This window comes from Marmota monax, unplaced genomic scaffold, assembly GCF_021218885.2.
Source record: "Marmota monax isolate L192 unplaced genomic scaffold, Marmota_monax_Labrador192_F-V1.1 WCK01_AAM20220418_F8-fsc00254, whole genome shotgun sequence".
Taxonomy (NCBI): domain Eukaryota; kingdom Metazoa; phylum Chordata; class Mammalia; order Rodentia; family Sciuridae; genus Marmota; species Marmota monax.
Genome location: NW_026694584.1, coordinates 482,692 through 554,780, shown reverse-complemented (window position 1 = coordinate 554,780; position 72,089 = coordinate 482,692). Strand labels below are relative to the sequence as shown.

The 72,089-nt window shown below is 44.3% G+C and overlaps 1 protein-coding gene across 5 annotated transcripts; it reads right to left on the bottom strand.

Annotated features, from left to right (window-relative positions):
- Nucleotides 1-29,285: 29,285 nt before the first annotated feature.
- On the bottom strand, nucleotides 29,286-66,971 carry Vapa (VAMP associated protein A). 5 transcript variants are annotated; one of them, XM_046421408.2, is made up of 8 exons: nucleotides 61,968-61,988; nucleotides 61,360-61,420; nucleotides 47,054-47,206; nucleotides 44,146-44,249; nucleotides 43,646-43,726; nucleotides 37,675-37,809; nucleotides 33,340-33,513; nucleotides 29,286-30,047 (listed from the first exon to the last, which is right to left on the bottom strand). In XM_046421408.2, the coding sequence occupies exons 1-8, from the start codon at nucleotides 61,971-61,973 to the stop codon at nucleotides 29,889-29,891; spliced, it is 873 nt and encodes a 290-aa protein (XP_046277364.1). In that variant the 5' UTR covers nucleotides 61,974-61,988; the 3' UTR covers nucleotides 29,286-29,888. The 5 variants fall into 5 exon arrangements, with proteins under 5 accessions (XP_046277364.1, XP_046277365.1, XP_058427828.1 ...); XM_046421409.2 differs by lacking the exons at nucleotides 61,360-61,420; nucleotides 61,968-61,988 and adding an exon at nucleotides 66,661-66,971; XM_058571845.1 differs by lacking the exons at nucleotides 61,360-61,420; nucleotides 61,968-61,988 and adding an exon at nucleotides 62,508-64,987.
- Nucleotides 66,972-72,089: the final 5,118 nt, after the last annotated feature.

The window sequence follows — 72,089 nt, the reverse complement described above, 5'->3', positions numbered from 1 at the left end:
TGGTTTAAGTCCTTTCGGTATATGCTGAGGAGTGGGATGACTGGGTCAAATAGTGGTCCCATTCCAAGTTTTCTGGGGAATCTCCATGCTGCTTAAAGAACTCTAATTATACTGCATTTGGCACTTTCCCCAGCTGCCCCAAAGATTGTTCTGAGAACCAAAAAGCCCAACCACACAGCTCTGCAGGGATTTTGGCATTTTAACTACATAGAGTGCAATTCTCAGTGGGTGCAGCCTGGGCTACAGCAATCCTGGGTGCAGGGAGATTTCTATCACATTGATCCAGTGGAATTTGGGAGCTGTTGTGCCAGGGAATCTCCTGGGCAGATTGGCAGGATGTTTTCCTGTTGGCTCTGAGCACCTGGGCGAGCTGGGAGGAGCTGCAGGATCATGCGCCCGATTGATAATGGTGCCCGGGTCGGCTGGAGAAACCCCCCAGTCTTCTGGGGGAGACTGAGCAAGCAGCAGGCAGCGTGGCAGAGAGCACCTCCAGCCTCGAGAACAGGAACCACACGACCAGCCTGGCGCTGTGTTTACCTTGGTGGGTTGTTTGTTTTACACACTCAGCGGTTCTGAGGCGGAGCACTGAGCCTGCTGTGTCCTTGGTTTTCCTTTGCAGCTCTTGTCAGTCATGATGTCACTCAAAACATTGGGTTTGTTCTTTTACGAGGAAGTGCCTACAGATAAGGTCGGGAAGGGCTGAGTCTGCCTTAACCAGCTGAAAGACTTCAAGTGTAACTTCAGAGGTGTTTGTGCCAGGAGGCACGTGACCTCGAGGGAGGGCTCCAGGTGGGCAGGAACACTCCCCCGGGCAGCTGGGCTGCAAACTCGCCTCCTCGGGAGGGAGTCCTGGCTGGGAGAGCTCGGGAAGGCGGCCCCTTCCTGAGCAGGGTAGGGTGCCGGGCACTGGGCAAACCCCACGTGGTCCCTGCAGCTACAGGCTAAAGCCAGAGGGTCCCACAGGAAATGACTTCAGCCAAAGGTGGGAAAGTGAAAAGTGCCCTCAGAGAAGCCAGGCCAGCGTTCTCTGGACCTCGATGAGAGGAGGCCAGCACAATGGAGAGGAGGGTCGGGAGCCCACTTTCCACTGGGCCCTCGCGGGTGGTGGGAGCTGGAATGTCGGGTGGTGGGGAGGGAAGGGGGGCTTCAGTGGGAGCGCACCTGTGAGCCAGGGTGTGGTGGCCACAAGCACAGGACAAGGGCGAAGCCACGTTCTGAGCTCAGATCCCACAGGACTTCTGCAGCAGAGAGCAATCCCCGGATACACCATCTCTGAGCCCCATGTGCCTGGGCAGCATGGGGCTGGCCCACAAAGGATGGGCCCAGAGCACAGTCCCCAATGCGGCGGACACACAGGAGCACACGGGGCGCATAGCAGACCGCCTGGCCTCGGCCCCCTCTGTGTGCCCCCGAGGACCCTGGGAGCACCCGAGGAAACCTCCTGCCCACAGCCAGACCGGCGGCTGCATCCCAGAGCCTCTGTCCCCTGGGGCTCCCAAGCATACCCACCAATAACCTTGAAGCACCCACCTGGGAGCTGCTCACATCCCTTCTGGTCCAGGTGTGTCTCCCATGGCTTCAGACACCAGCCCTTACTGTGCTGAGGAGTGTGGCGTCTGACAGAAATGGGGAGAACCACCGCCCACGTCCCACAGATCTCCCTTAGCTTCCTCCCCAAGAGCCAGCCCAGTCCAGAGGACAGACAGGACACCCCATGCACCCACCCCCCCTTGCCCTCCATGCTCCTCCGTACTCCTGGTCCCAGCACCAAACCTCAAGCCAGCTGCGTCACCTGCCCCAGCCAGCAGAGCACAGGACATGTGTGCCAGAGGTGATCGGGAGCACAGAAGTACAACAGCACCCGAGGCAGCAGACGGTGATGTCCCTTGGTGGGAAGTGAGCCTTGGTAGAATACTCGGTGGGAAGCTGGGATCTGAGCAAGGGCTCAAGGACAAGCAGCAAGCGTCACCCAGGCTGGATCAGCCCAACGCCCCCAGCAGAGCACTTCTCACAGGACACTGAGCTTGTCCACTCACTCCTCAGTGTCGTCCAATAAGGAGAGGTCCTCGAAGGAAGGTCCTGTAGGTCCTGCTTGATGCCTCGGAGGGCCTGGCCCATTGTAGATGTGCAGTCAGGATTGCACGGTGCATTCAGGCTTGCGTGGTTGGTGCACATGGGTGTTTGTGTTGATGCATAGGTGGATCTTGAGAGCATGCATGGTGGATGGTGTGAGCATGCGTGTGTGTTTGTGTGAGGGCACAAGTGGATTCTGAGCGCGTGCATGCTTGGGTCGGATGCATGGTGGATGGAAAGACACCCGAGACCTGCAAGGCTGAAGATGTTCTATATATGCTTCAAGATGGAGCCTTGATCACTTTGTGTGATTTTTTTTCCCAAAACTGCTAATCTGTTTAATGTTCTTTGGAGAGTAGAGAGGTGACAAAATGGAGAGGATCTTAATCCCCAAAGTTCCTTTTCAGGAGCACCAGGTAATGAGAAATGTGATGAGGAAGAGGGACGCACAGGGTAAGGAGCAGGAGGGAGTCCGTGCCAAGGCAGTACCTGAGCAAGAGTAACTGGGAAGGCCAATGACCTCTGATTCTGAACAGCCCCGGGGTTCATCCTAGACATTCCTGGGCCACAGGGGACTGTGCCTGAGGAACCAGGACCTCGAGTCTGCACACCGGGCTGGAGCCTGCCCCTGACTCGCTCTCTTACTATGAGAAACAGGCTCAACCTCTCCAGTGCTGTGGCTGCTTCGCCTGTAGAAGGGAAAAGTAAGAGTACAGTTGGTCTCCAGGGGTCAGAGGGTGAAAGGGATGGCAGAGGCGGAGCTCTGCCCATCAGCAGTCACCTTACAAACACTGACAACCACAGTCAAATCCATGTCCACCGTGGGCAGCGTGGACAGCAGCCTCCTTCTCACCTGTTCCCAAACAAAGAACTGAGGTCTGGGGCCCCCATCAGCTTGCCTCATGTGCCAGATGAACGTGGGGCTGGACACTTGGTCCACTGGACTGTGCCCAGTGACTGACGGCCGTGGAGCAGCCAGGACCTTGGAAGAACACAGGACTGCCCAGCTCTGTCGGACACACACTGGAACTTCATAAAATGGAAATGCCAGACACACCGCTACTGCCTTTTTGATGAGCTCCTGTGCCCTGCCTGTGTGGGCACCAGCAGCGATGCGTGTGGCCCCTGCAGCGGAGTCCACACCTGCAGTGCTCCCCGCATCTCGGGATCCCATGAAGTGAGGAAGGTCACTGTCCAACCCGTGGGCACAAAGAGAAAGCGGGTTCTGAGGAAGCGGTTTGACTCTGAACCCAGTCTCGAGCCCTGGGGATTTGAGAGTGGACAAGTGGCCACAGCATTTAGCAACCAAGAAATAAGAGTGAGGCATGAAATTCTGATTTTCGGATCCTTTGAAGTCCGCAGATGGGAGGAAAGTACAGGAGGGCCATTTACCAGATCCCACGGCCTATGGCGACATCACGTGCCTCTTGAGTAGGGAGGACTTGGGGACGCGCCCACTTCACCCAGCAGCTGAGTCAGGGTCACGTCCAGCCTCTCCTCTCCAGGCATGAGTCTCTTTGATTTCCCGGGAGGCCAGATAGCAGGATGTGGCTGCAGAAACATGAAAGTACATTTCTCTCTCATGAACCAGGAAACTGTAGGCCTGTCACACCTGCCCGTGAGGCCCCTCCTCACCACCCGCCCCAGCAACAAGTGCTGCAAGGAGGATTCCAGCATGTTCGATGCACACGATCCTCACAGGCCATCTGCCAGGTAGCCACTAACCCTGAGCTGTGGATTGAAATGCACATTTGTAGATGCTCCAGCCCCACAACACTTCTAAAAATAAGACTCAGAAGGAGCACAAAGATTCCTCTAAGGGGCGGAGGGTCCTGGGGTTCTGGTGCCTCTGTGTTAGCACATGGCCACTTACTGACCCAGCTGCCCCTGGGACCACTGCAGGACGTCCTGAGGAAATGGGACCAGAGTAGAGGGCAGAAACGTGGCATCCAGGAAGGCTGCTGCAATGCCCACCTTGTCCTCAACACTGCCACCAACCTCCTGGGTCACCATCTTCAACATCCGTGTCGCCCTGAGACCCAAGAGGACAGAGCAAGTTCTCTAACCCCCAAAACTCTCAGGTTGAAATGTTGAGAATGGAAAGAGAAATTAAAGGCAGTCAGCGTGGGGAGTGCACTCAGTTGCCTGCCAGCTTGGGTCCCACCAGGTGCCCAGGACAATGGTGGTGTCTTGCACAGGCACCTCACCAGCGCAGTACTAGCTCTGGTGTCTTGGTGGCAACGGACACCTGCCTTGTGTCACAGTTAGAAGGGATAAGACGCAATGAATGTGGAGATCCTGGGCTCCCACACACCGGCCCCTGGGGTGCTGTCCCACCTTAGGGCGCCAAAGCCAGAGCTCCTCCCGGGTCCTGGTACCTCCCTCCTAGGTACTTTAGGGACAGGGCCTTGCATCCAGGGCATCCCGGGCAGCAGGTTTTGTAGATCCTGGCAGGGTCTGGTTGGCTAGTCGGTGCGGCTGTGCATCCTGGAATAACAGGCCAAGCCTGTCTCACGTGGCTAAAGAAACGTGGCTCTCAGGTGAATCGTCACTTAATAGAAATTCAACTCAATTTAACGTCCACCTGGGCCTGATACCTACAAGACACTACAGCCTCCAAAGGCTGAGAAGTCACCATTGCTGCCCTCAGGGAAACCTACAGAGAGCTAAAATAGTTACAGTGTCACAAGAAAAATACAAACAGCAAGCTGGGAAAGACGACCTGACGCAGGAGGGACGTCCCCTGGGGGACCAGGACACTCCACACCAGGGAAGCAGACGAGAGAAAAAGAGAGGAAGAGAGGCCCAGGCTCGGAGGTGGAAGACCCTGCACCTGTCAGGTGGTGGCTGCTGTGCCAGCCTGTGTGGCCCTAAAGCTCAGGGAGCCTCTTGAGTACAGCAGGCTCTTGGATCTTGTCCTAAAACCCATCGGCCACTCCCTGTCTTGTTGGAGGATATACTGACTTTACACTTCAGGTGCCCAGTGGTAATTACTTCCTGTTGCCACTTTGTTAACCTTTAAAATTCTTCCATAGTTTTTATTTTCCTTTTTCCCCTCTTTTGCTGATTTTTTTGGGGGGGTGGGTAGTGGTAGCTCTGATTCCTTTTTTATCTTTTATGTACCCATAGAGATTTGTCTTTGTAGTTACCATGAGACTCTATAAAACACACCATAGCTGTAAGAGTCTAAGCTTATAGCAATCTAGCAACAGTCACATAAAAAACCTGTACATTTTTACTTCTTACACTTTATGCCATTGGTGTCACACTTTACATGTTTATATACTGCATAGCAATTAAGAAATCCTTACAACCGTAGGTCATTTTAATAGTTTGCCTGTTAGCTTTCCTAGTGGCGTTGAAGGTGGTTTGTGTAAGAACCGTCACCCTCAATCTGACCCATGGAGGATCTGTTCTAAACTCTCCACGGATGTTTGAAACCACGGTCAGAACTGGTTTTCCCTATGCATCTGTCTCGCAAAAAATTTAGCTCATAAATAGGCACAGTGAGAGGTTAACAATAAGTAAAGTAGAGCCTTCTTAACAGTATCCTGCAGCGAGAGCTGTGTGCGGCCCGTCCACCCCTCCCCTGTGTCTCTGTCACCCTGACATCTTACTGTACCGTGCTCACCGTCCTCTTGGGACGGCCTGAGATGACACGGTGTCCACTTGTGAGAAGAGGTAAAGCAAATGGCTGGACCCTGACCACATGCTGCGGCCACACCTCTGCAGTGTGAGGTGCAAGAGTAAAAGCAGCGCGAGTCTCTCTGCCTCCTCCTGCTTCCACGGCAGGAGATGGGTCCTCGCTGTGGATCTGGGGACTCCGCACAGGGCTTCGTCTGTCCTTACTGATGTCCCCTTTGCTCTTCAAGGGAGCCCGTCAGGGTGCCCCTTTGACATAGCTGAATTGCCGTCTTCACTGCCTTGTCTTGGGGGCCACTATTGAGTCAAAGCAGGGTTACCTGAAGACAGGCAGCGCCACACCTGGACCCTTGATGAGTAATGGCAATGGCCCCAGGTGACCAGTGGGCAGGCTGTAATCACGGCATGAAATGAGTACAGAGGGACAATCACAGCCGGAGCAGGATGGGCAAGATGTCGTCAGCTACCCCGCGTGCCCTGTGATTTAAGTTTCCTACTTCTCTCCTCCTGGAACTTTCCATCTCATATTTTCATGCTGTTGTTGACCACAGGAGACTGGAATATGGAAGGAGGCAGCCGGTCAGCAGGGCCTGCTGTGTGCTGCATTCCCAGCCATCTCAGGTCTGCTCGTCACCAGTGTCCTTTCATCTCAACCTGAAGAGCGTCCCTGAGCACTTCTGGCAAGGCTGGCCTCGTGGTAATGGACTCCCTGGGACTTTGGCTGGGGAAGTCTCGATGTCTCCATTTCTGAGCAGCCCCTTGGCCAGTCACAGTTTTCTTGATGGTGGTCCTTCCTTTCAGGGCCTACAGGGTCTCTGCTAGGAACCCGCTGCTGGATTTACGGGTCTGCCCTGTCATGAGGAGTCACCTGCTCTGACCATGTTCATGATCTCTCTCTCTGTCCTTGGAGGATGTCATCAGAACATGCATCCAGGCTCTTCAGGCCACATAGGTCCACCCTCCGTGCCTGTGTCCAGACTCGGGGTCTCCTGCCAGCGCTTTGTCCCTGCCTGTCCCTGCTCCTGGGACTCCCACCACATGCGGCTAGTGCTGGGTGGGGTCTCGTGAGCCCGGAGGTCTCTGTGCTCTTTCCTCCTCCTTCCCTTGTCCCCAGCTGGGTGAATTCAGAGGGTCTGTCTCCTGGTCCCCGATTCGCTCTTCTGTTCCATTGAGGCTGCTGATACAGGGTGCTGTTAATGTCCCATCCCGTCCTGTGCTCCTCGGCCAGCCTCATTCTTGCTGTCTGGTTCTTTTTGTGAACTTCCTGTTGAGCCATGTTTGGTTTTCCTGAGTTGATTTCCCTTTCCATCTTGCTCTTTTGCAGTTCACTTAGCTCCTTAAAGATGGTCATTTTAAGATCTGTGTCCAGAAGTTTGTGGGTCCCCTCTTCCCGTGGTCAGTTTCTGGTGCTCTTTCTCCTCACTGGTGCCACGTTCCCCTGATCACTTGAGATGTCAGAGCATTAAAGGAGCAGTCTCCTTTCCCAGTCCTTACAGACTGCTTTTGCTGGAAAGCTTCACTCACCTGCGTGCGCAGAGATTCTGAGCCGGCCGGCTGTGAGGTCTGCAGGTGGGTGGGCCTGGAGCCTGGTCCGCAGGGCCTGATCCAAAACCATCCTGAGTGGCCTCTGCTCTCTGCCCAGTGCTAAAGGAGAGTCCTGCAAGGCCCACAGCCTCCTGGGCAGAAAGACGTGGCCACACACTGGCAGGTGGGCGCCTTGGGCAGGTGACACAGCATCCCTGCGCCTCCTATTCCGCATCTGAAAAACAGAATGTAGTCATCCCTTGGGATCCAAAGAGCCCTGGTTCTGGGTCCGCAGCAGGTACCCAAGTCCAGGGAAGCTTGAGCCCCCGTGTGAAGCCCTGCAGCATCTGCCCATAACCTACCGCATTGACCTTCTCCCGGGGCCCACAGTACCCAATACAATGTGAAGGTCGTGGAAACAGATGTTACACTGTGTCAAGAAAGTGTGCGCCTCTCCATGTGATAATCTCATCCAGCAGTTGGTAGAATGGAAGGTGCAGACCTTGGTGACACAGCAGGTCAACTGCACCCAGCACTTGGGGTCTTTGTGGAACTGAGTCTAAAAGTAATCAGGAAACCTGACGTCAAGCCTTCTCCTAAGCCCGGGCGCACAGCCCCCCAGGGGAGGAGCCCTGACCACCACTACGCCTCAGGAACGCAGGTGGACTTTGCCCTGCTCTTTCCAAAGGAAAAGCACAGAGCTCCCCCACCAGGTGCCCATAACACCCCAGCTTTCAAAGGCCTGTGAATTAATGCAGATATCAGGAAATCAAATCACAGGAGCCCTCACGTGACAGTTGCATTTAACAAACAGACTCACAGTGTGCTCAAAAAGGGAAGGCCAGAGGCAAGTCCCCTTTCATGTGGTTGTCTCTGTCCTTGACTGTAGGCTTGCCTGCCCCTCCAGGGCCGGCTGGGATTTCCACTTCTCCCTGTGCCTGCGCCTCTGGTCATGGGCTCTGCAAATCTGTCAGGCATTTCCTGTGCCTTGGATCCTGAATGCTGGGCGTAGGAGCAATTGCAGAGACCAGCAACCTATTCATTTAATATCATGCCACACATCTGGGCGTTTTAGAGCAAAAACGACACTTTCATCAGACTAAATGAGCAGCCAGAATTTGCGGTGGGAACAGGGACAGAGTTGAGGAAAGCATAAATTACTTCCCGCAGCGTGCCAGCTGAGCTTGTCCTGGGGAGGAGCCCGCGTCCTCACCATCTCCTATCTCCCCTCCAATCACGACACTGTCTACCTGAACGTACTTCTGCCAATGAACTGGACAAGTTCCTAAGAAGGGAATTCTTCAAAGTGGTGATGAGCCTTTCACTGTTTTTCATTAACTTCCGGGCGGAAGCATCTGTCGAGGTCGAGGCCACTTCTGTGGTCTCAGAAGCCCCCAGCCTGGTGCTGAGCACAGAGCTCAGCCGACTGAGGAGTGGTGGGATTGAGTGGTGGGTTTCAGTTAAGCAGGCGTACCACTGTAAAAATCAAGAAACGGCGATGGCATTTGATGACATCAGGAAGACGGCCTTGGGACCCCAGAAGTTTCAAGACCTTTCAACACATGCTTCTTCTGTGCTGAACAACCTCATAAGTTCTCTCACAAAAGCACCTGGGTAGATGTACTGGACAGTCACTATGGGATCAGATGCAGACTTAACAAAAGCTGAGTTCATTGGCCACCAGCCCTGGCCAGTGGCTGCTGAGATCTGAGCCTCAGAGCAGGCAGTGGCCTAAGGACACATCTTACCCACAGGCCCTGCCCCCAGGTCTGCCAGCTGGGGCTACTCTGCATTCTCAGTGAAGAGAACTGCCCTCCTCCAATTCCCATCCAGAAATGAAACACCTGAGGCAAATTAACCTTATAAAGAGAAAAGTCTTGTTTTGGTTCACCTTCTGGAGGTGCAAGGTCAAGGGGCCACATCTGGTGGTGACCTTTTCTCAGGCAGTCTCAAGATGGCACAGGGCCTCACATCTGTAACCTCTGGTCTCTGTCCCTTCTTATAAAGCCACTGCAATCAGACTGACAGAAATTTCCATTAAGGGACAAAATCGTGCCTCTGGTAAGTTGCTGGACCACAGCTGAGAAGGCAGTGAGGACACGGGTCTGAGCTCACAGCCCTCCACAAACGCCTACGGAATTGAATCCTATGGCAAGAGCTCTGATAGCCACAAGGCAGGGGATGGCCTCTCTGTCCCCTTTAGGTGGACAAATGCACCCCTCACCAGGCCACATAATGACAGTGGTGACAGAGTCACAGCCAATGCTCCAGAACTACAAGAGTCGTTCTTGGAGTCATCCAGTCCTTTTTCAAGTTTTTAAAATTGGAAATGTGGAGACCTGGGGATTAGCACTTGTCAACAATCCCCCTCTGAAAGACAAAAAGGTGGGGTCTCCAGCTGCCCGTTCTCACAGGAGCAAGTGCTTCTGGGGTCCCGTGAGCTCCATGCTGGCCTCTGGCTTTTGCCCCTTGCCAGGAGCCCCCATGAGGGCGTCTCTCCAGTGCCCACAACGTCTTACCCGGGAAGACACCTGCTGCAGGACCCGCACCTCGAGGCCTCGCAGGAGAGCCAAGCTGGCTCCTTGGTGACTCCTGCCATCAGGGAGCCCAGGCACCAGCGCCCTAAGTGTGGGGTCTTACGGCTTCGTTTCTTTTGTCTCATTGCTGCTTTTTGTGTTTATAATTCTAGAAGTTTTATTTTCTCCCATTTGGTGAAGAACACATGATCAATATGCTAATACACCCAAAGGCGACCAGGAAGCAAGAAACATTCACCTAAACTCTGCCATCCTAACACCATTAGCAGTTTGAAAGACCTCCTTGGGTTCCCCTCGAAGCCCACGCTGTGAGCACTGTGCCCAGGACAGCCGCTGGATCACAGCATGCACACCGCAACCTCGGGGACCTTCCTAGAAACAGCTCTGGGTGGCAGGTGGTTGCGCCCTTTGGTTTTCTTCTCCGCCTTCGTGTTTCCTGCTCCATCCTAGCCCAGCACCATGATTTTTTATTTTGTTGGTTTTTGTGCATTCTAATATCTGAGTGAGTCAAGCCATATATACCCCCCTTTTACTTTTTACTTTTTTTTTCAGATTTTTCTTGGGTATTCTCACTTTGTTTTCTAAATATAATTTTGGAAAAACTGAATTCTTGTGACCTTAAATCCTCCCATCAGGGAATGCCTCCTTCATAAAATACTACAGCTTTCTTATTAACTTGCCCCTAGCCACTGTGTGGTTTTCACAGCTGTGACGAACACTTTGCTTCCCGTGTTATTTGGGATACATGACAGCTTTACCCACATAAACTAAAACTATTGGTTTTTGTACAGTAAACCTGTCTAACTGATTCATCTTACCAAATTGCAAATTGCCCTCAAATCCTAATCACTTCTACTAGTGTTTCTTGGATTCTTCTGGGTACATAATCACCAAACAAAATTTTAGTTTACTAAAATTTTACAAAATTTTACTTACTTCAACTGCTTGCATTCACTCACCAGACCCTCTAAAATACTGTTATTAACTAGCCATCATGGTCAGCCCTACTTATTCCTGTTTTTAATTTAAATGGATTTAGGATTTTATATTATAGAATTATATTTGCAATAAGATATGAGTAGGCAAAAGTATTAGTCAAGAGCTCAGCATATAATGGCCCATGAGCCCAATCTACCATGCACTTTTGTTAATAAAACTTTATTGAAACACAGGCATGCACATTTACCTACCTGTGACTTGCAGGTGCTTTCTGCTACTATGGGAGTGTGGAGCTATCATGACAGACACCACATGAGCTGCAAAGTCTCAGCCATCTGGTCCACTGCAGAAGTTCTCCCACAAGGCCTGGTCAAGGCAGGCTATGCACAGTGTCAAGCCGCTCCCAAATCCCAGTGGCTTAACACACTACTTTTTCTCTCACAGCCAGCTGTGGTTCTCAACAAACCTCCAGGCTTGCTGCTCCCCAGAAGAGGCATAAGGACACCCAAAATGTCCCCACGGTGGAGGAAGAGCACGTGGGGCTCTCACCCACTCTCCACACCTTGACTGCAGAGGGGCAGCACTACCTCTCCAGCCCCCTAACCAAACAGCTCACCCACTTCCACTCAGAGAGACCCGGAGCACCACCAGCCAGACACCTCAGAAGGAAACAAAGAGCACCAAACACACTTCAATACATCTCAGTTACTCCTTCCATTCCTGCTAAAATGTTTTGTGTGGTTTTAAAAATTCCAGCATCTATTGCTATGTGCCTGTGGGCTTTCGCCATAGCAAATGTAATGCAATAAACTGTGCTCATAAACATTCTGTGAGGAAATTATCTGTATGTTTGCTTCTAGAATGGTCTATTTAGTCAAAGTTTGTAATTTTTTATAATAGTGCATTCTGTATATGAATATTTTTGCAGCTATGTTAATAGTGTCCTTTATGTCACTTACTAACTGAACTGTTATTTTTCCTTTTGTACTATCTTTGTTGTGTTTCATGTTAGGGTAGGTCTCAAGCCTGGAGTTCATTAGAATCACTAGGAGAATAATCACAGAAAATTGATGTCCAGGCCTAACTCTTGACTAAGGAAGTCCGAATCCTTGAGTTTTCAGCATGGACAGCAGTAATTTTTAAAACTCTCTGGTGATTCTAACCATGCAGAACATACTAAGGTTATGTTCATTCATCTTTTTCATAAGAAGAGAAAACCATTGTACTTCCAATTACTCTACCATGTTTCATATATTATGTTTGTCATTAAAATTAAAATAACCAAGAATATTGGGAAAAATAACAAGAATACAACAAAATGGAAACAGATCCTTTAGATTCCAAATAATAAGGTATAAGGCACAGAATTTTAAATAGCTATCCTCAATGTGTACAAGGAGATAAAAGATGTTCTTTAAATCTAGTCACATAAGTGGAAAATTTTTTTAAAAGGAAGTTGTAGAAATGAAAAATATAGCACTCAAAATTAAGAAATTAGTATATAGGCTTACCCACAGATTAGATACAGCTGAAGAGAGACATGGTAAGGTAGAAAACAGATCAGAAGAAAATGCTCAAGAATAAATTATAGAAAGACAGTGGAATTACAAAAAGAGGTTAAGACACATAGGGGGTAAAACAAGATCTAGTATATAAATAATTGCCTCATCAAGTGAGAAGAAAGAATTAGGTAGAAGCTTTATTAGAAGAGATAATGATGGAAATTTTTCCAAAACTGATGAAAAGTGTAAGTCACAAAGACTAAAAGACTTTCAATCCCCCAAATGATTTAACAAATGAAACTCCCTATTTCATTGCATCATACTAAAACTGCTGAAAATCAAAGACAAAGACAATATCCTTTTAAAGCCTTAGAAAAATGAACAAATTCTTTTAGAGAAGCAATAAATAAAGTAATATCTGACTACTTACAGAAATAGGGAAAGCCAAAGATAATAATTTTCAAGGGATGAAGGTAAATAAATTAAAATCTAGAATTGTATACCAATTAAAATATTCTTCAAGAATGGAGGTGACTAAAATGAACAAATTTTTAAAAATACATAAAACATTTAAATAAATACATTTTACTCTCTACTTATTAGAAAAGAATGGAGATTATTTTCAGATTTTAAAAAAATTCAGATTTAAAAAAAATAAAGACAGACACACAACACCCTGCCTGTGGCCACGCCCCATGGCCCTGCCCCATGGCCCTGCCCAGAGAGGCACCGGGCTGTACATAGGCAGGTTATGAATCCTCAGACTGCTCCGGTGGTGGTTTTCTACAATGTCATGTGGTTGGTGACCAATCAGAGTTTCCTACTCTCCCTGAGCTTGGCCATGGAAGCAAGACAGATACCTCTGGTTAACTGCAAGGGGTTGGAAGGTCATCAAGAGAAGTGGTTCGAGGTGAAGAGGCTGCACTTCCTGCAAATGTGGGCGTGTGGCAGCTGACGTGCTTTCTAAGAAAAAGTGAAAAGTGTAATTATACGCACATTGGTGAAATGTCACACATACACATGTGCACTATACAGAAGTTAACAAGTCACTTAAATAAATTAGGGCTATTGTTTCCCTCACTAGATGTGAAATCTGAAGGCAGCGCAATAGGAACTGATTCAACAGCTCAAATGTGTCAAGGCTGAGTGGCTCTGTGATTCTCTTACTCTTCATTCCACAGCCTTACAATGGCCACTAAAGGTACAGCCAATCAAATTCATGCTTCAGTCTGGGGAAAGAAAGGGGGGGCAAGCACATGTAGAAAGTAGTGGAAGCTAAAATAGGAATATAAATCTTCCCAGAAGTGCCCAGCAGCCTTCCACTCCTGACTGTCCAGAATGGTATCACATGTCCCTTCTCCCCAGTGCAAAGGAAGCCCCAAAAAGTAACTTTTTAGTGTGCACAATGCCACCCCAAACAAAAGCAGGATTCGGTCACCAGGGGAAGGAAGAGCTGGAGCCGGGCAGGCTGTGGCACAGGGGATCCATTACTCCAACTCCCTATGCAAAGACTGATTGCAATTCCTGCTTGGACTTCCAACATGTCTTTATTCTGTGTGGTGAAAGCTTTCTTAACAATTGCATTCTCTTCTGAACATCTGGATGGTGGTTTCTGTTTGTTGTTTGTTTGTTTTGCTTGCTTGCTGTTTGCAGATGCCTCCAAGATAAATTTGAGGAACATGGTTTGGGCACCACAAAGATTGTTTTATTCTTTATGGTCAATAAAAAATGTTCTCTTAGAAGTCAAAGAACATAAGAAAGTGGCACGTTTGGAATAAACATAAAGCTATTCCCCCCCAAAAAGTTAAAGTCTTCTTTTTTTCTTTTCTCCCTCCTTCTCCTCTAGCACCACCAGGCTCCCCTTCCCAGGAAGGTAGAGGTAATGTATTTATTTGTCAGCCCTAGGACAAGCCATCTGATGATGCTCATGAACTCCACCCAGCTTCTCCGCCTGCACACAACTTGGGGAGAGGCTGGCACACCCGTGGGCACCCCACCTGCCGTGCAGACAGCTCTGCGCAGAACCGGCTGGTTCTGGAAGATGGAGGAATTCCCTTCTCCCCAAGGGACCATGCCCACCTCTTTAATTACCTGGGCAAGACACCATTCCCCGCCTGCCTGTGCTGGGACCAGACTGCCCTACCTGGAGACTCCCAACCGCTGGGTTCTGCGCCTCTGAAGCACGCAGGTGTGAGCACCATGGGCCTTGAGGGCAGGCCAGGCTCCAGTCCCCACCGGGCTTCTGCTGCAAACACTTCAGCTACTGGAAAGCCTGAGTTTCAACAGACCCCTCCGAAACACGTTGCTCTTAGGTTTCCAGGCTCTGTCCCTGGGGCACCAGAGGGCAGGACCAAAGGCTGAAGGCAGACTGGGTTGGGAGCTGCAATTTTATTTAGCTTTTGAAGAACGGAGACTTCGCGTCCTTACCGCCCCTGCCAATCATCATGACTAGACCAGGAGCTGGTGAGGGGAAGAGAGGACAAAGGTCAGACCACAGACTGCAGCAGGCAGTAGAGCTGGGTAGCGAGGGGACACAGGAGCAGGGGGCTCTGGGGCAGATCCTGGGAGGGAAGATTCTAGAGCTACCCAGGCACTGAGGTGACTTGGCGCTGGCACAGGCTGCAGGGGCTGAAATAATAAGGAGGCGGCAGCAGCGGCAGGTCCTGCAGAGCCCTGAGGGCCTGCTCATCCGTCACCACCAACCGCCAAGACCCCGCCCCATGCCAATCCCCCTCGAGACCCCGCCCTACGCCCAGTCCGAGCCCCGCCCACACCTTGCCTGTAGCCACGCCCCATGGCCCTGCCCAGAGAGGCACCAGGAAACCTCGTGAGCAAGGGCAGTGGGACCCTTGACCCCACCCCGCACACGTCACCTGACACAGGCGCCCCTCACAAAAGAGAAGGTGCAAAGGAGGAAAGTAAAACGGTGAGAAGTCATTAAAAATAAAATGCAGCACTGTTTGAAGGGATTTTTAAAAAATTGTTAGGTGAAGGCTAAATTTCATATCCAACAGAACTGAAAGTGAATTTCCCCTTCATCCTCTACCTACCAAGTGAAAAATATCACCTCTGCATAAAAGGAAGAGTTTCATGTTCCCGGCCATCTGAGCTGATTTAAATCTGGAACTGGCCACAGGACATGTGTAAACTGCACTAACTCGGGTGTGTGAGACTCCTATTGCTGCCGAACAAATTACTATGCATTTGGTGGCTTAGAATGGCACACATTCATTGTCTTACAAGTTGGGAAGCAGAACTCAAATCAGGTATTGCTGGGCTAAAATCAAGGTGTCAGCTGAGCCAGACCTCTGGAGGCTACAGAGGAGAATCCATTTTTGTCTTTTACAGATTCTAGAGGCCACTTGACTGTTTCCCCATCTTGGAAGCCAGCAGCCACTGGCTGAGGTCTCTTCATGCTGCTGTCTCTCTGTGCTCCCCCTTTTAACTCCAAGGACCCTTATGATGCCGTAGGGCCACCCAGACAATCCACACCAGGCTTCCTCCCTTCAGGTCAACTGACCAGCACCTGTAATGTACCTCACCAGTGTGTCCAGGGAAGGGGCTGCTATTCTGCCAACCGTCCTTGGCACACCTGCTTTCTCCTCTGGGTGGGAGGACACAGGGATGTGGAAGGACCCCGTGAGCTCAAGTGATGGGCTAGCAGTCACAGAGGAGGTGTTTGCTCAGCTGAGATTCCCACCTTGGCCAGGTTCTGGGGCGGAGGTCCACACCCACGCATGCCCCGACCCCCTCCTCTACCCCCACACTCCTACCTGGCCCAGGCTGGGTGACCTTTCCACCAGGTGCAATTCAGACACTCAAGAACAGGGATTTTCACCTGCACTAGCCATCCTCCTGGTCCTTAGCTCCAGGTGGGGCGTCCGTGGGTGACAGGTAGTGATTCAGCTGGAGCGGGCTTGGGCAAAACCACGGGAACACGCCTGCCTGCCTGCCTGATGGCAAAGTTAATGCCAAATTGAGTTTCCAAACTAATAAAGTTAATGAGGTCACCCTCATTAGAGTTCTAAAGACAATTACATATAATGTTTCTAGCAAAAAAAAGATTTTTTTTTTTAGAAATTTTTGCTCTAAATTACTGTTATTTTGAAGCCCTTATTCAAGCTCTGCTCTCCCCTGGTCAGGGGTTCCACTTGGTGGTGGTGGAGAAGACAGGCCGTGGACACGTTAGCCTGGAGGCAGAGGGGTATGCTATGCCTGGCACCCAGAGTCCAATGATCTCAACCATTATATCAAAGTTAGTCGACGACCGGGGAAAGGCCAAGTAAAGACAGACACACAACACCTTGCATAAGTAAAAGGCATCATAAAAAAATGAATGCTTGCAACAAAATAAGTTTCACAGATGAAAGTCGGTGATGAAATTAAAGGTATTATTCTATTGTCTCTTTTAATCACAAGGGCTTGCCCACATTAACGCTATAATTAGCCCAATTTTAAATTGGAAAAACAAGCTTTGTTTTAACTATCTGATATCTTTCTCCTAAAGGAGGAGGAAGTTTTATATCTATCCTTCAGATCAAGGCAAGAGCTTCCTTCAGTCTGTAATTACAGCTTGATTTAGTTTGAGATGTGGGTTTGGAAAGGTGTTTACTTTGCACAGATGGGACAAGCCATCTTGGGTTTCCTGGGTCAGAAGTTCCAGAAATGAGACAACACTGCCACCTGGTGGCAAGGTCAAGTTTCACAACAACCGATTTTGATGGCTCAGCGGTCTTTCATCCAGGAGTTAGAGGGGAAAAGTGTGTTTTAACTGTGTCCAGTGTAACTCCAAGAAAAATGAAAGAATCTGGAGGACCAGGCGTTGGAGGCACTGAATGAAAACAAGTTCTTTCAGTGCCAAGAAAAATTCTCCAGCCTAATCCCTTCTGCTCGGCCTAAGTCAATGAAAATGGGCCCTGGATGGAGACAGACACTGGGACCTCTGGGAACCCTCCTGCAGGGACCTAAATCCTGCACAGCCAGTTACTAGATGGCGTTGGAGGGCCTTTGAGGTTAGCAGACCAAACTAGTTCAGTGGCCCCCTTAGGGGCTCCTCCCACAGCTTAGCAGTCTGAACATTCCAGAAGCAACTCAAGTTTGAAGCTGCGTACAGTTCCCGGTACCATGATGCAATTCCATGCTATTCTGCTCCATCCTGTTGTGACACATGTCACCCCTGTGTCTGGCACAACCTCACCATACACACGACCTGCAGATGGTCACTTAGGAACCGTCAGACACACTGTGGAGGTGTCAGTGCTGAGTTTAACCCTACTTACTCAACTCTACCTAATCCCGGCCCCAGAGCTCACGGGTGGTGACGCTGGCTTAGGATGTGCCAAAGGAGGGTCAGAGAGAGTAGATATCTGGAGACCACATAGCTTTTTTTACAGAATACCAGAATGATTGTTCTGCTTTATTATGAGTTGTTGATAATCTGCTGTGCCTAATTTATAAATTAAACAATCACAGATATGTACGTATAGGAAAACTGTAGTTTGGTGCTCTCTGGATTTCCAGTACCCACTGGAGGTCTTAGAATGTCTCTGTCCCCTGTGGATAAGGGCAACCACTGTGCTGAACTAGTTTTAGTCTGAAATAAAAATAAAAAATAAAAAACCAAGGTGCCACTGGAATCTAGTAAATGCTCCTGATTCCTGTTTCAAACAGGCCACAATAATTAAAATATTGAGTTTGAAATTAAGATGAGTTTCCTGAGGAAAGGTGACATCGCAGCAGCCAACAGTGGCTGGACAAGGAGAGGGGATGCCCAGCCATGTGCTCAGGTGGGGCATTTCCCTGAAGTCCCCTCAAGCGTCCACCTCAAGGGCCATTCTGAGTGGTACCCATCAACTCAGCCCTTCCCTCAGAGGATTGGAGCTTTACAATCCTAGAAAAATTGAGCAAAATTGATTCCTATTTTGAAACAATTCAACTTTCACGAAACCATGACTGTTGCACGATTTTGACCCCATGATCCAGTGGAGGCCACAGGTGTTTCCAAGCGGGCACTGGAGCCGAGCACCCGTGGCCTTCCCAGCGATGCCTCCCTAGACACTCACAGGGACACGCAGATGGTTTCTGTGGCCAGTGCCTCAGTTGCCGTAGGCTGTCACCGACAGCAAGGCACACAGGTCCCTCTGGCTCGTCCCTGCAGCCCCCAGCCCTGCCTAACATGTCTTTTTAAGCAGAAAGCAACACTCCTCACAGAGGTTTCAAGGGTTCCCTGGGAAGAACTGCTAGCCCAAGATCTCCTGGGATCCACACCCGGGAGCCATCCTCCCCAAGACCCTGACCCTGGAGCTGAGAGGCCTCACTGGCAGGGGCTGACCCCCACCTTCCTCCTGTTGCTCTCCAGGGGGACCAGAGCACAGACAAGGCCCCAGGGCTGGGAGGACCCTCCAGGGATCTGCCCCTCTCCCCCACATGAGAGGCCACAGACACAGGCAAATCCCGCCCATCCAAGCCCCGGCTCCTGTCCTCCCTGCTGCCTGGGCAGTGAGGAGAGCCCTCCTCCCCCAGGGTCCAGGCCTCACCCTGTTTCCAAATGATCACTTCCCAGGATGGCAAGCAGCCATACTGGTACCTTCTCAGGGTGACTAGCGGCCACACCAGTGCCTTTGCAGAAGTCTCCATGTCCCCATGTCCCCAAGAGTCACCAAAATCCAAAGTCGACTTTTCATCTTCTTCGTGCACATCACATCAGCTGCCACCCCAGAAGAACCCGTGCCCAGATAGGGGGCCCGCGGCCCTGATGCTCCCGCTGAGTGGCTGGGTCAAGGACAGCGGGTCGATGCCAGCCAAGGGCCAGGAGGAGGCTGTTGTCCGGGAGGAAAGGCGGGCCTCTGGGGGAAAGCTGTGGCCTCAGAGGACATCCACACCTAGGACATAAGGATGAGCCCGATGGGAAGTGGTGTCTGCAAGGGGATGCTTCTGTCCAGGTGGTGACCGACTCCACGGCCCAGAAAGGGAGGCAAGGGTCAGAACCTGCTCTGACGTCACGGAGAGCAGCAGCAGGAGCCAGTGGGGGCAGGACAGTTGTGGGACCCTGCGACCAGGGCAGGCGGGACGGGCCTATGCAGCAGGGCTTTCCTCTTTTCCTTCCACCACAATCCACGGGGAGGACATTTCCGTTGCTCATCCCTGTGCGGAGCCTGCAGAGCTGTGCACCCTCTCCTGGGTGTCATTTCCCTCTCCCCACCCCACCCCCGCCTCCTCTCAGCTGAGGCTTGCTGGGCACCCCTGTGGGCTAGAGGTAGTAGGAACTGGGGTGCAGCACGGACCCCCCACAGAAGATGGCCCTGCAGCCAGACCTCACCCTGGGGAGCAGCATACAGCACGCTGGTGGGAGGCAGGGAGGACCCAGCTGAGGGCCAGGGGTGAGGGCCTCAAAGGGGGCCTGGGAGAGGGGAAGACAGCCATATAGAGGGAGGAGACTGTGCAGGCCCAGAGAGGCCAGGGGCACTCGTGGAGGGAGCGAGAGGCGGAAGGAACTGGACCTGCAGAGCCAAATCGGGGGGCGGGGGGGGGGGAAGAGACCAGAGTCCTGCAGGCCCCAGGGGCTTCACTTCCCTCCAACTGAAACCAGAGGCCTTGGGGCACGCGGAGCTAGGAGAGTGCTCCAAGTCCTGCCTGATGGAGCAGGGGACAGGGTGGGGTCCAGCAGAGCTGCTAGAAGACCTGAGAAGAGGGAGACCAAGGGGTAGATTGGGAGATGGCCACGGAGGCAGTGGGGAGAGGGGGATTCCGGATGCACTTTGGATGCAGGTTGTTTGGTGTCCATGTGGTTCTGGGGTTGAACCTGGGCCCTCCACACGGGGCTCTACCCCCAGCCCCGTTTGAGACAAGGGTCTCACTAAATTGCGCTGGCGGACCTCCACCTTGTGCTGCAGTGTTGAGGGGCGACAGGAAAGGTCTGCCCATGTTGGCACAGCTGCAGTTTTTCTCCAAATATTTCCCACCTGCAGTCGGTTGAGTCCTCAGATGCCACAGAGGAGGGCTGTATCTAACCCACAGTGTCACACAGATGGCCGTGACGATCAAGATCTGAATTCAGGGAGCCATTTGGGCTGGGGAGAGTGGGGGAAGGAGGAAGGATTGGAGCCCTCAGGTGTTCGGCCCCACTTCCTGCTGGGGGTCTGGGGAGACCTGTAACAGTGCCACCCTGCACAGCGTGGGGCAGGAGCGGCCTCGGGAAAGACGGGTGTGGCTGGGTGCTCAGAGGATAAGTCAGGGAGAGAGAGGCTCCTGGGACAGGAGAGAAAGGCCCGGGCTGACCAGGGCTGCACTGGGAACGGACAATGGAGGGCCAGCAGAGGCCGGAGCAGGGAGACCCAGAGGAGCAGGAGCACCAGTGAGACCCACGTCTGAGGCCAGACTGGATCTGGGGCTTTGAATGGAAAGAGACCAAAGTAACCAAGTGCGCCAGGAGGAACTGGATCTGCCTGGGGGACATTCCATTCTGTTTCCTCAACTGACTTCCCAGTCCCTGAACCAACAGATGGAGTGACCAGCCTGCATCCTCTGCTTCCCCTCTGCTGGACGTGGAGCCCAACATGAAAAAGTGGTCATCGGCGGTGCCCCCAACACGCCCCGCTAACCCCAGACCTGTAAGCAGGAACCGCGGTCTCAGCAACCGCAGCTGGGGTGACCCTGCGCCCTCGGCCATGGTGACTCACCACAGAAGGGAGGCAGCAGATCAGAGCCGGAAAGGGCCCCGGAGTCTGGGCGCAGGACAGGAAAGCAGCCGGGGCACAGGCGCCCTCTCGTGGCCGGAAAAGGAAAGGACCAGGTTCTTGGCAGGCTCCAGGATTGCCCCGGCCCCGGCCACCCCCAGACAGATTTTAAGATGTATTGAGTCACTGAACTTCTGGTTATCTTTTACAGCCACAAACAGGAAAAGTAACAGCCTTCCAGAAGGAAAGCAGAGCAGACTTCAGGAAGAAGAGGGAAGGAGTGATGGTGCCCAACTCAGCGTCCCACCCCTAGGCTCAGTCCCCACCAGGACAAGTGACTGTCACGGGTGGGTGTGTTTCTACCTGCATGCAACCCTCACATTTCAGAACAATCTCCAGGTTGCTGGGCTTCACCCCAGAAAACCCAATGCAGTAAGATCCCTGCGCCTCCACATCCCTTCCCAAAAGAGATTAGGGCCGTCTTGAGCATCTAGGAGAATGAAGGGGAAAGAGAGAGAGGAACTAGACTGCTTGACCTGTGTGTCCTCCACCTGTTCAAATGGGAAAGCAAAGCCTGGGCTCTTCCCCACATCCCACAAAGGAAAACAGGAGAGAGGCAGAGGCCGGTCCTCAGTGGTCCCTGTTCCACACACACACAGGTAAGGTCACTTCACATAACCGGGAACTTCAGATTTTATCTAAATGCCTGAGAGGAGATGTGAAGACGTGGAAATCAGCACCATTTTCACATTTCAAATACTTTCTACCAATGTCCAAAGATTCATCTGTTTTATCTAGTGGTAGAGATTTCAAAAAAAAAAAAAACATCACTGGGTTCTGAGTGAACAAGTTCTGTCCATTTCTCTCTCCAAGGCCAGAGCCTCACCCACAGCAAGCACCTAGGAGGAAGAAAGAAGAAACCCCACGCCTGAGAGGCTTCAGCACCCTACAGCACAGGGCGTGCTCACCAAGTCCTGCCAAAAACAAAGACTGTGAGCCTGGGAGTGGGGAGAGTTTCACACCGTGTGACCGCGGCCAGTCGCCACAGGCAGCCGGACACTGAGGGAGGGCTCTGAATTCCAACCTTCACCAGCAGCTTCTGGGGTGCCCTCTTGGAGGCCCTTTCACAGAGGAAACAATAATGTTGACGGCTACCCCAGTTGGCCTTCGACCCAAGCAGACTGACTCCATGAGGGGCAGGGAACCTCAGTGTCCAAGATGATACCTGGAGTAGGACACATCACGTCTGTAAGTAATCCAGCTGAGGACCAACTCCAGACTCTAACCACAAGGAAACATGAAGACCTTTCTACTGTGCAGGGTGGGGATGGGAGAGGACTATATTCTTCAAACCATCGGTATAATAAGACAAAGGAGCCAGGTGGGTGCAGCAGCCAAACCAGTAATCCAAGCAACTTGGGAGGCTGAGGCAGGTGGATCCCAAGTTGGAGACTAGCCTCAACAACTTAGCAAGACCCTGTCTGGAAATCAAAATTTGAAAAACTGGGGAAGTAGCTCAGTGGTAAAAGCGCCTGGGGGGATTTAATCCTGAGGAACTAGTTCAGACCAGAAGATCAGAGGGATGACAACTAATCCCTGGACTGGCACTGCACTGAAGGGACAATGCTGTGAATGACATCAGTCAATGTGGAAATGGATGTCAGATCTGGGGGGGAGGGGGTTGTATCCACGTGTGATTTACTGAAGCTGAGAGCTGTCTTCAGTCAGGAGTGGCACCCTGAAGTACTCGGGGATGACACAGTACGTCATCTGACATGTGCAGTCTATTCTTGGATGGTCTCAAGAGAATTTGTATGGACAGGTACACACACCTGTGCGGATGTGTGAGCTTGTGGGCACATGTGCTCATACGTGTGAGGAGAGTGAGAGGAGGCAGTGAAGCCAGCGTGACCACGGTCAAGGGTGACAACCAGCGTGTGGGGATCTTGTGGCTACTCTTGCACCTTGCCTTACAACAAGCTCAAAAACCGCTTCCAGGTAAAAGTGAATTCTTTTAATACCAATTGATTGATTTACAAAAACCACCACCTTGGTTTCCACAATGCTGATAGTATCACTATACACATTGGACTTGCAGTTGGGCCTTCTCAGGGCAGAGTTGTCTGCACAGTGGGTGTTGGAATCCTTTCCTCACAGCCACTTTCCTGTCATTTCCAAACTTCCAAAAAGGGCCGTCACCCAAGGGAGGTTCCCAGGGCCCCAAGGATGCCTGAAACCACAGGCGGTTCTGAGCCTACACACAGCTGCTCCCCAACTTTCAAAGGGTGGAACTTATCATCACGTGTCCAACCTACAGAGCACCCTGGCATGAACTACCCTGCCTTACACAGAGCACACTGGCCTGCAGTGGGCCAAAAACTACCTAACAGAGCCTACTTAAAGTGAAGTGCTAAAATAGATCATGTAGCTGCTGGCTACTGTACTCCAAAGCAGTTGGTCAGAAACATTCATGCCCCATTGCCAAGTCCAAAGCCACCTAAGTCGAGCTATCCTAGGTTTCAAGTGGCAGGGGGGAGGAAGCGTGTTTTGGAGAGGGTCCAAAACTTGGTCATGGGCAGAATCGGGCACTGAATCCAGGTTTGCCAATCTGAACCTCAAGCTGTTCTCCTGCGGCCCTGCAGGTACTCACGAAAGCCCACTGTGGCGAGTAAAAACCATCAGCTGGAGAACTAAAGACTTCAAAACCCAAGTTATAAGTCAAACACCCATTGTCTGCATATCTTATATTTTAACCTAAATAAACATTGTCCAGTTTTCCATTTCATTCACATAGATGTTAACACTTGCCGAGTCTCTGCTTTGGGCCACGCACTCATCTAAGAGCTGTACACTTTTGTGTATGTGCCAGGGATCGAGCCCAGGCCTCCACACATGCCAAGCACATGCTGTACCACCCACCGAGCCACACCCCTTTAATACCTTCTGTCCAGTGAATGATGGTTGTTACCTGCTGTACAGGAGGAAGCTGGGACAGAGAAAAATTGCCCAAGATCACAAGGGAAGTGACAGGGCAGAACGGTAACCTAGCTATGTCAACAGGCTTCCCTTCAAGGCACACACTCATGCCTAATGTCCGAAACCTCCGCCCAAATACCAGGACACAGCTGGTTGGCAGGACAGCTCAGCAGTCTCCAAGGAGCTTAAGTGCTGTTGGAAATGCTATGCTCCATTTCCCCACCCAAATGCACAAATGCTAAGGGCTCTCTAGACGCTGAGTGACAGCCACCACGGCCCTCGTCGCCTAAACATACATAGGGAAACATCTCCTCAACCACTGATGGATTCAAGTCCAAAATCAAAGAGCATTTTTCATCAGAGGGATGAGAATTACTTGACATAGTTGAACATGATCAATGAACTTTTAAAAGAAAACCTGAACTTGATTTCTTGAACTTTGTCTCATAAAATGTTTTTGATCTCAAAGTACCCAAAGAAACACTTTTGCAAAGTACTTTGCAAAATGACTTTTTGGATTCTCCAAAGGTTTATTTTTTTATACTGGAGATTTAACCCAGGGGTGCCATACCACTGAATTACATCCCAAGCCCTTTTAATTTTGAGACAAGGTCTTGCTAAATTGCTGAGGCTGGCCTTGCACTTGCAATCCTCCTGCCTCAGCCTCCAGAGTCACTGGGATTACAGGTATGTCACCACACCTAAGACTTTTCAAGTAACATTGTTTACTTCAAAGTTTAATATTCATTTTTATCGATTGACTATATACAATTAGTAATATACATTGAATTACAATAGCATACAAAAAGTACTTTGCCAATTATATTAAAAATGTTTACATAATTCCTAACAAACTTCTACTTTTCTCAAACAAGGAACTAAGAAAACTTACTGCTCCAGAACATGAAAACAGATTTCCATTACTTAATTTGCAATTTCAACCGTTTTTTAAAGAACTTAATATTGTCAGTAACTTTTCTTCCCCAAAATATAATGTCCCTGTATTCAAATTTCTTAAGTATTATTACATGTCATTTCTTTGTAACTACAAACAGTATCAAGAATGTTAACTTTGAAGTCAGTTTTAAAAACCTAGCCATTTGGTTTAAACCATCATCAAATGCTGAAGGAAAACATGTTCATGTTGGCTTTTCGTTCGAGGTTGAGATGATGAGCAGTGTTTTATCCCTCCTCACTACTTCTGGGGATAAACAGGAAAAAAGAAAGTCTGAAAACTTAAAACTTGCAATGTCTTGAAGACATCACTGAGAAATACCTACGTCTTTAATGGAAAACAAAGGCATCACAAAATTACCATACTTATTTCCTCTTTAGAGACACTTGCCTTGACCAGAACACAGGAGATTCCTTCACGTGGCTGAGGACCACAGCCCTGCACCGGAATACCTAACCCCTACCCTTCCCTTTACTTAAATCCCTGCCGTCCAGGAGGTATCCTTCTCCTGAGGTCTGTGAAGACCAAGCAAACTGACACACAGCAACAAGCACCTTGAAAACATCATTAAATATTGAGAAATACAGAAGCAAAATCCATCTCCTAGGTGGACACTTAAATCACACGTTCAGGAAATTCCTCAAAGTGCTTTATAATTTCACACAACTTGCACTTAGAAATTAAAAACTTCTCAAAATTGCCCTGCTTTGGCATTCACAGCTCCCACTTATTTACGAAGTAAAAGCCTTTTTCCTGTGTCCTAGCAACCTGAGTTCACAGAGGCGGCTCTCTAAGCCATGCTTACAGGTGACTCCTCCAATTTTTTTTTTTTTTTTAGTTGTAGATGGACACAACTCCTTTGTTTTTATTTTTATGTGATGCCAGGGATCGAACCCAGTGCCTGCTCACACATGCTAGGCAAGCACTCTACCCCTGAACCACAACCCCGGCCTCTCCAATTTCTTGTTTAAAAGAAAAATTTCTGAAAAAGTTTCACCATATTATAGGAAATAAAAGTCCTAGGTGGGTGTTCCACATAGTAACAACTGGAAAACAAGAACTTGGTTCTAAAATGAAAGACTGATAGGGCTGTATGCATAACCAGGAGGAGGCGGGCCAACCCAGTAGCCCTTGTAAAACATCCCTAACCTTAAGCAAGAAAGTGACTAAAAATAAAGCAAAATACTTTTGTCATCACTTACACTTGGTTTTCAATAAACTGGACAAATGATCAAGATGAAAAAATAGGATAAAGTAGTATATAATCTGTGATGTGCTTAGAGTTTAATATTACAGGAAAATAAAATGTCCATAGCAACTGGAGGACAGAATTCGGCCTTTTCTACATTTACTTTCCAAATTGCTTAAAATGCACGCTATTCTGCAATCCAACATGCAGGAAGAAGAAAGTAAAATGCCTTTTCCCCAGGGATGTATGTTCAAATGTCTTTGCACCATCCCTAGCAGGCTGGACATTCCCAAGTGTCACTCACTGTCCTGCAGAGAACTCCCCTGGAGCTCAACTTCCCCCACAGCAGGCTGCCAAATACGGAACTGAAAACTCAGCTGCTCTCATTTCCTACCAAGAAGTACCTTGAGGTCAGGAGCACACCTGCCATCAGACCCCAGTCCCAGCAGACACCCAGCTGTGAGCTAATACACAAACCATCCTGCTATGTAGAAGCAAAATTTTTGTGTTGTGAAAAAGAAAATTACACATCCCATTTTTCAAGTCTATTTATTCACAATAAATAATGGTTTACCTTCCCTTGAAAGCTAGAAAATAAAGATTGCCTATGGACCTGGATTTTTTTTGTTTTCCTGCAGTAAGCACTCATAAAGGTCAAATTTTTAAAATCTATGAACACACCAAAATCTCTTCATAAAGGTCAAATTTTTAAAATCTATGAACACACCAAAATCACTGGACAGAAATGTGCAAAGCTCTGGGAAAGCAATTAGTTGAGTCTGTCTACAGTGGCAGACCAAAATTAGGGGACATACTCCATAAAATGTGGGGTTTTTTGTAACCTTATTGTTAGACATAATGGTATACTTCCAAAGGTCACAGCCCCCCAACATGTAACAACTTCAGGAGGACGTCTCAAAGAAATTAAAAATATTATTTTGACCAGAATTCCTAAATTTGACCCTTTTTTCTCAGTGTATTTTCTTTGTTTACAGGTAACACACCACACACTCAGAACACAATTCTTGAGAGAGAGAGAGAGAGAGAGAGAGAGAGAGAATTTTAATATTTATTTTTTAGTTTTTCGGTGGACACAGCATCTTTGTTTGTATGTGGTGCTGAGGATCGAACCCGGACCGCACGCATGCCAGGCGAGCGCGCTACCGCTTGAGCCACATCCCCAGCCCTCAGAACACAATTCTTAAATTTGCTTCTTATAAATACAAGAATGGGCAAAAGTAGGGCACGTGAGAGAAAGGAGGAAGGAAAGCAGTGCTCCCAGTGCCCCCAAACCCAAGGCCTGGGCTGCTGGCCACCTGAGTACCCGCTCCACACACACCAGCCAGCAGGTTCTCAAGACAAAACTCCTGACAGTGGAGACCACGTAACCTGCAGACCATCCATGGATAGAGCAGGATCCTGTGGAAGGGTGGCTGTAGGTAGCCCATCTGAGCACACTTCACAGAGCGACTGACAAGCACAGAAAGGAACTCTGTACTCAGCACACACGACTGGGGAGGCCCTGGAGGCCACATGGACTTGTGAGGTGCTGTCCAGGCTACAACCTACCTGGACCAGCCCGTGAGGCACTCTGTAGATGCCTTCCTGAGAACACAGACATCAGTGCAGGTGTGGCCAGCAGGGAGGTGGCCGGCCTGAGCACCAGCACCACTCCACAGGGCGGTAAGTCTCACAGGCACCTTGAAGGGCACTTCTGCTCATCAGGACAGTCATCTTCGTTAAACAAGTTTTTCCCCTACAAAGTTTCCAGTTACAGCTCTGCCTCTACCTGGAAGGCAAGGAAAACTCTAAGCTCTGGGAAAGCCTCAGATTCCTCAGCTATAAACAAAGGGGATGAGCACAATGACTTCTAAGGAGCAGTCCAATAAGACAGGATTTTGCTTAATTTTTGAAAACCTAAAACCTTCTTAAAGGTATCTGTGAATCATCAAACTTGATACTCTCATCAGTGACGCTGACTACATGGAGAGTTTTAAGACAAGGGATTGATGTGCGTTTACAGGATAAAAATGTCAGACTCTTTTTTTTTTTAGTACCAGAGATTGAGCTCTGGGGCACTTGACCCCCAAGCCACATCCTCAGCACTAGTTCTTTGTATTTCATTTAGAGACAGGGTCTCACTGAGTTGCTTAGCACCTCCCCATTGCTGATGCTGGCTCTGAACTCCCAGTACTCCTGCCCCAGCCTCCAGAGCACTGTACCTGCCAGACTCCCTTTTCCTTTAGCAGCACTTTCCCAGTTGCGAGAGGCCGGGTCTTTACCTGGCAACAAAGCCGACAGCAGTGGAGACATGACCCACAGCAGGCAAGCAATGTCTCCGCACCACTGTTTTTAGTAGGTTTTGGATACATGCAAGAGATTTTTATTCAAAATAACAATGCATGGGATCTGACAAATCCAAAACAATTTTGAAATAAAAAGTAACACAATACCCGAGAACACGTCACTGTTTTTACAAAATGTATGCATGACCTGAGCTGCCATGCTTCACCGCACCACATGTAGCCCCCAAACCCCACTTCCCTCACGCAGAGTGTGCGTCTTTTACAAAACCAACACCTATGTTCAAGAATAAAAATTCACTTGTACTACGCTATACTCAGTTGAAAACTGACCATCTTTTCTCTGGTTCCAAAAATTTTTATTTTGGAATAGTACAAATAAAATAAAGACATAATTGCAGAAAGTGGCAGACCCCATAATGAACACCCATACTGAGAATATATTTCACATGGTTAACAGATCTTGCGAAGGAGACGAATTTTTTCCCCCAGAAAATTCCAGGTTTACTCAGTAATACTAAATTTCCACAATGGAAATTTGAGTGTCAAATTGGGCAGGAAGAAGTCATTTAACTTTTAGCTATGAGGTATGTTATAAAGTAATAAGAATGATTAAGCTGTTGAAAACACCTCAAGCTGAGTAGGTCTTCCTGAGAAGGCACTAAAGAACCTACTAAGGGGTAAAGGAAACAAATGCAAGCCACGTGGCACGCACACACACTAAAATCATTTCACTTTTATTCTCATGGCATTTGGTTACTTTATACTTCTTAAAAAGACAATTATCTTCCAAAATATCAAAAAAGCTGAAATTTTATCCATTCCTTTCCTTAATAAAACACAGACTATAAATTACAATCAGGTAGCATCTGGACGGGTTTCAACGCAAGAGAATGGTGCACCATGAATTTCCAATCACCACACAGTGGACACTGGTCCCCCTCCAATGATACCACGGACACAAGCAGGCTATCGAGCAAGAATCTGTTAACAGTTTTATTTTTTATGTTAAATACCATGGGACAGGATTGTAAGGATGAAAAACTCAGTCAACAACTGCCTCACGAGGGATAAGAAAAGTTCTGCCATGATATTAGCAAAGGTAGAGGGAGATTTACACTAAGAGGCACCACTTCCCACAGAACACCTCTTGGCGCTTCCTGAATGAGTGGGATTAGCAATCTAAACAAATCATATTTCAAGAGGCAACAGCAACAGATAAAATTTAAAGGGATTATTAAAATAACATTTACAAGACTCGGAACAATTCTTGAACTCTTATTAAAACCACAAAGAAAGAACAATTCTTTATTTATGAATTTCATAAAGGACTGAATGTGCAACTGACATCTGCTAGTGATGATCTGGTAATGTACAATTTGTCCAGTAGCCGAACAGTTTGTTTTTATTGTTTTCTAACCGTAAGAGATCATTAAAGGCAAAGCCTATATGACGCTGTACACACAAAAAAATGGTCACCGCGGGCCATACTACCAATGAAATGGTAGGTAAACAAATCTTTTTCTGGTCAAGAGAAAAAAAAAAAAAGAAATAGCACTCTGCATGCTTCGCTCTACAAGATGAATTTCCCTAGAAAGAATCCAATGAAAATGGCTGCAATTACAACAAGAAGTGAAGGAAGAGGACTGGTGACGTTATCTCTGAAGGACGCAGTTGAGGTGGATCCAGGTTTATCCGAATGTGCTACCTTTCTGAGCCTCAAGCCTTCATCCTGCGGAGGAAAAAAATGCACAAAAAGATTTTAAAAACAAACATATGCAACTGGGGGGGGGGGATGGTTAAGTCTATAGAGATGGAAAGATCAGGGCTTGCCTAGGGGCAGAGTGAGCAAGGATAACTGCCAATGCGTTAGGAAACTTTTTGGAGTCTTGGAAAGACTTGAAAAATTGGATTATAGTGCTGGCTGCACAATTCTCTAAATCTCCCAAATATCACTAACCATACACTCCCAAAGAGTGTCTTCACAGGATGTAAATTATACCTCAATGACACAGGCATAGTGGCCCAGGCCTGAAATCCCAGCAACACAGGAGGCTGAGGCAGGAGGATCACAAGTTGAAGGCCGGCCTCAGCAACTTGGCAAGACCCTATCTCAAAAGATAAAAAAGACTAGGGGTGCAGCTCAGTGGTACAGTGTCTCTGTTCAATCCCAGTACCACAATCAATCAACAAATAAAATTGAAAATGAAAAAATATATACTCCCTAAAACTAATTGTGTACATACATTTATTTCTATGATGGCCCAAGGTATTTAAAAAAGGTTACACCTGTCTTGACCCAATCACAGTCATTACTAGATTTTCTGACAAGTCTATTGGTTCACTGTGGCTCAGGAACCTACATGGCAGAGGAACAGGGGGAAGAGATGGGACACTACAGGATTGAGGGGCCAGGAAGATTTCAGTATGAAATTTAAATAACTCAAAGCAGGGATGCTGGTGTGCAGAGGGCGAGCTCTGGGTATGGACTACATAGCAAGAAGAAACACATTTCCTTAAAAGCGGCATATTAAGGCAGAGGTGGGATACTGCACACACAGCACCCATCGGAAGCTCTGCACCTGGACTAGAGACTGATGTCTTGCCTTTAGTGTCAAAGTGACTTGGATCCAGGCAGCAATAGGCCACTTCCCTCCAAGTGAAATGGCTTCTCACAGCCAAGTGCAGGATAGTCTGTGTACCACGAAGCAGAGTTTCTCATGACAAGGCGGCACAGGCCCAAAGCATGAGGCAGCGATGATGCCCAGTGCTGTGCAGGGCACATGCTGGGAAACACTGACACCCCCCACCAGCCTAGTCTCAAACGCAAGCTCCTCTTTCTTGTCTCGCACAATTGCTCTACTCTGCTTATAAACACATGATCCTCAACTTTATGATGGTTCAACTTACAATTTTTGACTGTAGGGTAGTGTGACAATGATATATATTCAGTAAAAAATGCTCTGAACTTTGACCTCTTTCTAGTATAAACAACACAGGGCACAGTCCTCTCTTGCCATGCCTGAAGCTACATGATCACAAGGGGAGCCACCAACACCCTACGGTGTGCTTTGTTCCTAAGCTGGGATGATTGATGAGTGCATCAAATCCATGTCTGACTTTTTGATATTTTCAGGTTATGAAGGGCTTCTCAGTATGCAATTCCACCAAAAGCCAAGGAGCATCCATCTGTAAGCACTAACTGGAATAAGAGCCATTACTAGATTTTCTGGAATTGGGCTTTTTTTGATCTTACACAAAGTAAAAAGAAGTTCCAAGTAAAAAGAGCAATAAGCTCCAGCTACACAGCACCAACATCTGAAGACTTTTAACTATTCCCCGGGATTCTGACTCCCTAGGTCTAGGAGTACATAGTTTTGTTTTGTAAAAGCCCAGTGGGTGACTGAGATGCAATCTGGACTGAATTATCACAGGACTAGAGGAGTTACAGAGAGTAATGACCAGACACGAGCAAGAGCAAATCTGACAACACAGTATGATGGGCCTTGTGTGGGATGCTAGGGGCCTAGGGTTTATTCTGTAAGCCAGTGATCTTTCTGGGTGTCTCATTTTTCTTTTTTTAAACAGTAGAATCCTTTTCAAATAAAATCCCATAAGAGCAGAGGCCAGGAACCAAGCCTTGCCTGCTGCTGTCCCTGGTTCCCCTACCTATTCCCTGTCCCTCCCCACCTATGCCATCCCTTCAGTTGCAGTGGCCTTGAGAGTAAGTCTACAGAGCATCCTAAGGAGCACACCTTTCACCAAAGAACAGAAGTCACCGCAGGAAAAGCAAAAAAGCACATCATCCTAAAGCCCCTTGGTGTATGGATGTGAGAGACACTCTTTTCACTTTCTGGAATGGGGGACCTCGAGGAGGCGCTATGGAATGTGAAGAAATAAGTCCCAAACATCCATTCAAAAAATTCTTCAGTGGAGTTCAGAGATCAACTTAAGATACTGTGCCTCAATTCAGAGTGTACTTCCTGAGTACATTTAACAGAAGGAATATCAAATGCAGACTAAATATCAGAATTTAGATGATTTCCTTATATACACTTTTATATCATGTTGTAATGTGATCAGGATAAAAGAAAATTTAAAAGTACTCAGGTCTTAAATCAAGTAATCACTTGCCAAAAGCAAATCATTCACCAACTGCGCACATGGTCAACTCCAGCCTCCCTTGCCAGTCATCTAGTTCACCACTTAAACACATGAACAATGACTCTGTGCACGTGCCCAAGAAGCACTGCCGGCTGGGCACAGAGGCAGCAATAGGCCTCGACCATGCTCCTGCTGAACGGAGAGAAGACTACACTGAAGACAACAGCACTATGTCCCAGGTGAAGTTGTGCACAGTGTGTATTGTGAGGAAAGGGACAGGATTCACCTGCAGTCAGAAGAGCCTATGCTACAGCAAAAGAGGGATGACAGGAGGCATTTCCTCAGAACACAGTAGTTCAAGAGTGTCAACACAGACCACTGTGCACTGCAGACGTGAACCACATGCCACTATACATTTCCACTGTACATTAAAAATAGAGAGCTTGGTAAGTTTTAGTAATATATTTTATTCAACCCAGTAAATCCAAAATATTTTTATCTCAGTAAATAACAAAACAATAAAGAGATTCTACTTTTTTGGTACTGAGTCTTCAACACTACCTTGTGTTTTATGCCCACAGACACCTAGTATGAACTCATGTTTGACAGCTCCACGCAACTAGTGACTGCTGAGGACAGCAAGCAACACGTCTCAGGCAGTTCAGGGTGACAATACAGAGATACAAGATCAGTAGAAATCAGAGGAGGTGAGCAGATCACAAATGACTAACTAGGAGGTCTGCCTGCTAAAGCCAGGAGGGTCAGGGTGAGACGGGAAAGAGACAGGCTGACAAGGATGGGGACAAGGCAGAACACAGTCTAACCGGGAGGAAGAAGGAAGCGGTGACTCTGGACACACTAAGATGGCCTGTAAAATGGTTGGGGGGTGCACCTCCTACTCCTTCAACCAACACACTTACCCTCAGATGTCGATTTTCTTCTGACAGCTTCATCATCTCTCCCTGAAGTCTTTTACACTCTTCCATGAGCTTCCTTGTTTCGGTATCGTTGAGTGAAACACTGTGCGGTTTTGGCATGGGTCCATCTTGCTTAGATGCGTTCAGTGGAACAGCTTTGCTAGGTTCCATATCATTCTGTACAAAGATATGGAGAATTTTTAAACTCAACAACCATGTAAAATTCTACATCTTTCCTTTCCCCAAAATTCTTGAAAACTTTTGACAATATTTAATTTCATTAATAAGATTTTTTATACCAAATATTATGGTTATATGCAAATGATTTTAAAAGTCCTTAACCAGTTAAGTACCAGCAGTAGAGAAGCTAAATAGGCAGCACTCCCATCCTCTACTCCCACGGCCCCTGGCACTTACCTTACCACAGCACTCATCCTACATCACAATCATGTATCTGTGAAGTTCTTTCCTACAACACTTCAAAGGTTGGGACAGCAAGAACCATTTACCTTTGCATTTAACCCCTAACCCCAACACTTTGGTTATTCAATGAAAATATGCTGAATGATGCCAACACTCAAAATATGAAGGTCATTTTCAGTGCTCAGATTCTGCACAAAGAGGGGTTGGGGACTTGGGGAATATTATCCTAATCATTACAATGAAATCAGAAACTACCTAAGCAAAAAAGACTCAAAAGAAAGCGCTTCTGTTAATGGGACACAGTAAGTGAAGAATTTAAATATTGAAATGGAGGTGATAAACACAAACATATTCTTGCAGAGAAAGAGGGAAGGAGTTTAAGAAGTCTATGATCTAAACATAAACCTTAAACCCTTAGTAATACTGTCAGCTTTAATATGTGGGGCTCACTGTGGAATAAGAGTAAGTAGCACCTGAGGTCCTTTACACACTAAGGCCAAGTCTTCCTCCCTCCTGACACTACTAACCACGTCAAGCTGGTGAGAAGGGCTAGAGATACACACACAGTACCTGCGCGTCTCCTCAAAACCCTTTGACCAACACCCTTTTCACCACCACACATGGCATCAGCAGCAGTGGGGCAAGCCTTCCTTCTCATTTTAAATAAATGCTTTGTGGTTAAGTCTCACAGGCCTGGGGTGTAGCTCAGTATAGAGCTTTTGTCTAGCATGCACAGGTACTGGGTTCCATTCCCAGTAAACCCCCCCTCCAAAAAAAATTTTAAGATAAAATATCTAGATACTCAGCTGTAAACTGCTAACAAAGACATCTGCAAAATCAATGCTGTGGCCCTTCCACAGAACTCATTTATAAGACTTTCTAGAAGCTGCAAGAAAACACCATCCCTGCTGTCAAAGGCGAGCAGAGGGTAAAGAGACCATTTGCCCAAGAGGCAGAAGGGTGCATCTCAGGCAGGAGACTGGCTTCCCCGGGTCTAGACCCTCGTAGGAATGCTTCTGCTTGGCAGAGGCTCTAACACACCACGCCACACAGCTGCACTTGTCTCCACACCTGTCCGCTCTTCTTCAGGCTTCATGGCTGAGAGGGGCTCAGAGCCTACTCAACGTCCTCTGAGCTTTTCTGTTCTAGCCTTCTGGTTCTTCCCTTTCATCTCCCCAGTGAGCAACCAATCCCACCTCTACTATTAAAAGTCCATTTCAGGTAGACTTTGCTCTCTGCCAGTATTCTTTCCTGTTCTTTTCCCTAATTAAAATTAACTTTTAAATGACTGTCCAAGTGTGCTCAAAGGGCATCCTCGCACAAAGCCAACTTCTGCTACCTCCATGCAGGAGGCAATGTTCAATAATATGGCAACGAACAATCTTCAGGTTCTAGTGAAGAACTGAAGAAAAAATCATGTTCATATCAGAAAGCTGACTGAAACATCAGGAAGACACACATGTGGCCAACAGTGAGAGGAATTAAAGAATCATTGAGCTCTTCACCACTGGATTTTTATTTTTAAATGAAAATTCTCAAAAGTTTAAAAATCACTAACCCAACATGGGCTCATGTTTTCTTCCTGTTTCTCATACTCATTTTATAAAATCTCCAGGCATATCATTCTGCTTTTTGATTTGCTTGCGTATCTTTTCACTTTCATTTAAAATATAACATATCATTAAGAATTCTGTTCTGTGCCTTATCAAACATTTCACTTTGGTTAGGAGTTTGATGAGAGGCTTCCCATTCTGTGGGATTTTAAGTAACTCATCAATGAATTATCCTCTTATAGTGATGGAATCAGATGTTGATTTCCATATTGAAAGTTTTCTAGATGTTGTTATATTGCTTTTATAACAATATATTTCATACCCAACTAATGGAGAATAACCATTAAGACCAGAATGCAAAGGATATATAATAAAGCTTAAATATACTTTGAGCCAAATCTATAAGACAAGCTACACAGAATAGTTACATAACATATTATTAAGCCCCTACAAACCAGTCAACATACATATCAAATGCAAAGAAATCTAATTTATTTAAGTATATTTAATGTAGAAGCATAGATAACCTAACTTGGCTGGGGGTAATGGGGGAGGGCTGTCATTCACGTAGTGACAATCTGAAGAGCCTGATGGGAAGCACTAGGCAGGTGTGACTTTAAGTGAATGCCTCCATTCAGGAGCTCCATTAGTGAGGGCGGCTGCAGGAAACAGCTTGTCCCTTGAGAGGTGCTTCAGACTGGTCCAGAAAGAGGAGACTGGTTGTTCTGAGAAACATGAAACAAGCAAACTAGAAGGATTCAACATGCTGTGACTCTTGATAAACTGAAGAACAGCAGTAACGTTACATTAACATTTAATACTGCGGCTGAGAATAGACTGAAAGGTCAAGAAGTGGATTACTTAAGACAGGACAACATGTACTACATTGCATTCTTCCACGGCTTTATATTAGTTAGCCTGTCTGTGGAAGTCCCTCCATCTATACTCCATCTATACTCTACACTCCTTTTCAAAAGGGATCAGAATTTTAATTCCAATATTACAAACAATTCCACTGAAGGCAATTAGATAGAGGGAACACCAGTCTGGAAACAGAAGGGGAAAGGTCAAGTGTAAGGCAAAGGAGTGACTGCAAGCCCTGGGAAGAACAAAGGAACTGAATGTCACCAACACAAGGCTGCATTCTCAGAGTAAGGGACAGCAGCATGGAGGGAGTGGGGCTGACAGGGGTCCTATGATATGAACATCGGGATTAGAACCTTAACCATTAATTGAATAACAAGGTTGCCTGAAATCATTTTTCTAAACAACCAATCTACTATTTCTCTAGGACCATTATTCCCAGAATCAGTTTTAACTCCAAATCACAAAAAAGTATAAGACATTTAGATAAAGGATAATAATTTTCAAAGCCTTATTAGCATGTAAATCCATTGTAAGCCAAATCGAAGTATAAATAATCTGTTAAAACTGCATGCTTTCTGCCACACACAGTGGCATATGCCTGTGATCTCAGCGATTTAGAAGGCAGAAGGATCATAAGTTCATGGTCAGCCTGGGCAACTTAGTAAGACCCCGCCTCAAAAGTATTTAAAGGTGGGGGGAGGGGTATGGACTGGGGAGGTAGCTCAGTGGCAGAGCACCCTTTTAAGTCCCCAATACAGTAAAAGGGGGGGGGGGGGGTGTTAAAAAACTCTCAAGTTTCCTGTAAGCAAAAATGATAAAAAATGATAAAGGGAATCATATTACACCCATTCCTCCACCAAAGTCAGCGTTAATCTTAGTCATAGAGTGGCATTTTATATAAATGTATATTAAGTACACACATGCACACACACGCCACATACACAAACGTTAATATTAAAATTATAACTAAGGACTTGAGGGCTTTAGCTACAAAGAACTTGGGGCATTACAAATCATCAACAATGACAGTTACAGGAAGGTTACTATATTTGTACTTGATAACAAAATATAAAGTGTAATTTCACTTATCTTTTTTATATAAACACAAATACAGTGCCTGCCAGAAAATATAAACAGAAAGCAGTGCCTGCCAGCTCCCATCTTTACAGATACACCTGCTGACTTGACTCAGATAAGCAACAAAAGCCTTGGTTAGCAAGTGTTTTCCAAATCTCATTCCCAGGAAAAATTACACCAGCTTAATAATGTTCACACTTACTTTGTCCTGCTTATTACTGCAATTTTATTACGTGACAAGGTTTTTTTTTTTTTAGAACAGAATCATCAGTGTGCATGATTTTTAAGTGCTTTGTGGTTCTATTATAATCTTAAACAAAAATTCAATTCTATCCACATCATATAACACACAATACCACTTATCTGCTTTAACTGTAGCACTAGTAGATGCCTAGTCTGTTAGCTCCCTGTGACAAACCTTCTGCTTCTCCTGTTTGAACACATTGAGTCCCCTGGGGTCACTCTTCGTGTGAAAACTGCCAGGTGTTGCAACTGTGTTGTTGATGCTGCTCCCTGAGGTGACAGTCGAAACAATCCCTGGTGGAGTTATGCCCTGAGATGGCATGGGAAACACATTCTCAGATTCAACCAAATTCTGCCTTCTCCTGTATGATACTGGGAATGACTGACAGACAGTATTAGGCTCTACAACATTCATATTTTACTCTATAAAAATGTGTTACACATAAGAAACAATATGAACAAATAATAGCTCTGTGAAAGCAAAAAATACAAGTTTCTGAACTAGCTTTTTATTTCTCAAATATAATTAGCTATGATCTATTTGTATTATGATCAGTTAACTATATACACTATGATAGCTTCTTATTGTCCTAAAATAACTTCGAATAACTCTGACTTTGAGGTTCTTAACATTTGTTTTTCTGTTTGTTTGTTTTTTACTAATTTATACTTGTCGATATGTGAAAAACAAAAGAGCACTTCCATGTTTTCTTACCTTTGATACCACTTAACTTGAACATTTTTTCCCTTTGAAGTTCAAAAACGCCATGATTTGCAAACCTCTTTTTGTACTCAGAAACTCAACATACAGACGCAGACACACACACAGACACACACACACACACACACACACACACCCCAGAACAATGAACCTGGAGTTATTAACTCCACAGCTCGATAACTCTTCAATTTCCTTTGGTACAGACAAAAATAATATTCTATAAAAGGCTGGAATAGACTCTGAAATAATACTTACTGGTATCAGATATGTTTTCTGTCTTAGAAAACAAAGTATATTTTTAACCATAAAATGTCATTCTATGTATGACCCTTGAAATTTTATTGTTTTGAAGTCTTCATTAAAACAAATCTGTTATTTTTTTCTAGAAAATGTCATCATAAGCTAATAAAAACATACATAAAATTAAATACTAAAGAAATCTGGAAATTGCCAAGTGAAGTTAAGACCACAAAATTTTTTTTTTAATTCTTGGACACAAAACACTACACAGGTTATAAATATTTCACATTAAATCCTGGGGGAAAACCTACCATTAATTCGACATTAGGCATTACATGATATAAAACTGTCAAAAATTAGATGAAGCCCATGGTTCCAAGAACCCCGTTCTACAGAACATTCCACACCCAAGTATCCCCTGCCTCCCTCCAGTTGTCCACCCCCAGGAGCGTGCTGAACTCCAGTGCTAGCACTGGCCACCTCGGTCCCTGGTGAACTGCAACACACTTAGTCACATACCTGCCATTCCCTAGCACCAGGAACCATGCCCCCGAGGGTACTTGAGGATAGTAGTAATGTATACCTGTTGTCCAGGGAAAGTTACAATCCTAACTCATTTTATTCTAAAACAAAAGTGCTCTTGGGTCTCCTTGGCCATCCTATCTATGATCCTAATTAGCCATTTCCCAAAAAGAAACTCACACTGTAATGATGGATGGTTCAAATAAAAGCTATTTTGTCACACATAATTTCTTACAGTGTTAAAATGAAAACACAGATCCAACCACTCCACTTCTAAGGCTGGCTCCTTTCATACCTTACAAGATGATCACAAAAATTCAATCATTTTCTTATTTAAATATTCAATGTCCTAAAATCTCTGGAGAAATAAAACACAACTCTCTTCCCATTGTTTTCAGAGTGTGTAAATGCCCAAGAACTCTCAGCACACCTAAAAAGCTCATGACTCTCAAAACAGTGTGTCATACTTTCATGACCACACTCAAAGGCCTGCAGACTTACTGGGAGGGCAAGAATCTAGTGGGGCAGTAATGTGAAGGAGTGGGACACACTGAACTAAAATCACCTAGACCTGTGCCACGTTTGAGGAAAAAAGCATCAACAACTGATCCAGCTACTACTACAAACTATCTGCTCTCCAAAATATCCAAATTCTTGACTATGAAGATCAAATTCTGATAACAGACTCTTTACAAAATAAATGACCAAAAAAAGAATTGGTAACTGTGCAAGCTGACACATTAGCTTGACTGTGGCCATCATTTCACAATGTGCACGCACAGGGTTACGAACTGAACATGGGCTTGTCCATTGCGGCCAGCAATGAACAGGGCTGAATGTGTATCACACATGCCACCAAGACTCATACATCAGGCCACGCTGTCACCAGCCACCTGCTCAAGCCAAGATGAGCAGTGCTGACATATTTCACACAACAGAAACAGGGCCAGGCGCATCAATCAGTGGCTGAGCCCTTGCCTAGCACCACACCTGGGTTTCAACCCCAGAAGGGCTAAGTTAACTTACAAAAGAGTCAAAAGATCTCAAAGAATTTGCTGTTACAATCATAACTACAAACGAAAAAGCACATTTTGTCCTCTATTCTTTTATTACATTTCCATCAATCTCTCACATTTAGAAATGTATATCCTTTGAGTAAGGAAATGTGATCTTTAATCAAGTTTCCTAAGTCAGAATTCAACTTTGTAGAGCATTTTATCAATTTACCCGAAGAAAACTGACTAGACCTCATACTATCCAATAATGCCCAACCTTCTTTTCTAAAGATAAATTTCATACTAAACCTAGGCTAAATATACACAGAGGGGAGATATTAAGTAATCATATCTATGACAGCTAGAAAGAAATCAATAATGTCAAATACAACTTTAAGAAGTTTAATCAACCTCACATATTGGCAATTATGAACTAGAAGTTATCAACACAGTCTAATTACACATAACGTAACATGGCGGAGATGTTTTCCATGTAATTTTATAGATTAAAAAAAGTCTCATTTTTATTCGTCATTATGAACAAGTAAACAAGAGCTTTCTCATAAACACAGTCTGTCATGAAGACTTCAGATTCGGTGCTTCGGTTTCACATTTTCCATAAAGGATAAGATGACTTGATGACTTGACAGAAAGTCCTACCATCATCCAAAATACAGAACTGGCTTGTGCCAGGCTGTCCTGAACATACATACATTTCTAAGGAATTAACATTTCTTGCAGAATCTGAAGGTCAGCAGCACAACAAGAATGAGTTTAAGCAGCAATAATATATTCAAAGTGCATTTTTCTGAACACTGGATAATCCAAAAGTTACTTATGTTATATTAAATTGTTAAATGCTGGTCTGCATATATTTACTTACTGCAGACCCTCTCAGAGCCTATATTACTCAAATACACAACATGATCCCTTTCTGGTAGCCATGGTCTTTGAAGTACTTTTTCAAACTCAATTGACCATAAAACTCTGCCAAGCTCATGTTTTGGGGAAAACTGCCATATAAAAACACAGCCGTGGTCTGGGGATGTAGCTCAAGTGGTACAGTACTTGCACAGCACACACAAGGCCCTGAGGTTTGATGCCCACTACCGTCAAAAAGAAAGAAAACAAAAACAAAAAAAGGTATATTTAATCCCCTCTTCTTCTTAACATAAGCACTCATCAATGAAGGTCATATCTCAAGCCTGTATAAAATATAGACACGATGTTCACACATTTTTATTTGACAAATTTGAAAGTGGTATGTCTCATTTTATATGAAAAACCTGAAAGTGAGTTTCAATAATTAAAGAATGTCCATCAAAAATCAAAAGAGCAAGGCTAACGAGCCATGAGTCATAACCCATATCTACAGTGCTGCTGTATCAAAACACTACTTCAGCTGGCTCATACAAATACCTACCCACTCTTCTTAGAATCAGTAATACAATTTTCATATTCTGAATTATTAAAAAATCTTCAAAAACATATCCTAACCACAAAATGCAATCATTAAAGAAAGGAAAGGACCCACATCGTCATGTGTTGACATGATTTTACCACTAAAACTCTGCCATGTGAAAGAGTACCTTCAAATGACAAACAGGTCTCCCTCTCATCTTGGTCAGAAGAATGGTTTGATAAAAATGCCAATAAAATTCAAAATCAATCTCACCCTAGATGTGCCATCTTGCGCTTAGAGGGCCCTGAGCTCCTTGAAGGAACAGGTGGCTCAGGTCTAGGCCTGGAAAGACCCTGCCATACTAGACACCAAGAAAGTACCAAAGACTAGCAGTTGTCAAAGGGACCAAAGATCAACTTGCAAAACCTCCTCCCAACCAATCTGAGAGCCAACAACAACAGAAAGGAATCCAAACCTTCCTCTATTTAAACCCATGGTTTTAACAGTATAGAAAGTATAAGTGAGGAAGAGGAGGACTGCATCACCACAGGGAGGCTTGCCAATCGACTCACCTTTTTAAACCTGTAAGTAAGAGAATATACTGCCCCTATAAACTCAAATCATTCAATCACCAAATGTTAGATGAGCACTAGTTTCTCACTATAAGAATTCTTAGTACATCAAGTAGGAACAAAACATCACCTGTAAAGAACCTTAAATGAACTAATACAATTTCAATATTACTGATGTTTTGGGCAAATCCTTGTCACAGCCATTATCCAGTGCACTGTATGAAACTGAGCAGCATCTACACAGATGCATGCAGCAAGGCTCCCCACCTACCAGTGTTGGCATGCTGCCTGCGCTGGGGGGATGCTGGATAAGAACCACTCTCACCAGAGGGAGAGGCTGTGGTGCTGTGCCTCCTAGCGAGAACAGCGCCTTCAGGTCCTGCCCAGTCCTACCCTCAGCACAACAAAGCTGGATTTCATCAGGCACCAGACCCAAGTTCCAATTAGGAAACGCCAAGGACAGACAAAGTCAAATGAGGCTGTGAGGATGCAACAGCAAAGACCAAATGTGGGGAAAAGTCTAGAGGCAAACAAGTTCCCTTATTAGAAAAAGGGAGGGACCTCAAGATGACAAGACGTAAGACACACCTCATCCATAATACCATTGAGACTTTACGTTTACTTCGATTCAAACAAACTGCAAAAAAAATCTGGAATGAGAAAAATGTGAATGCTTCCTGGACAGTTTGATATTCATGAAACAAATTTTAAAGGCATAATAATGGTCTTCATGTTAAAACACTTTTATCCTTATAAAAAATCTTTTGAAAAATATGCATTAAAATAGTTACAGATGAAATTATGATTTGCCTTAGAACCAATCAAGTGATGGGAAGTAGTAGGGTTTAATTAAATAAGATCAAGCACGAACAAGTAATTATTTGAGATGGTAACAGGTTCACAGGGGCTCGCTGTAGTAAATCCTGCCTGCTTTTCTAGGTGTTTTTCTAACTCTGAGTTTTTCAAAACAGCTATACACATTCACAGACTAATGGTTTGATTTTGATCTTCCTGAACACTCTACCAACTCAGACCTCAATAATCTATTTTCCTCATACTCATCAAAAGGCAACAAAAAATTATTTACTAAAGAATAAAATCATGGGCTGAGGTCGTGGCTCAGTGGTACAGCGCTTCCCTAATATGTGTGGCACTGGGTTCAAGTCTCAGCACCATATATAAATAAATAAAGGTCCATCAACAACTAAAGGAATGTTTAAAAAATAAATAAATAAAATCACATCAATTTTGACCAAAAACAAAAGTGAACACAGTATTTGGGAAAGGCCAAACCCTGCAAAAATATGTATCCATATAAATTAAATTCTTTATCCCAAGACTTCCAAAATGTAGCTGCCAAAAAGCAGCTTATATCCATTCCCTAAATATACTTATATATGTATGCATCTCATTCTAAAAGAGAACTAGAAGTGGTTTAAGTGGCCAAAACTTAGAATTAAATAAGTTGTCCCCATTCTGCACCTTGGACCAAAGAGGTGAGTATTTCTTTCTTTCTTGGATGAGCAAAAGGTTATGAAAAAAGCATATCACCTTGTTTGAACTTAAAAAAGCACTAAGTTTCATTAAGTGGACTAGCCATAGCACATATACTCTAAAAGTCAAAAACAGAAGCAAAAAAAAAAGAATCTAACAAAGGTCAATAAGGTCCAATTTTCTTACACTTAACTACTTACCAACTTGTCGTTTTCACTCGGCATTTCAAAAACACATCTCAATTTAGAATCCATTAATTCATCGGGTTTTGCCTCTTTCCACTGAAAACAAACAAAACCAGACATGAGACAAAAGAGCTCAGGGCTCAGCAGACAGGTGCTACCTAAGGGACAACTAAAGAACCAGTAAGGCTGCCTAGAGTGCCGAAGAGCACACGAGTCTCTGCAGAGAGGACAGCAACACTGCTGCACTACGTACCCGCCAACCTCACGGAACTCTTAGGTGATCCCAGGCCTACCAACACTGTCAGGTAAAAATCACACTGACACCACCAGCAATTACAGGCTAAGAAATATTACTTCGAAATTCTTCCCTGAGACTAACCAGGATTTTCTGTAACAGACAGACTTACACATTTACTATTTTAAAAATCAGGTTTCCCTGTTGACAGCTACACAAAACCTACAATATAAAACTACATTCGCCAAAATAAATTCTGTTGAACTTCTTTTAGACTTACCACAGCTTCCATATCTGAAGTGTTTGGTGGAGCAAAAATCGTCTGCACCATGAACTTATGTTTACTCTTTTCATTGGGATCATAGTCAAAGGGCTGCAGCATCACTGAAGAAAAAAGGACACATTACTCTGCCTTCTGCCTTGGCCTGTTCACCACTCCCCCCAGTGCCTCAGCAAGAGGCCAAGGTGCAGGAGACGGGCCAAGAGCCCTCCTGCTGCACTGTTTACACTTGGCATCTAGAAGCTACTGTATGGATTCCAATTATATTTAAACTGTCTGCTTCTCTGATTTGCTAATTCTTTGATAACCTGCAAATAAACAAATAACAATGACTTATGACTGACCCCTCTACACTGAAGTTTGTGATATTTTCAAAACTTTGCTAACATCAACTGCTACTATGTTTGTAAGATATAGTAAACCTAGTAATTGTTTATCAGAACTACTTATAATATGGATTAGGCTTCATTTCAGTATTCGATAATTATCTCAACTGGGATAGTTGTCCAACTTGAGATACGGGAGAAATACTCAGTGACTTTAAAGCTCACCTTCATATATTGTTTTAACATAACTAATATTTCTAAAATGGATTTTAAATACACAGTTACTCAAGAAAGAGCCTACCTATTTGTTTAAATCTGATTCTAAGAAAACAAGGTACAAAAGAAAATCAGAAGCTCTTGAAGTATAGAACTTATTCTGGAGTCCCAACAAATAATATTCTCATTTTTTTAAGCACTTATGATTATCTATAGGCTATAAGGGTGCTCAGAGGTTCCAAGTGGTTTTAAGTCATGCCAAACTTATAAATCCAAAATAAGAAATCACAAAGAATAAACAAGGGCTGGGGGTGTAGCTCAGTGAAGAGCACTTGCCTAGCATGTATAAGGTCCTGGGATCAATCCCCAGAACTAGAATAAAAAAAAAGAAGAAATCAACAATTATAAAAATATATGTGTAGGGTATTATGTAAATTTTTCCCTACTAATCCTTAGATTATTTCTAAAATCTACAGCAGTATCTTCAAAAAGACAAATGGAAGAAATATCTATTATATAAGACAAATTTATCTATAAAGTATGTCTGTGAAGCCCATTAACTCCCTTCATGGTTCAGATTCTTTTTAAGGGCCAAATCCATAGCAGCAGAAAATGCACCAGATAGATGCCTCAGTTTACACCAGTACTTCACCAACCCATCACTACAGGCTCATCACTAGGAACCACAAGTCCACAGATACAAAGAAAATGTAAAACTTGGTATAACTTTACAATGTACACTCTTTAAAAGAAGTGCAGACCACATGATAAAAAGAAATCAATCTCAAAAATACACGTAAGTGTGTACAGATCAGAAGAGCAAATCCACAAAACTATGTGTAACAGGGACAGAAAGGGGAAAATGAAATGAACATGTGGCATAAGGTGTGCAGGTGGCTGCCAGAGGAAGCAGAGGTATGAAGGACTGGTGGAAAGACTCCACACTCAGCCCTAGAAAAGCCTAACTGCTAGCTGGATGGGGAGGAATTAGAAACCAGTGCAGCCATGACTAGTTTAGAGCTTTTCACAATCCAGGTATGAAGAAAATACTCTGGAAGTAGTATCAACTCTCATAAAGAAACATTAATATAGTAAGACTTCAGCAATATGAAACCCTCAAAGCAATAGTTTTAGGGATACACAGGATTCGCTGCACCAAAGAACCATTTTTAACCACATGGACTGAAATAATTCCACCTTCTCCCAATGCAGTTGACAGCTTACAGATGTAGACAGCAATGTGCAGAACACGTGTGTTCCTCTTCCATACTCCCCACACACTTTCCCAAGAGCTCTGGGTTTGCCTGAGCAAGCACAGCTGAAAGCACTTCTCCCAGGCCACCTCAACCCAGGGGCTAGGAACATCAGCTGCAGAGCCTCCTCCAGGTTGTGCCTTGAGGGTCTGGTATCACCAAGACTGCCCATAATTGCCTTGCAGTGAGGTTCTACTTCTAAAAGGGTCTTAGTGGGTCTGCTCCAGGCTCTCATTCTTGGTATAACTTGCTATTTTTAATCTGCTATGGGCTTAAAAACTAGAAAATCAGTAGAGAATTCTCAGCATCTTAGGAATACTCATAAGGATTTACACACCTCTAGGCTATGACCCTGGAGGTGCTCATGTGGGAGAGGGTAAAAATCCACGGGCCATCTACGACACAGTGGGTACTGAGCACTGCTACACAAGAAAAAGTAGAGGACAATCTCGGATCGTGTGAGGCCTAAGGGGCTCCCCACCAGGAAGACATGATTCTCCGTTTCCCAGCTGCCTAGAAGGCAGTCAAGGAGCACAACCTTGGGAAGAAAAGAAACAATCCACAGAGGTGTTAACCACAGCACCAGTACATACTCCACAGCAGGAGGAAGGGGCCTCTATCTGGGGAGAACCAAGTACACTTTGAAACAGCAAAAAAGAGTAATAAAAATAAAATTTCCAAGACATTGTTAACACAATATCAGGCGTAAAGACTCATGTCACTGAATACAACAAGGCAAAAAAGAGGCACTGCACAATTTTAAGCAAAAGAATTAGAACACTTCCACAGCTGCTCATAATGTGTACTATGTAGTGATCTAGTTACCAAAACGGTGTCATTTTTCAAAGACAAAACAAGGGCAGCAATGCAGTGGTGAGGTGCAGGAATCCAGACACCAAGTTTTAAACTGGCAATAATGACAAGTTAGCCTCACACCCCCGCACACACAAGGTGAGAAGTTTTCTGTGGCAATCTGCATACAGGAAGGTAACAGAACATCTTTAAAAACTGTGTCCGTCCCTCCAAATCAAACACCATTAGATAAAGCAAATTTGACACAATCATAAAATGTCAACATTCACAACTGCCTTGACTTCAGGATGAGATTCCCACCTGAAACAGTCACAGTGGACCCTGGGTCAATGATCCCACTGTTGGGCCGAACACAGTACCGCCGAGGTGCCGTAGTCTTCACTTTGAAACACACCTTCCTATCGGACGGATTTCGGAGTTTAAGATTCGTAGTGACTACATCTGTGAAGGGGCCTGTGAGGATTAAAGGGGGAAAATTTTGTTGAATTCACAACAACAAAAGCAATATCCAAAACTTAATAAATATAACCTAATTTATGAATTAATGTCTGTACACATATAAATGTTACCAAATGCCAAGAGCACCTTTCTCCAGGTGTTTTATCTTATTCTCAAGATAAAACAGATCTTACAAATCTGTTTTCTTCACTTCTTAGCACTATTTACAAACCTACAGTGAACATAAATTATTTCTATTTTTTGAAAGTCTTTTGGAAGCTTCAATCTATGAAATAAGCCCACAACTGCATAGTTATAATATGTCCTTACCACATAATGAAAATATCAGGGCAGGCATGGTGGTGCATACCTGTAATCCCAGCAGCTCAGGAGACTGAGGCAGGAGGATCACAAGTTCAAAGCCAGCCTCAGCAAAAAGCGAGGCACTAAGCAACTCAGTGAGACTCTTGTCTCTAAATAAAATACAAAATAGGGCTAGGGGTGTGGTTCAGCAGTCAGGTGCCCCCGAGTTCAATCCCCATGGTCCTCAAACCAGTGCCAATCTTTCAAATTTACTTTAGTAGGCACCCACTGCAAAACTCTACATCTGAAGGCCCCACTCCACCTCCAACAACGTTCTTGCTTCTCCTCCTCAACCCCGACCCAGCCCTGTCTGAGTTAAATCAGCACACCCACTTCCAAGGGAGGTAAGGTGGAAAGATTACAGATACTGTGCTCTTAAAGAAAAGTCAAAGGCATTGTGTGGATTAATTTAGACAGCAAAATTAATTACTTGTTAATTTGGGATCAGAAGATCAGCTTAAAAAATCTGTTCCAATGGGAAGCAATAACCTCACACTCTAAACTGTGAAAACACAATAGGGAATGATTTTAGTAAGAATCAGTTAGTTATAAGTGATGTTTTAAAAAGAGAGGCAGGTAGTTCAGTGGCAGAGCCTGCCAAGCAAGAGGCCCTGGATCCCCAGAACCAAGAAAAAACAAACAAGAAAAGATTAGAAAGGGCTGGGGCTGAGCAGCAGAGCACTGGCCTACCATGCATGAGGCACTGGGTTCGATCCTCAGCACCACATAAAAATAAAATAAAGATATTGTGCCCACCTATAACTAAAAAATAAACATTTTTTAAAAAAGGTTAGAAGGCTAAAACAAAAGAAAACTACTGTAAGGGTTACCTTTTCTTCATTTAAATCATGAACAAAAATAAGCATTTTATAACCAATTTAAAATATTCATATTATGGAACTTCCAATTGAGAAAATTCTCCAACTATGCCATTTTGTTAATGCTACAAAATTATCTAAGACAAAGACTTAAAAGGAGACAAGAAGTGGCATCAGGAAGATGTGAACACTAACACAGTGCTGCCCAATGGAACAGGAGATAAAGCCGACTTCAAGTATGAAGTTCAGATTTTAAGGAAAGTCATTTTAAGTAAAGAAGTCAGTGATTTCATCCGATGCTTAGTCTGTGAGTTAAAAATATTTTCTAAGAAATAAAGATCTGGAATTGGGATGAGAGGCAAGAGATAGAAATGAGAAGAAAATGTAAAAGGCAGAGAACTATTTGAGAAAAGAAAGCATTTTTATGTAAAATCCATCTGATAGAACAGGTCGGCTTGTTTGGGGAGACATGCATACATACACATTCATACACACACTATACATTCGACCTTTGAACTGCTGGCTGAATTACATGGTGAAGGTGATCGTCCAGTCTGTAGACCCTCTCACCCCTGCGCTGTTCCTCAGTTGTTGGCATTTTTTGAAAAGCAAATGTTAACAGCTCTACTCTACAACTGGTATAAGAATAAAGAAGAAAATTCCCATCTGTCCTTTTTACCACATGAATCCACAAAAACATTTTGAAACTTATAGAACTAGGTCTCAAATTCCATTTCTTAACATTCTCAAAGCCCCATAAGTCACTACAGATAATCAAGAGTATAAAAATTTTGTAGCACTATTTTGACTAGGACTCTAACATTAACAGCAAGCACAGACAGGATTTTTAAAAAGCCTAAGTTCTTAGTAAAAGGATAAAAGAATCATTTCAAAAAAAATTTAATTCTGAACAATCCTAGATTTTATAATTGCAAGTTGAATATATAATAATTATCCAAAATAAGACAGGTAATTTTTTAAAAACCACCATGTTATTTTTCATCAAATCCCTAAGAATTAGATATATTCTTCAGTAGTCTTTAAATGCTATGATATTGGTGGAAAAGATGGTGGGATGAGACGGACATCATTATCCAAAGTACATGCATAAAGACACAAATGGTGTGAATATACTTAGCGTACCACCAGAGATATGAAAAAATTGTGCCCTACAGGTGTAATATGAATTGTAATGCATTCTACTGTCATATACAACAAACTGAAATAAAAATAATTTTTTTAAAAAGCTATGATATTGCTATTAGTGATTATAAATCTCCAGGGATTATAGATTCTGGTCTTTCTAGACAAAAAATTAAAATCAAAAAAACTAACATGCCTATGTTGATGCCAATACCATGCCATTTTTGTTACTATAGCTTTATAGTATAATTAATTTAAGGTCTGGCATTGTGATGCTTCCTGCTTCACTCTTCTTGCTAAGGACTGCTTTGACTATTCTGGGTCTCTTATTTTTCCACATGAATTTCGTGATTGCTTTTTCTATTTTTATAAGGAATGACGTTGGGATTTTAATGGGAATCATGTTGAAGCTGTATAGCACTTTGGATAGTATGGCCATTTTGACAATATTAACTCTGCCTATCCAAGAGTATGTGAGATCTTTCCATCTTCTAAGGTCTTCTTCAATTTCATTTATTGTTCTGTAGTTTTCATAGAAGACAGAGACAAACCCACATAAATACTGTTAACTCATACTACACAAAGGTGCCAAAAACATACACTGGAGAAAAGACAGCCTCTTCAACAAATGGTGCTGGGAAAACTGGAAAGCCATGTGCAGCAAAATGAAACTGAACCCCTATCTTTCATAAATATGCACAAAACTCAATTCGAAGTGGATCAAGGACCTAGGAATTAGACCAGAGGAGACCCTGCACCTAACAGAGGAAAAAAATAGGCTCAAATCTCCATCACGTGGGATTAGGCCCCGAGTTCCTTAACAAGACTCCTAAAGCACAAGAAATAAAATCAAGAATCAATAAATGGGATGGATTAAAACTAAAAATCCTTCTCTTAGCAAAAGAAACAAAGAGGTGAAGAGAGAGCCTACATTTTGGGAGCAAATTTCTACCACATGCACATCAGAGCATTAATCTCCAGGATATATAAAGAATTCAAAAAACTTAACACCAGAAAAACAACCCAATTAATAAATGGGCGAAGGTGCTGAACAGTCACTTCTCAAAAGATGATCAATCAAACAAATATATGAAAAACTGTTCAACATCTCTATCAATTAGGGAAATGCAAACAAAACTACTCTAAGATTTCATCTCACACCAGTCAGAATGGCAGTCAACAAGAACACAAACGACAACAATAAGTTTTGGCGAGGATGTGGGGGGAAAGGCACACTCATACACTGCTGGTGGGACTGCAAATTTTTTTTTTTTTTTTTTTTTTTTGCAAACAATCTGGAAAAAGCAGTATGGAGAAGTCCTTAGAAAACTTGGAATGGAACCACCATTTGACCCAGCTATCCCACTCTTCAGTCTATACCCAATGGTGTTAAAAACAGCATACTATAGAAACGCAGCCACATCAATGTTTATAGCAGCTCAACTCACAAGAGCTACACTGTGGAAGCAACCTAGATGCCCCTCAATAGATGAATGGATAAAGAAACTGAGTACATATACACAATGAATATTACTCAGCATTAAAAAAATAATAAAATTATGGCATTTGCAGGTAAACGGATGGAGTTAGAGAATATCATGCTAAATGAAGTAAGCCAATCCCCAAAAAACGAAAGGCTGAATGTTCTCTCTCATAAGTGGATGTTGATCCATACGGGGGTGGGAGGCAGGGGAAAAACATAGGAACTGTGATTGGGCAAAAGGGTGGGAAGGGGGCATGGGGTCAGGAAAGATGGTGGAATGAGATGGACATCATTACCCTAGGTACAATTGACTACACATATGGTGCGACACTACATCGCATACAACCAGAGAAATGAAAAGTTGTGCTGCAATTATGCACAATGAATCAAAATGCATTCTGCTGTCATATATACCTAATTGGAATAAATAAATTTTAAAAAATTAAAATTAAAAACAAGTTACTGTGGCAAGAGAAAAAACTCTCCCCAATTTAAAACAAAATCCTTAACTAGACATGTTAACCTTATGATTCAAATGTAAAATTATCTATCTAATAAAGCCACTTAACAAGTAAATTTGAGATTTTCTCTGCACTATCTTCCTTTAAGCAAGCCTCTCCAAGAGTGTCGCTCCAGGAGACAGCTCACAGTCTGAGCCCATTTTCCTGGTTAAATAGAAAATCGGCCAAGTCTTGACCACCAGGAATATAACCACCACCAGGTTTCAGAGCTTAAAAAACAGGTCTGGTGCTTCTGTGAGATGCAGAGCCCTTGAGAATCATGAAAGCTGCCTCCTACCACAGGCAAACACACTCAGCACATATCCACAGAAGCTGGACACTGATTTCTATGGGTAGCTAGAGTAAGAGAAGGTTAAAGGGGTCAGCTGTGTCACCCCTACCCACGTGAAGCTGGTGAAACAGACTTGGTGAAATCTACCTATATGGAGCTTCAGCAATGAGAAATCCATGACTTACTGAAGTGCTACAAACAGATCCATTCATATACCACTGCACTAATAGGTGTTTTGTTTGGCATTATGACTGGGTGGTACAGCAGGGCAGGTGGAAGACCTCAGCATGGCGGAGACTCTGCCATGCCCAGGCAGGCCGACACAATACTATGTCCGAATCCCATGAAATGTTCAAACACTCTTCCTGCTGAAGTTTGGGTCTGCAGTGTCCCCCAAAGGCCCACGTCCCAGGCCTGGTCCCCAAGACAGTGCAGTTAAGAGCTGGTGAGATCTCAGGCAGTGCAGCCCAGTGGGAGGTCTCGAGGTCACTGGGGACCATAGGGCCCTCCCTCCTCTCTTCACTTTCCCAGATCACTTGCCCTCCACTCCACCAGGCCATCCTACCACTACATGCTCCCCACCAAGGGCCCAAATCAACCAGGCAAAATCGACTGTGGACAGGAACCTCCAGAACTGTGAGTGAAAATAAATCTTTCTAAGTTGATTAACTCAGGCATTTGTTTAAGTAATGGAAAGTTGACTAACACTCTGAAAACTCATATTGGTTGAAAAATCTTTTTCTAAGAATACCTCTGTTATATAAAACAAAATTTTTGTTCTTTTCTTAAAAACTTTAAAAGTTCACCATTACAGAAAATCATTCTACCAACACCACTCGTGATACTTAATTCACCAAGACAACACTTCTCTATCAGCAAGCATTCACCGCACTCCCATATGCATGAGTGTTCTGATTATCAACGTTAAAACTGTCAGCACTATTCAGCAACTTGTCATATTTCTCTTAAATATAAGTAACCCATTACAAGTAGGTACAAGCATCTCACTACTTTATTGTGTCTACTATTGTGCTCATGTCCAAACATTTAAACATTGAAATACAGTTTTCACTAAAATATTTCCTTTTTATTTCTCCCCTATATTATACATACTTAGAGCATTATATTAAATTTTAATTGTGGATGTTGATATGTAATTTTGCATATGAATTGCATTTTGAAATAGTGAAAGGAATGTTATGAAATACAACCATAAAAATGAAATATGGGGTCAAACAGTGTTAAAGAACCACTGCATTAAACCAATAATCTCCTGCTTTACTAAATGAAAACTCATGCTTTGCAGTGCTTCGATGGTTAAGCCGTTGGGAATATCAAGGAAGTGGTTCCCATAAAAGTCCGAATGATAGTCAGACGTATAGCATGAGGAGGGGGTGATTAATGAGAAGAAAGTACAAGCAAAGCTTTCTGGAATACTGGCCAATTTTCTAATTCTCAACTCTGAATGGTCACTGTATATTTTTTGATAATTTTAACTTTCAGATTTTTCTTTAGAATAAAAGAATATTGTTAAAAAGCTGATTAATGTAATTTCTTAAAAATTGAAAAATGCTTAAAAGCAATTTTGATGAAAGTGAACATCTGAAGCAATTTTTGTAGAAAATAAATAGTAATGTTCTGAGAATTTCTGAAACTGAATTCCTATAAAGGAAGAAAGACCTGTCATTTTCCCAAAATGTTTGTTTAGTTTAACATTTAGGAAACAATTATTAAAAACAGTCCATTTTAAGATCCCGGGATAACATCCAACTGCACTGCGTCACCACCATGGAACTTGAAGTGGGTGAGGAAAACCAACACAAATATAAAGATCACACAGCTCTTAGGACCACGATCAAGTCCACTGTCTAACTCAGGTGTCTCATATCTCCTAGCAACATCCAAATTTCTAGTCCCTTCACAATTCTTGACAACTTATTTCCAAGCTCTTGCCAATGATGTGCAGGCCAAGCCAATGGCTTCTGGATACTTAACAGCACCAAATGCAATGAACCAAAGAATAAATACAAGGAGACACATGGCTGACCATACAACTAGCACCAAATATAATCTGTACCTATCTCATGGCTTGTCTCATGTTCCTTCATTACTGTCTTATGTCCTTCATTATAAGCTCCCCAAGAAATAATAAATTCATTCCAAAAAACTGGAGTAATGAACACAGGCTTTAACTTACAGTAGCTGCTCAATATCCACTTGTTGAGTGAACAAACACTAGCAGTATAACTGAATGGCCACATAAATAATTATTAATTAACATGCAAAAAAAAAACCTAACAAAAGTATGCATGTTTTGTTTCAAATGTTATGACTCTAAGTCTCCATTAATCATTTATTCCAACCCTTACATTTTTACTTTCATCTGACCTTTACTGAAACAGGAAAGATAAAGCCCTTGGGAGAACGTCGGATGCTTAGCTCCAATACATAACTCAGGCAGTTGCGGCGACATAGGTAAGGATGCTCCCCATAGATTCTGGCAAACAACTACCACTCACTAAACAGTTTCCCACTTCCACAATGGTTATACTGCTACTAAATATGTACCATTCTAACGTTAACGTAGAACAATTATGCACTATGAAACACATACTGTAAAATAATAACATATACTGTATAATACATGGATTATCTACTAAGAATTTCCACAGTAACCACGGCAGTGACAATGACAGTAATAAGTTTTTACAGCAGCTGGCACTTATTCATGAATCAGAAATTGTGTATGAATGCTCCTGGCCACATCCCCAGCAGTCAGAACCAGGCCCGCACAGGAAGGAGGATTGACACACACTGCTGCACAAACAAGCAGCCCCAGCTTCTGAAGAGACAAACGAGCTCTACTTCTACTCAAAAAGACAGGTTCTTAGAGTACTAAAAACTCCTTTATAAAATATCACTAACCTAATCACAAAAGCATAGATCCTGAAATTAGAGCAAAAGCAAGACCTCATTGTTTTTCTTAACCTTCTAAATACTTAAAAGCTTTAGTTAAACTGCTTACTGCCCAGTTTATTCATACTGTATTATATAACCAATAAACCAATCAGCAGCTTCAGAATTTATCATGAAAAAAAAATCTCCAAAATCCATTTACTATAGAAGTGGTCATTTGAGGAAAAAAAAAAAGTTTTCCACTCTACAGACCTAAAATTGTAGTTCAGAAGCAGCTACTTAGGCAGGGGCCAGGTCCTTTGTTCCTTTCATACCACTTCCACACAGGATAATATTGTCTGGACAAATACTTAAATATGCTTCCATCACCTTCACGTTAAAATAAAAATACTTAAACCAAATTAACTATATTCTCTTCATTTCTTTGGAAAATTTGGAGAGAGAGAGAGAGAAGCTAGCTTCTGTTATCGAGGCCCTATGACTTTTTTTAAAAAAAGTATAATGCAGTATTTTTAAATTCTAAAACCATTAACCAGGTGACTGATCTTGGGCAAATCACTTAACCTCTCTGGCCCAGTCTATAACCCTTTCACTTTGGGATTAACAAAACTGTCCTATTCTTTAACTTTCTAAATGAAAAAGAATATGTATGCATACATAAAATTTTTGAAAAATAACAATGCTTGTGTCAAAGACTGAACATTCAATGTGTGTATGCAACTTGACTACCTCAACTAAAATAAAAACAGGTGGTCCACAATAAAAGTTTAATTTTTATGATCTAGATAGGAGGGTATAAGCAAACAGAAGGAAATGGATATTTTGAGAGAATGTGAAAAACACATTTTTATCAATTTATAATCTAAAGCTGTTGTTAGAGGCAAATATTTATAACTGAGAAAAATGCTCACAGTACATTTATGCCCAGCAAACAAAAGAAATTTATCAAAATGTAAACAGTAGTTATTTCTAAGTTCTAGGTGGTACAACTAGGTAATTTTTATTTGCTTTATCTATTCAACTTTCCATATTAAGCATGGTTTTATAATCAGAAGGGACTTTTAAGCCTGTGTGCTTATTAACTTCATTTGCTCATAAAGTTTTTAATCTGTAAAGTCCTAAGGGAAAACTTCCAAAGATTCAAAAGAGCAGATCTTCCAAAGTTTGTGTTACTCAGGATTTTGGCAGTGGAAACATGAGGCTTAGAAAAATAAGACCAACAGATGTCTCTTCCCTATAGGTTTTATAAAGGAATAAGTAAAATTTTCTTCACAGAGAAAACAAAGCAAGTAGGAAACACACTATAAAACTTATATATACTGTATACCTTAACGTATGGCAGTCACTCCATTCCATGTCAGATTACAGAGTACTAAAAGTATATATGCACATATTCATATATGCACAATCCACACACATGGAAAATACAGAGCTACAAAATTAAAGGCTGTCAAATCAAAGGCCATGAGCAACTTGCCTAATTATATTATGAGCTGATTCTCTTAAAACCCTCTCTCATAATAGCAATTCTGTTTCTAACATCCATATTTTTCTTAATAATTCAATCTAATCACATCCTTAAAAAAGAAAAAATGCATGTTAACTGAACTTTTCCTCCCTTTAAACCTGAATTTATCAAACATTCACAGGTCAAGTTATAAGAAACATCCCAAATGCCAGAGAAGAGCAACTAAGCACACTACAGTATACTAATGATTCATGTCATCAAAAATAATGTCTAAAAGTAGGTTTACTTTATTAAGACATTGGTCTAAATTATTTTTATAAAGTGAAATGTTACACAATCATAAAGTTAAATGTACTTTCAGAAATTATGAAGTCCAATATTATTTAACAAAGATATGTTTTTATTGTGAAGAAGAAAACTGTATAAAGATAAAAACAATTTCATTGGCACAAATGAAGCTCAGTGACCTCACAGGAAGAAGCTGCGTTCAAGAGAAGGGAATTCCTGGGACCACAGATATCTTTGCCCTTTTTCTGCCTCTCTCAACAGGATGCTTCTGCTTGGAGTGGCTCAAACTGGCCACTGTCTCAAAGTCTATAGCCTCCCACCACCTGCTGATAGCTGTATTTAAAGATAAGGCGCCATAATGTCACAGTCAGCTCGTGCCATGCTTCGTGTCCCTTTCCTTGTGTCCACATGGGGGACTTGCTCAGAGACAAGATGGTCAAGCATTAACCTATGCACAGCTTCCCCTATTCTTTAAGTACGTCTACTTAACAACACCAAATACAATATAAATGCCATGTTAATAGTTGTTATACTATTAAGGAAAATTGACAACAAAAAAGTCTATTTGTTCAATATACACATATTATTTTATAAATATTTTCAAGCAGTTGGTTGAATAGCAGATGTAGAATCTGTGAATAGAGTCGACTTTTTTTTATAATCCCTTACACATGATTTTGTTCTTCTAATTAAAAAAAAAAACTACTCAACAAGACTGGACTTAATGATTTCTGAAAAATGTTCAACTTTATAATTCTGACACATACTTCAGTTTATAAAAATAATGCAGAACAAGCTGCTCACTGAAGCAATTGACACTCTTTATAAACAGACCTACCTGGCTCTTTAATATAATCATGGGCAGGAGCCATTCTGAGAGAAGTACATATCCCCAAATCCATCTACTAAGATTCCCTCACAGGACCACCAACTGATAGCAAGGATAAGAGGCAAAAGACACATTTATGTAACTGTGACTTAACTGTTTTAAGTATTTATTAATAAAACTTACTTTTATCTAGATTTGATTTGTGAATTGTAATTGGATGTGTCAATTTCAAAAACAGATTCTCCAAAGATTAATAAATACATTTGTAAGTAGCATTGCAATGGGAACAGTCTGGCCAAAATAAACAATGTGTGTATTCAAGGGGGCTGAGACAAGCACCAAGTTTTAAAGGCAAAATAAGGAGCGTCATAAATTATCTTTAAACAATAACCCTTGGCTACCAGGCTTGATAACAAGATGGTAGCAGTTCAAGGCCATATAGGCAGCTGCTGGGCAGACATCCTCTCAAGTGGCCTGTGTGCAAGACTGTGGTTCTGGCAATTTCCAGCACGAGCACAAGGCCCCTCCTTCACAGCCTCCCGGCTTTACTTTTTGTTGTTGTTAGGGTTTGACAAGTGACTATTAAGAGTCTAACAACTTACACAGGTAGCTGTAAACATTAGATTTGTTTCTTATTTACCTTTACAGACCTTTATTACAAAAGATTTCAGACTACATAATACTTGTTAATGAAAAGAATATATAACAAAACCTTTGTTTCAATCTCTCAAAGCTATCAAACTGAGTAAATCAATTATCTTGTTTATTATATTATAAAAAGAGCTACAAATTCTCTGTAGAAACTGTCTTAAAACACAGAAAAGGAAAATGGATGAAAACAAGACACCCTAATCCTGAAGTTGGGCTAAAGACTGCTAACTAACACTCTTTGCTTTCTGACCTTTTTTCTCCTTATAAAAAAACGGCTCATATTTATGCAGCTTTCCAACAGGAGATAAGGGTGTCACCACTGATCATCGGATTACCAGAAGTATAAACATGAAGCAATACCACTTGCGAAGCACTTTTACCACAAAATATTGAAACCTGAATCTAATCCAGCCCTTGAATCTACCTCAAAACTTATGAAAAAATCATGTAAGATATATCCAGAATTTGAGACTCTCTGCTGGACAACTGACGGGGTCTTTTCAACAAATCAATGGCATGATTTAAAAAAGGTGGCGGAAGTCACTGCCTAAGATTTAGACACATAACAACCAAATGCAATGCACACCGAAAAACAGAAACAACAGCATAAAAAAAAAAAAAAAAAAAAATCGGGCTGGGGATGTGGCTCAAGCGGTAGCGCGCTCGCCTGGCATGCGTGCGGCCCAGGTTCGATCCTCAGCACCACATACAAACAAAGATGTTGTGTCCGCCCAAAACTAAAAAATAAATATTAAAAAAAAAAAAAAAAATCAACAAACCTATTAAACAGATGCTGTTAAAGAGTTAGTGCAGGCCCACAATTCCAACAGCTTGGGAGGCTGAGGCAGAAGGATCATAAATTCAAGGCCAACCTGGGCAACTTAGCAAGACCCTGTCTCAAAAAAACAAAATAAAAAGGACTGGGGATGTAGCTCAATGGTAAAGCAACCCTGAGTTCAATTCCCAGTACCAAAAGAAAAAAAAAAAAAAAATCAGTGCTGGCTTCAGATGATAACAGTAACATGATTACACAAAGAAAATTTCCCATTTTTTGTTGTCAGAAAATGCAAACTCAAAAGGACAAGATTTGTTTTATTATACAAACACAAACACAAATAAGTATGATAAAAAGTTAATGATTAAATTTATATTAAGGTAAGGCAGATAGGTTTGTACATTTTTATAAAAAGTTTTTATAAATTTTTTCTTATTTTTGGTACCAGGGATTGAACTCAGGGGCACTCAACCACTGAGCCACATGCCCAGCCCTATTTTATACTTTATTTAGAGACAGGGTCTCAGTGAGTTGCTTAAGCGCCTTGCTTTTGCTGAGACTGGCTTTGAACTCCCAATCCTCCTGCCTCAGCCTCCTCTGGAGATGCTAGGATTAGCTGGGATTACAGGCATGCCCTACCATACTAAGCAAATTTAAATTTTTAACTGAGTAATCAGTCATATTTCAGTTCTAATAAACCCAGTGAACAAGCATTTGCAAATAATAGTATTTTTATGAATGTTTTCATGCTTCAAAGAAAGCAAGACTCTCTTACCTCTGAAAAGCAACTAAGACTTCATTGAGTAGTTTAGGTAAAATACAAAGGCTCCGTAGTTCAAAGCCAGCCTCAGCAATGGTGAGGCGCTAAGCAACTCAAGAGTGACCCTGTCTCTCTAAAGAAAACATAAAAAAGGGCTGGGGATGTGACTCAGGGGTTAAGTGCCCCTGGGTTCAATCCCTGGTACAAAAAAATAAAAATAAAAATAAAAAAGATGCAAAGGCAAGAGAAAGAAACGGGGAATACCTACCCTATGAGAAAATGTTAAAAAATGTCTGCTAAGAGACTGTTTCCACACATCAGCACTGCCCCATTAAAAAAGCCTTCAGGGAAACTTACAGGGAGAGGAAATGGAGAGATGAAAGTCAGAGGGTACCAAGTATCAGAACCAGTCTAGATCTAATGCGCAACATGACCAACACCAACATAAAAATTTTCTGTACTTAGGATTGCAGCTAAATGGGTAGATTTAAGTGGCTCTTCCCACAAAATAAAATGAGAGAAAGAACAAACTGTGTGAAATGAAGGGATATATTAATTTGTTTCACTAAAGTAACTATTTTACCATCTTTATGTATCCCATTAGCATCACGTTATATACCTTGAATATATACAGTAAAATTGAATTTTTAAAAGAGGAGAACTGGTACAGTAAATAAACAATGATATTACCAACACTAATAATCAGAAAACACTAAATTTTGAAAAATTTAAAATCAAGTTTTCCCCATTCTTGTATGTAGTAGATCCCCACCATCCTTGGGGAATATGTCCCAAGACCCACAGGGATTACCTGAAATGAGAAAAGTACCAAACCTTGTAATTAATGCTTTTTTCCATCTTAATTAAGCAATTATCACACAGTTTCATACTTTGTGGTATTACAGCAAAACCAGCACAATTTATTTTTCCTTCTTTAAATTTTCATAGACATGATTTTTTTCTTATGGTAGATCTTAGCAACCTCACCATATGATTTTATTTCTCTGTCATCAAGTCAAAAGTTGTCACCTTTCACTTAAAGGAACACTTTATGAACTCTCTTCAGCATCTGAACTGCCTGGACCCCACACTCTGGTTCCTTAGGGCCATTATTAAGCAAAATAATGGTTATTGGAACACAAGCACTGCAATAGCCACACCCTGATAAGGAAACAGCTCCCCAGTGACTTAACAGGTAGACACCACATCCAGTATGGAGATGCTGCCACCCAAAGGGACTGGTCAGGTCCCAGGTAGCAGAACAGGACAGCACAAGACTTCGTCTCGTTACTCAAAATCGCATGAAATTTAAACTTTTGTGAATTATTTATTTCTCGAATTTTCCATTTAATTTTTTGGGACCCAAGTTGGTCAGAAGAAACTGAAGCCACAGAAAGTAAAAACCACTGATATAAAACCACTGATGGAGGTAGTGGAAGACATTTCTATTTTTCCACTTCATAGAAAAATGCCATTTTCTTTTTGTACACAGTGAATGCCAGAACACGCAAAAAATCACCTACAAAAAGTACAAAATTGAAACCATCTACCTATGAGGTTAGTCAACTCTTTATAAAATACTCCAGTAACTACTTTCTGGAACAACAAAATTTTAAAAAACACAACTGTTTGCAACAGGAAGATGAAAAACCTGAGGGAAAAAAAAATCCAAGATTTTTAAAAATGGGAATTATAGGTGAAATCATCTAAGTTTTATAAATCCAATAAGCATTTGCTGGGCGATTATTTATGATGCCAGATCTTGTTACCATGGATACAAAGATAAATAGAAATGGGTATATCCTCACAGCATAATCTGGGAGAGAAAATTATGTAAGCATAAATACTAAAAAGTACCATTAATGTGAAATGTGAAAAGTACCATTGTTGTAGTAAGCACAAGCTTCAGCAGTGGCGTGAAAAAGACAGTGACCATCTTGAACCTGGGGAACATCACAAAAGTGAGTCTTGAACTGCAGACTGCCTGACAAATAAGAGGCAGGCCATTATTCCAAGGTAAAGTGCAAGAGCTCTTGCAAACATCTCGCATCAGCCTGAAGTGTTTGGGAAAATGGTTTCATACAGCCAGTTAGGGCAGAAGAGAAAGTAGTCCCTAAGGTTAGAGGGGTAGGCAGGGATCTTGGACTTTCCCAAGTACATAAAGGGAAATACTTGTTCTTTAACCTATTGAGCAACAACATCAGGCTTTACTTTTTCAGAGAGTAGTTCTTGCAGTGGTGTGGAAGTCAATCTAAAGAAATGACTGCAGAGAAAAGGACCAAGAAGAAAAGATGAGATAATCATCTGAAATAAGGAAATCGCCCCCAAAGTTCAGATGTCACTTTTGAGTTAACATACCCTATAACCACAGGCCTACTGGGTACCTTCTCAGAATATCCTGAAAGGACCTAAACACATGAATCTCACCTAATGAGACCTTGATCTTCCCCCTACCCCCTCCCACATGCTCCTAAAGGAAACACAACTGACCTTCATCCAGACTCCAGTTTCTTCGCTGGGACAGCACCACCAGGTATGGAAGTAGAAATCCCAGAAGAGCATCCCATGACTTCAGCCCTTCTATAGGCCCATGTCTAAAAGACCCCAAATTTCACTGTGGTGACCTCTGAATTTCCCATCACCACTCCTCAGTCCTGTGGCACCTCTGGCCAGGACTGCAGCTGCTGCCTGCTCTTTCTTTCTCACGTTTAATTTTGACTTGCATTGCAAAATACAACCACGGATCTGATGTTACTGGAGTTCCTCTGCTGTTACTGCACCTCCCATACCACATGGTACACTTACGAATCCATCAATGGGCTGGGCTCAGTGGTACAGCACTTGAAAAGCACGTGTGAGGCACTGATTTGAGTCTCAGCACCACATAAAAACAAATAAATAAAAGTGTTGTGTCCACTATAACTAAAAATATTAAAACTTAAAAAAAAGAATCCATCAGTGGCTTGAGATAAAAATGATTCTCCACATTTAGCTCATTTTGGTCATTAACAAATGGAATACCACACTGACCTCTTTCAGTCTTCAAACTCCCAGGTTCCTTCCCACCACAGGGTCTTTGCACATGCATTCTCCTTTCTTCTTCCTCTAGGTAACTTCTGCTTGTTCCTGCACTCTCAGTTCAACTGGGACAGCTTTCCCAGACCAGATCCAAGTCCCCTGTCTTAAATTCTCAAAGCACCACATCTTCATAGCTACATTTCATTCATCTCAATATTGGTTTATTATACATCTCTCCCTTAGAATCACCCCATGAAAACAAGGATTGTGTTTAGCTCACAACTATAATTCAAATACTTATCTGGCATATAGCACTCAAATTTAATGCAATTATATTAACTAATTAATTAGATTCATGATTGAATGAATTTAAAAATCAATTTAGAAGCAGAGATACATTAAAGGGGACAGGGTCAAGGCAGAAACATTTTAATTATTAGGTGTGCAAAGTCAAAATGTCTCCTGTATGAGTAATTGTGTCACTAAAAAATAAAAATTAAAAATATACAAATATGGGGGTAGTGGAAAAATAAATACACACAAAAAAGAGTAGGCTTAAGCAGTGGGGGAAAGTACTAAATGTTGATTATGAGCATCTAAGGAATATTCAAATTCAAATGGTCAATAAGTTGTTAAGAGTATGCACTCTTGACTAAAGTCTGAATTAAAATACAAATTTGGGTGTATATCAGAATGTACAGAAGAGAAAACCTCAAAATAAGGAGAACTCAGAATGAGATAAAGATGAAATCAAGCTAGAGTCTAAAACAGCATTTAAGAAAAAGGACATAATAAGATTTTTTTAAAAAAAAGAGCAAAGAAGAAAATTAGAAGGCAATGTTGTAGAAGTCAAGAATTGGGTTTAAAAAAATCATAGGTAATATTAACTGCCAAAGAAAGGTCAAGGGAGAAAAAAAAATTGTAAATGATCAATGCAGTTGGCAATCAATAATTATCACGACAGACATGACTACAGTTGACTGAGGAGTGAAGAGAGGTGAGGAGCCAGAGAGACACTGAATGTGGACTATGTGTCTGAATGCAAAAGAAACAAAAAACCAGGAAGGGCACAGACTAGGAGTTGCAGGTCAAGGAAATACTTTATTTGCTTATTCTCAAAATGAAAGACTTTGGTGTACTTATGTGTTAAAAGGAAGAGGCCAGTGGCTGAAAACATGAGGGAAAATATCTGATGGAACACAGTCTAAATATGAATCACAAGGGATTTTACCTTAACCAGCTTTAAAAAAAAAAGGAACCAAGAATCTTAGAGATAAGAGGTGTTTCTGTATCAGGGCAAGAAACTGTGGATGTAAATATGGATAGCTGCAGATGGACAGGTGTTCCAGAGGGGGCAGCTTAAGAATCATACGAAAAATTTTATCCTGTGGACAACAGAGATACTTGACAATAGAGACACTTGGAATAATAAGATGACACTTTATGTTTTAAGGAAGTGGTGGTGGGGGGGGGTCACCCCAAAGGTTTGGTGTAGCCAATATGAAATGGAAGGGTCTTCTAGAACCACCTGAAAGTATGCTAACTGTTCAGTAGAGTATTCTTCTCCTCGCTGTGCTACTTCTTACTCCAAGTGTACAGGTCCCTGATCCCTCTGACAGCTCTATTCTTGCTTTGTATTGTTATGGGCCATTTCATCACAATGATTTTGTTCTATTTTCCTACTCTCCCTGATAATTAAGAGGAAGAACATATCTGGAATTTGTTTTAGCATTTTCTAAACTTTCTTCAAATTTTCCTCCTTAACTGCTAACAGAAAAATAAATGCTGCCTAACACAAAGGAAGAAACATTATGAGGTAAAAAATTTAAACAAAAAAATTAGTTCCACATAAAATACCAAATTTCAAATCTAAATTCCAAATCAAATTCCTGCCAGGGTTTAATCACACAATTTAAAGAAAAACAGATAAATATCTTGGTCTTTTTACTAACATGGCCAAAGATCTACTTCAGAATTCGCTGCCATGGTTAAAGCACTTCTGCATATTACTGATTACATAAAAAACAATATAATTTTTTCAAAATACTGAGGTATGCAGAAAACTTCCTATTACCAACTTCTCCAAAATTGTACAAGGTGCTGAAAACTCATCTCAAGATGATCATATAATGCACATAAAAGAAAAAACCACCCAATTTCAGAATGATTAAATGAGACACTCCTGGAGAAATTATCTTAGTCAAATGTAGAATCAAAACAATTAAAATAAACCTACTAGAAGATGACCACTGGATTTTGCAAAACTATCTTGTAACAGACCTTCACTTAAACTAAAAAGTTGTAGGTTGACTCAAGTCAGTTAAATAATTTTATTACACCATCATTAAACTGAGCACAAACACTGTAGATTCCAAGTCTCCCCACTTATTGCTGAGCTGTTGAAAAACAAAGGTTTCCATCCCAACTATTTACCTTTAACTACAAGAGTGACATTAAAAATCAGCTGGCACCAAATGTCAACTATTTCACCCTTCTCTTTCTTCCCCCTCCATCCTCCCCATCCCCCCACCTTTAAACAGAAGCACAGACTCCTGGACTTTCAAGGATGGGCTTGGCATTCTCCCTTCAGTGCTTACTCAACCACTCCCTTGCCCACCTTCCCCAGCAGCTGAAAAGAATCTTCCTTGAAGACCTCCTTAACCAGGGAAATAGGGCTGGGTTCCTCCGACATGCTTGTGAACGCCTGTCATCTGTCTCTCTTCTGTCCCTCTCACCAGTCTTGGAGTTCTTTATAACTCAGAATGGTCACACAGAACAACCTCTTCTGGAGTCCTAGCTATGATTTTTCAATACCCAAAGAGAATGACACATAGGGATAAGACCATGTAATGTTTTATGTTTTTTTTCTTAAACTTACCTCACCCCTGAAAGTTACCGTGCAGGGTGGGTTTGGGTGCCTTTTTAAACTTGCTTCTGCACTACTTACTCCCTATGACAACATTACAACTTCGCTAGAGAATCCTTGAAACTGTAGTAGGCATTTCCTGGCCTAAAACTAGCTTTAGATTTAGAGGCTTCTGAGAGATTCCTAATGACCACACATTCATGGCTACTGGTCGGAAAAAGTTCCTCTGTAAACGAAGCCTGTCAAAACATAAAAGCAAACTACACTCGAAAAACACATCATAGAGGTTCACATTAAATTCTTTATGCTTAAGGTAAGGGCTGCTTTAATGAAAGTCATCTCAAGACCTTTCAGATCTCTGCCCCAGATAAAACTACGCAAAATCACCCAACGAACACAAGTCTGCTGCAACTAAGTGCACTCACCGCACCTCGGAATATTAAGAGCCGAGTTAAAACTAAACCCTCGGCTCACAAGCAGTTCGCTGGCTCCCACTCAGAGCCCGCAACGTGAATGTCATTCTGAGAATGCCAGAACCAAAGTTCGTTTTTTAATTCCTAAAACTACTTAAAAATGTTCCTGTGTTAACAACCCAGTTGTAATTATTTGGACGCAATCCAGTGGTAATTGATTTTCCATGTACCCCTGGAAATGCTTGGCACCTCGCAAAACCCATCTCCGCCTCGTTCCCGAGCTGAACCCTCCGCTGTCTTCCCAGCCGGCGTCGACCGCAGCAGGCCAGGGCTAGCTAACTGCCCTCGGGCTCCACTAGCGCCCTCGACACGTGAGGAACAAAGCCACTCCCCGGAGTCCCCCAAGTCCCCTCCACCGCGCGGCGCGAGCGGCCCGGATTCCACGAAGGTCACGGGCACTCCGCTCCCTCCCCGCTGGGCGGCACGGCTAGCGACACCTCGTCGCGCTCCGGGAGAGCGGCTCCGGACCCGGCGCCGGGGCCGGGCGGGGGCGAGCGCCGGCCCTACGCCCTCCGCACGGCGCCGCCCCACCCCGCCGGCGGGGCCCGCACGGCCCGCACTGCACCGCCCGGCGCTCGCGCCCGCCGCCCACGCCCGGCCGCCGCCGCCTCGGCCCGGGACGCGCGGCAAGATGGCGGCGGCGCCTCCGCCCGCTCCGCCGCGCCTGGCCGGGCCTCGCCGCGCGGGGCCACAGGAGGCAGGGCCGCGGGGAGGGCGCGGCCGCGGCCAGGGCGGGCCGGCGCCGCGGAGGGGGAGCCGGGCGCGGCGCGGCCCGCAAGGCCGCCCAGGCCCGCCGCCGCCCGTCAGCCCGCGGCCCGCAGCCCACCTTTGAATTTGAGGTCTGTGGGCGGGTCGAGGACCAGGATCTGCTCGTGCTTCGCCATGGACCCGGAGGCGGACGCCATCGGAGGCAGCGCAGAGCGGGGGCGCGCCCGCGGCGGCGGTGTGCTGCTGGGCGGGACGACGGCGCCGCTCGGCCGCGCTAGGACGGGGCCAGCTCCGGGCGCCTGGGCCTCGACGCCTGTCGCCCTGTCGCGGCTCCGGTGGCCGGCGCTAGGTCCGCAGCTCCGGTCTCACAACTGACTCAACCCCACACCAGCCGCCGCGGCCACGCGCACTGCGATCCTCGGCGCCCCACGTGACAGCCCCTGCGTGCCTACGTGCGCGCCCTGGCGGAGGCGCGCCCCGCCCCCGAGCCAGCCCGGTGCTGCGCGGCACGGGCTGCTGCGCTTGCGCACTCCCGCCTGCCGCTCCCGGCGCCCGCTGTCAAGGGAACGGGCGTGACAGGGGACGGGGCGGGGCTCAGCGGGGCGCCGCGCACTGCAAAGGCACGGTCCTCCGTCACGTCGAGCTTGGAGTTTGAACCTAGAGGACCTGCGATGGTGGCACATGACTGCCAGTGGAAACGCCTGACGCAGGAGAACGTGGTCGGGCAGCGCCGCGCACTACGACTCCCAGCATGCCCCGCGTGGGCGGGCCTCAGCGCGCCGGCGCCGTCCAGTCGCGCGGGGGCCGACGGGAGGTGCGGTGGCCGGGGTGGGGAAGGAACGGGGCCGCCGGGAGATGTGTCTTCCCGGGCCGCTGGGGAGTAGAGTTCGCCGACGCCGCTGTGGCCCGTGGCAGCTTTGGGTCTGCGCCGTGAGGGAGGTGTGTGCAGACTTCGCCGCGGCCTCCTCGGCGTGTGGCCCGGTCCCGCGCTCAGCCCCGCGCACCTCCGGGTCGGGTCCCCTTGGTCCCCGCGGCCGCAGCACCTCGTGCTAGGAGCGGACGTGCGCTGGGGGACCGACCGGCCCGCTAGGGTGGGAGGAAACAACTTCTCTGGCTATGCCCCGCGGTGGAGGGAACCTAGACGGCCGCCACGTCCACGTGCTGCAAAGAACCCGTCTGCGTCACGGGGTCGCTGCAGCACGCGGGGCCCGGAGAGGAATTCCCGCAGCAAAGCCGGTGGCCGGGCACTCGGGGACAGACGGGTGGAAGAAAGGGACGTGCGGGGGGGCGGGGGGAGCGTCGCTGTGCTTTCCACTCCGCGTGGACCTAAATCCACGAGCCACCAGGATAGAAGGACGTGTTGAGGCCACTCCCGTGCAGGGGCAGCCCAGACCCTGGAAGCCCCGTGGACAGAACTGGCGCCCAGGTGGCCGAGCCCAGCGTCCGGAGACCTCCGGCCGGAACTCTCAGGGGACTGCCCGCCCAGGGTGGGCTTTGGCCGTGGAAGCCCCGGAGGGGCACTTAAGCAGTTCGAAAAACGTGCCAAATTCACCTCTGTGTCAGATTCTTTTTATTCACAAGATTTATTTTGAAATCGTACACTTATTAAGGGGAGGCTTGTGATTTGTTTCCTAAGGTGCCGGTTGACTGTCAGCCCAGGGAAGATTTCCCATGTATTTAGCTGTGCACCGGCCATCCCGACAGTCTTCACCAACTCCCACTTTGCCGGCCTGAGAACCCTCCCTCGGGCAGGCTAGCACCGGTAAGACCGGCCCTCCACGGCTGAATACACCCCTCTTACCAGGAAGCCTTTTGGAATCCTGGGCACAAACTTCCAGTTAGCAGGACAGCATAGGAGGATGTCCGGTCACGCCCCTGTGGGACTATGGCTGCCGGTTCACCACAGGGCTTAGTGGGAATCCTGAACTGGATGGGTTCCAGTTTGCAGGCTACATCGTTAAGAAATCTCTGCTCATTGAAGTCATTTACCATTGGATTCAACTTTTTCTCTTCTCATTATTGCTCCAAAGATCTTGTAGGTATAGTCTCAAGGTCTATAAGAATTTACGTAACTCATATTCTAAGAGTTACATGAAACATCTTGGAATTAACCCCCATTACTATTTTAGGGCTTTGCAGGAATAATGAGTCAGAGTCCTCCTGAATTATCTACCTCTCATCAAATAGTGCACTGTTTAAGTGGTTTGTGCTTTGGTAATATTAATACCTTTCTTCTAGAAGTGCAAAGAACTTTATAAATACCATCACACACCGCTCAGAACAACTTTATAACTTTTGTTATAAAAATGAAATGAAAACTCTGTTACTAACAGCTAAACCGTAGGGGAAAGTTGCCCAATGTAACATTCTGTTCATTTTTGTTGTTCCCAAAGCCACCATAAAATGACATCCCAATGATCAAGGCAATAGTTTTAAATGTGATTGACATCTATTGTTTAACATGTGACAGGGAGCTAATGTTCATTCTCTTTGCTCTTTTCAGATTGATTAATGCAACACAGGTCTCAAAATATATTCATTATCTATATATACACACACATATATACGTATCATTGAAGTATATATACACAGACATATTTATATGCTTTTGAGCTTATTTCTCTAGCTAATTTTCATGAGACTAAAACGTATGGAATCCTTGATTTATTTCAACTTGTTCAAGTCACTAACAGTATTCACTTTTGGGTAGATTATCTTTTATGGGTTTGGCTACATTTTAAGAAAAAATTTCTAGTATAGTGGTATCAGTATACACCCATCTTCTTCCCTACAGTTAAACAAGTTTTACCATAGAAGTGCTCTGTAATTATGAATTTATGAACAATTCTCTGAGTAATTCCTTTCAAGGTACGTACTTCCAATAAATATTAAGCAGTTGCAAAGTATGTTGGTAAAAGTAACTTGGGGCTGAACCACTGAGTCCAAGTTCTACTTCCCCTGTGTGATCTTGGCAGCTTGCTTCACCTCTCTGTACCTGTTTCACGTTGTAAAATGAGGATAATCACAATGCCTACATCCTAGGTTTACAAGGATTAAATGAATCACCACACATGAAGGACTTGGAGTATGCCTGGCCCAGCACTGTTACCTTATTATTGTGTTGAATCTTAAATTTTTGCTGTGTACTTGGCACCTGGAAGCTTCTGGTGACTAGTGATAAGACAGGGTTCCTTCCCTTAAAGGCCTACATTCAAGGCTGAAAAAATGGAATACCAACCCCACAGTTATTTTATTTGAATTGTGAACATTAGGAACAGAAGTCTAGGGTGGCAAGAGAATGTTCAGGGGGAAATGAGCAGAGATTTGGAGACATCACCTTTGGAAAGTGACAGGAAATGTGTTCTGAAGGATTCATGGACATCCCAGGCAAAGGAACCTGTATGAGGACCGCACTGGACCTAGGAAGGCTTGTTTTGAGTTACTGAACAAAGTCCTGTGGGCCCTGGGAATAAGGTGAGGAGGGAATACCAGGAGTTAAGGCTGAGAAGTCGAGCTCAGCAGATGATCAGAAGCCATATTAAGAATTTGTGTCTTTATCATTAGAAAATAGGAAACTGTGGCAGGGTTTACACAATGGAGTCATATGAGCAATCTTTGAAAGGTCTCTTGGCTACCATGTGGAGATCAGATTAGCGTAAGAGAGCTGTTGGCAACGCTGCTGTAGTTTAGAAGAGGACAGTGTTGGAGAAGTTGGTGGCTGGCACTAAGGCAGATACAGTGGAGATAGATAAACATTTGGGTGGATTTGGGAGATCTTTCAATGGTGGAATCAATGACCAATCAGTTATTGATTAGTTATAGGGGGGAAGGGAAAGTGAGACGGTGGGGCTCCCTTCCTCTGGCTTGTGCAGGTGGGCAGATGATGGTGTCATCCACAGGACAAGATTCTGATATTGGATGCAGCAGAGGGAAGATAGGGAGGCTAACTAGATGTAAGCTAGCAGACATTCCTGAGAAATGTTGCATAAGTGACTGGATGTTCTGGCTGGAGTTCAGACCAAGGAACAGTTCTGGGCTGAAAACTAAAACTTCATGCTTGGCACTTGATGTCCTGGGCCATAGTGTGGATGAATGCCATCATCTAAGACAGAAATGAAGAGACTTTTCAACTGCAACTATTGTATATTGCATTAACTCCCAGCAGCTCAAGAGGCAGAGGCAGGAGAATCACAGGCTGAAAGCCAGCCTCGGCACCTCAGCAAGGACCTTAGAAGCTCAGCAAAATCCTGTCTCTAAATAAAATATGAAAAGGGCTGGGGACATGACACCCCTGGTTCAATTACCATATGTATCTATATATCTCTCATTAAGTAGAATAAGTCAGCCCTTTTGGCTTCCTCTGGGGATGCCTCCTGTATTGCAGAGGTCAGCTGCTTTGTAGCTGGGATCTTATTCATGAAATAGATCCAACGGTGAGATACCCTTGTGTGAGATTTGGAATTAGAATGCTCTGGAGGCCATTGTTCTGTCCCTCCCAGCTATTTTCCTGCACAGAGCACAGAGACATGAGGTTTTCTTAGCAACATTCCAGTGCTCACTTACCAGCTTCCTGGATACCAAGAGCAATTAACTGGTGCAAGTTCAACAGAAGCTGTAACACCAGAAGCAAACAGTGGCCCCAGTGTCCTGACTTCTGGATCAAAGGTACGGGTGTGTCTTCAAGTCACCAGTTCCAGGGCAGCCTCCTTGGGTGGGAGCCCTGATGAGACTGTTCAGTCTTGTCCTGAGAGCCATTCCTGGGGAACCCACTCTGGGTCCTATCCCTCCAGGCCTCCCAACAATTTTGTGAGCACTTGTCACTCATCCTGCTTGTCATATCTGGACGGTCAAGAGCGAGTTGTCAAGAGGCCAGGAGAAGACTAGGAGGGAGCTCGCCAGAGCAGAAACCTGCCCACTTGTCCCATAAGGCCACACCTGGAAAACACTCACCTGCAGAATGGGGGTGACGAATGAACACAGTACACACCTGCAGCAGACCCACACAACACTGATAAGGAGCCAGAATGTGCGCAAGGCCAGCAAGAGCACGGTGATGCTGTGCCCCAGAGTTACATAGGCTCATTGCAGCATATTATCAGGCGTCTACAAGAAACAAAGTTCCGTAGAGAAGGCTGATGGAAGTGTCACCCTGTAAAACCAAAGCTGGAAGACACTTGTCCTGAGGACTTGACCTTGAATGTGTAGGTGAAGTAAAAACTGTAAGATCAGCCATCTTTATTGGTGAAAAAGTCATTTGAAGAACATGCGTTCCCCTGTTAACCTTTTCTACTGTGGAAGCAGTGTGTGCTTATTGTGACAATGACACACCCAAAGGCATAAACACAACTTCCTCCTACATCTGCCAGTTCCCACTCCCCCTGAGGTAGCCAGTGTTAACTACTGGGGGATGTGTCACACCCCAGCCTTACCCACACCTGTAAAAATATAGCTTATTGCTGTTGCCACCATTGTCTACACATGCAGTTCTAGCTCGTGTGGTGGGAGTGCCTTGTTCACCTGATGGTGCATTAGACTATCTGACCAGGT

What these genes read in the sequence shown, in the direction of transcription:
- Vapa (XM_046421409.2), bottom strand. Translation starts at nt 66,739, where the DNA reads ATGGCGTCCGCCTCCGGGTCCATGGCGAAGCACGAGCAGATCCTGGTC. An exon ending in GTCCACTGTGACTGTTTCAG is followed by an intron (nt 44,250 to 47,053) that starts GTGGGAATCTCA and finishes TTTTTTCTTCAG; the next exon opens with TGATGCTGCAGCCCTTTGAC. An exon ending in AAGAAAATCGACATCTGAGG is followed by an intron (nt 30,048 to 33,339) that starts GTAAGTGTGTTG and finishes TTTCCTCCGCAG; the next exon opens with GATGAAGGCTTGAGGCTCAG.